The sequence below is a fragment of the Phasianus colchicus genome, chromosome 5, assembly GCF_987193195.1.
Source record: "Phasianus colchicus chromosome 5, bPhaCol1.hap1.1, whole genome shotgun sequence".
NCBI classification, from domain to species: domain Eukaryota; kingdom Metazoa; phylum Chordata; class Aves; order Galliformes; family Phasianidae; genus Phasianus; species Phasianus colchicus.
Genome location: NC_143440.1, coordinates 44045878 through 44104397, shown reverse-complemented (window position 1 = coordinate 44104397; position 58520 = coordinate 44045878). Strand labels below are relative to the sequence as shown.

The window sequence follows — 58520 nt, the reverse complement described above, 5'->3', positions numbered from 1 at the left end:
TGAAGAGTCAAAGGAAGCAAGAGAATATATGATCATTCCATGTTTCTGGAAGTAAAGTTATATCCAAAAAAGTCAGTATGGAACAATTCAATTTCTGATGCAAGCGGTAACTGTTTTCAGGTTTTGGGTTTTTTTGTTTTTTGTTTGTTTGTTTGTTTTGTTTTGTTTTTTTTTGTTGTTGTTGTTGTTTTTGAGATCTAGCTCAAAGATGTAGCTTGAGATCGGTAACTTAAATCAGTCATCTTAGAACTACAGTTGGTATTTTGGTTTGGCAGAGATTACAGTGCTACTAAGAAGGAATTATTGAAATACAAAAGCATTAACAGTAGAAATTTTTGTACAAAAAAAACCCAAACAAACAACAACAAGTATCTTGTTTAAATCTTCAATAATTTTATCAGTTGTGAGTGAGTTTACAGAAGCTTCAGATCACATGTACTTATGCTGTGGATAAAAATGTAAAGAAAAAAAGCCCCAGAATTTACAAGTTAAAAAAAAAAAAAAAAAAAAAAAAAAACAAAAAAAAACAGGTTGAGATTTCTAATCCAGAATAAAATTCTTTATAATTCAACTATCCTCTTCTTTCCATCAAAACAGGTTCCAAGAATATTACTCTTCACCAGATGAAGGGACAGGCATTCAGCACATCAAAAGATGGAAGTACGAGTTTTGAGAGCTGATGCTTTTAGTTTCCTATGAGTGAAAAATAGAATGAATTCCTCTGCTGAAGCCTTCTATCAGGAATAAATGGATGTATTAATTTAAGAAATCACCAAACTTAAACAGTTATTTTCTCATGATGGCAACACTTTCTTTATTTGCACACACTATGTATGCAAAGCTGCAGTCTGTTGGAACAAATGTGAATTAGAACCATGAGCATAATTCTGCCTCTGCCGTGACTCACTGCAGCCTGAGGAAGTCACTCTGTCCTTCTACATGTAATAATGACACTATATAGCTCATTTGGGTGTGAGCAGGTTCATTAGTTAATGCTTGATATTGCTGTAAAGTGCAAATGTTTCATGAGTGTTTGGTATTGTTATTAAAAAAGAAATAAACAGGAAATGTTAATCAGGAAATGTCATCACTGAGACATGAAATTCCTCAATGACACAGACAAGATGGGCTGTCCCTCAAATAACAGCATTCTTTGTGAACAGAAACATGACAAAACAGGGCTTTTCTACAGCTCTAATGCACTGCCTGCATGATATCAGCCACTGCACTTCCCAGTGCCTCATTCCTCCTGAAACATGCGGAACACGAGCTCTGCAGAACACCAATGTCAACAGTCAGAAAGCTCTGCTTCAAGGATTTTTATACTGTATAATCAGACTGATCACCAGTGTCCCACGGCGAGGGGCTGGAGCTCACTAACCTTTAAGGTCCCTTACTACTCAAGGCATTCTATGACAGCCCTGAGGCCGGCCAGCAGTCCTCAGAGTACAGCCTCTCCCTGGGTGCCCTGCACCCCAGAGCCGCTCCCAGCCACACCGCCGCTCCTCGTACAGAAGATCGAAGGTCTTTCACCGTGCTGTACCGATCACGCCTACAGCACAAGGGATTTGGCCACAGTTACTGGTGAGGGCCTGGAAATGAGAGATGTACTGAGAAACGCCACTCCCCTTCCAGGGACACTGTTGGAGGATGCAGATCCTGTAAGAAGAAGCAATTTTGCAGTTGATGAAAATCACTTTGGCATAAATATTGTGAACAGCGCCCATGCTGCACAGAGCGCTGTTTTCACAGACAAGCTCCATCCACCTGTGACGCAAACACGCTGCCTCACTACGCATCCTGAAGCACGCGGCAGCATTCCCACACCCATCATGGCTCCTCACTGGCTTCACCCACTGTTCAGCACCTTCCTCCAGCACAGCAGTACGCCACCCCATGTGTTGGGGCTTCTCGTGCCCTCTCTCAAAATGGCAGTCACCAGCTTCATTCTGCGGCTGCGCAGTAAGGGCTGAGACGCCATTCCCTGTAGCAAAATGGCGGCGAGGAGCGCTCATGCCCCGCCCTCCTCAGGTGATTGCCAGGTTGCGCGGTCACGAGGCGGAGTGGGGCGGGGCGGGAGCAGATGCGGGTTGTGAAGGGATGGGGTGGGGCCGGTGGCAGAGCAGTACGGAACCGTCGGGATGGAGGTTGTCAGGCGTTCTCTCTGTCCTGCGGCTCTGCTCTGTGCTTGGCTCCTGCTCGGCTCCGGCTGGGGCTTGGGGCCCCCCGGGATCGGTGCTGCCTACGTGCTGGATGATGCCGGCGGGCTGGGCAGGGAGTTCGACGGGATCGGGGCGATCAGCGGCGGTGGGGTGAGCGGGGATGGTGTGCGCGGGGCTCCTCGGGACTGGGCTGACATCGCTTCCTCAGGGCTGCGGCAACTGGGGTGGGGAAACCTGCTAGGGGATTCCTGGGGGTATCGGTGGGCTGAGGGGCTGCAGGGGGAACGTGGGGCTGGGAAGGCTCTGAGGACGGCCTGGGTGAGCCGAGGCAGGGAGAGGAGAGTGCGGGAGAGCGGTGCTGGGACGCAGTGCTGCGTGCTTGCGGCTCTGTGGGATCTCCCTGTATCCCTGCCCTCTGGGCTCCCTTTGCTGTGTGTCACGGGTGAGCAGGGCCCCTCCAACCTGCAAAAGCAGAACTGTGCAAGTGGAGGGTTAGGAAGAACTTTGTGTTTAGCAAGTTCTTTATGCTGTATTTAATTTTCTAGGATTATTAGCTGTGTAGGATTATTAACTGCCTAGACCAAAGAAGGGGATGCACTTGGATGTTTGGCTGTTAAGGTATTTGTAATTTTGTTTTCTGTTTCAGGCCACATCCAGACTCCTTGTGAATTACCAAGAACCGTATCGCTCCCAGATCTTAGATTATCTGTTCAAGGTAAGGGCTGTGTCACTGCTGCTCCAACATCTGATTTCATGCAGGGCTTCTTACTGTCACCTGTTGGATGCCTGTAGTATATTCAGGCATTCTTAAGGTTAGGCAAGCTCTATCTTGTAAATCTGCTTAAAGCTGTTTTTTCAACTTGATAGTTGGGCGCTGTAGATGAATAGTTACTACCTATGAATTATAGATGGCTTTGTAGCTAAAAGAGTGGAATGGTTGGGCCCAAAGAGAGCTTAAACCTATTAGGGCAAACCCTGGTTTGTACACCAATTCCTTGTGTAGTAAACTACTCATCCAAGTATATTCTATGAAGAGCTCACTTCTTTTTTTTTTTTTTTAAGTGTAGTAACTGTGAATACAACACTTATATGCATTAAACACTTTTTTTCAGTCTTATTGATTTTATTTTTATTATTATATAAGCTTTTATGCATTCTTGTGGGATAAATATTTTAACCTTTTTTTATTCCTCTCACATAAAGAATAAACTTCCTAGCTCTTCACAAGAGGACATGCTCAGGGACATGATTTAGTGGAGGGTTGTTAGGATAGTTTGGTTAGGTTGTGGTTGGACACTTTAAGGTCTTTTGCAACCTGAGTAATTCTTTGAATCTAAGAGTTTTGATCCCTCTATGAAATTCTGGGAAGCTCCTTTTTCTGAGAGAATGAAACCAGCAAGTGTTGTCAAGTGTGCAGACTCTAAAACCAAAGGAAGGAGTCTTCTATGAAGAGTATGACAGATGCTAATGTATAGCTGATAGCTGCTGGCTGTACTAAAAGGGTTTTTATCAGAACTTTACATTTTATGTTGCTGTTCTTGACAGTCAGCGTGTTTGGTTTTTTTTTGGTAGCTTATTTCTTCAAATTAGGATTTCTCTTATTCCTGTTTTCAATGTATTTTCATCATACATTTTGGGTTAATGAGGGCTTTGCTGTTTTATGATTGTAGGAAGTGGGTCGAACAGTTTTGATAAGCTATCTGTAGTCTAATCAGTTTTGTGAATCTGGCTGCATCACTTAAGTAGAATATCTATTCCAGACTAGTATAATAAGTGTAGTTACTGCAGAAGGAATATTAATGTTACTGTTTTGTAAGCTGCTTTAAGTAGCAAGTATAACCTGTGGAGTTACTCAACTTAATATGGTAAGGCTATTGCACTGGACAGTGTTACTCAACTTAATATGGTAAGGCTATTGCACTGGACAGTAATAACTTGTTTTGCTTTTGGCACTGTAAATTACTCTGCTGAAGGAGAATGTCATGTCACTTTCAAGTACTGTAATCCAAATGGCTGGAGGAGAATAATTTACTGTGTAGCTTAAAATTGGGTGAAGGGTATAAGAAAGAATAATGTATAACTGGGGAGCAAATCCATGTTCTTTGGAAGACCTAAATTGTATGTTGCAAGTATGCATTTTCTGAAGGAGTCAGTAGAAATATGAAAAAAAAGGAAGTCCAGTTGTGAGAGCATGATACTTGAAAATTTTTTAGTGTTTTCTTTCACCAAAATTTAAAACTGCTATGAGATGTGGAAGGAGGCTGTGCCTCAATTTTCTTCTTGTATTTAATGTTGGTCAGTTTGTATGGTAAAGATGAAAAAGGGTATGTGTAGAAGTTTAAAACAATAGATGGCACAAGGAGAGATGTGAGCTGAGGAATACTTGCTTCTTCTTTAAAAAAGACAGTTTAAAAAAAAAATATCTTGTAGGCTAAGCAAACTATTGTCTATGTAGGTGTGGGCTTAGCTCTTTTTTTTTTTTTAATAAGTTCATTACTAAATCTTAAAACTTATACTAGGGTAATTCATGGAAAAGGCCAGCTCCATTAGTGCTTATTAAAATAATGATTAGTTGTAAATTCTGGTTTGAGTAACTCTAAAACCACCAATTGCAGAAAGAACATAGTAGGAGTTGGATGAACTGTGTATACTTAATTCTGTGTCTTGTCTGCCAGTCAACTGCAAGGGAAATGAGATAGTGGACCAAGTGGCTATTTGTTTCTCAGTATGGCAATTTTTCTTCTCTGGTAACCTGCTAGTTACAGAAAAAGTTATTTCTGACATGTATATAAGCTCTTTATATCAAAGAAATTTATGAGGGTAGTAGGTTTAATAGTTTGATTATTTTGAAAGAAAGCACTAAGCTTGGCTTACAATAACATTAAAAATACTTTAATGTTCCTCACAAAGATTATCATGTCATTAGTCTGATTTCTTTTTTTTTTTTTTTTCAGCCAAATTTTGGTGCTGCTTTACACATCCTCAAAGTAGAGATTGGTGGTGATGGACAATCAACAGGTATAGATTATGCAGGGTTTAACTTATCATTGCAGTGATGCTGTAAGTAATGTGTCCTGCATGTTTCTCTTCAGTTGAGATATGGAGATGCAGTTTTACTGAAGTTACACAAAAATATCAGAAGTGGTGTCTGCAGACTTGTAAAAGTAATTTATACTTGTGTCTTAGAGATAGCGTTCTCTTCCCCCTGCTCTTCAATATAGAAATCTATAATATGGTAAGTAGTTTGCATTCTAGAGAAAATGAGTTCTCTGCAGAGCATTTCTCAAATACTGTTTCTGTAATACAAGCCCCATGAAACTTGTGTAGGGTTTAAAAACATGAAAATGCAAAGATCAGAAATAGTTTTCATTTTTAGTTTATTGAGCTGCTACATTTCACTGGAGCTCAATCACTGTTGATCATTTTTTTTTTCTCCTTATGATCCTAATGCTCTAAATTTCCTGGTGGTTGTTGAGACCAAGGTAATCATAAATGCATATTTTAGCATTATCATATCTGGGAACAGGAAATGCCTGATAGCTGATCATATTCTGTTGCAAAAAAAGAAGTGCATAGTCCCTTAAAAAAAAAAACCACAAAAATGTCCTTCCTCCAAAAAACCAAACATTTATGCTAAGTTAACATTCTAAGAATGAAGGGTAGCCAGTTTTGCATGTTCCCTTCCACTACTCATTTTGCTTTGAAGAGTAGAGCAAAGAATGTGTGAACCGTATTGGAGCTATGTGCTTGACTGTGTATTGTGGCAGTGAGCAATGCAGAAAACTTTATAATGTGTAACAGCTTATGACACAGACGATAATTGTGAACTGTTTATTTCCTTCCTAGATGGCACAGAGCCCTCCCATATGCACTATGAAAATGATGAGAACTACTTCCGAGGTTATGAATGGTGGCTGATGAAAGAGGCTAAAAAGAGGAACCCCCAAATTAAACTGATTGGTAAATTATTCCAAGCCTTAGGATTTTTATATATATGTTCTCTAACTAATGTATCTTAGCCTTAGTTATTTTAATAGACTTTTTTGTTGTTATTGATCTAGACAAGATATAGAATCTCTAGTATTTGGTGTGCTTGCATTGATGCTTCTCATAAACAGATTATTTTTGCTTTTCTATAGTAGTGTAACATTCTGGGTGGTCACTAATGATTTGCTTGCATCAAGTGACAGTAGCACTTAAACTTAATAGCAGTGATGAATATAAATCATTTATCATGAGGGCTGAATTTCTGAATAACCAATAAAATAAAAAATTCGGAGGAATAAATTAAATTTAAAGGAAGCATGAATCTGTAAGTCTTTTATGCCCCAAGTTCAATCATGTGTCCTTATCGTGAGTACATCACCTTTCTTCCCCGTGAGAGTGCTTCCTGTCTTCTGCTCTACTGTGTGTGTGTGTGTGTGTGTGTGTATATATTTGAGTTGTAAGATAACTTTATTGTTTTCCTGTTTTGATTGTGGGTTATGTATCACAGAATGATTTGGGCTGGAAAGAACCTCAGGGATCATCAACTTCCTATCCCCTTGTGACAGGTGCGGTTGCTAACCACTAGATCAAGTACTAGATCAGATTGCCCAGGGCTCCATCCAACCTGGCCTTGAACACCTCCAGGGACAAGACGTCCATAACCTGTCTGGGCAACCTGCTCTAGTACCTCACCAATCTCTCAGTGTATGTGACAATACAAATACAGAATCCTGGATTTTGATGAAATACTTTACAGGATGTATTTCACATGAAAGAGAGGATGACTTTTTTTTCACTCTGTCTCCAAAAAGTGTTTCAAAAGTGAATCTGGTTATAAATAATTTGATTTTATAATGAGATGCCAGGTGGCATGTATTTACTTCCTGAAACTAAATATTCTTTCTTACTAATGGTAATAGAGCTCAATTCTGAGGCAAAAGCACAAATATCAGCACTTAACTCTCACTGCTGTTTGGAGCAAATGTTTTAGTGAAACTGTAACGCTGAACTAGTCCTGAGCTAAATGCTGGGCTCTTCCATGTGCCAGGCCTTCAATATTCCCTGACAAACTTAAAGATTAGCTGTTGGACCTGACATCTTGAGATATTTGCCTTCCTGTCTTACCTTTTTGAGACAATGAAATTGACCTTGGTGTTGAATACAAGTGCCCTATGCTATCGATAGTGCTTTCATGAAGTGTACAGTACAATTGTTTCCATTCTGTATGTGGTAGTGGCAATGGTTGCAGAGCTATTATAGTAATAATCAGGTACCTCTATAATAGCAAGACAGACTTCTGCGGTCTCCAGGGCAGAGAAACCTCATAATTAAAAATAAATGCACTGCATCACTTGATTGTGTAGTTAAGTCTCAATCTATTTTTTTCTGAGTAGTAATTTTCCATGTACAGCACAGCATAGACAAGGAAAAAAGTGTGGTTTGCAACTTTTTCTTTTTTTAGTAGTTTGATTATCCACAGTGCTCTTAAAATCAAGTGGCAATCAGACTTATATTTCCTAATGTTTATTAGGAATAGGTGATGCATGAGAAATTCTTTCCAAATGAAAACTTGTAACAAATGTCCAAGCCTGAAAGTTGTAAAAATACTTAGAAGTAACTGTTGCAGTATTTTGACAGTTTTATTTCCAGGAACCTGAAAGGTTGTCACTAATGTTTATTCTTCCACTGTGACAATTCTGGTTATATAATTTATCCCCCATATTCATTTTCTGCTTTGTGAGCATAGTCCAGTCTCTGTATCATCAGACAGACTTCCTTTCTCTGTAGTCTAATGTACTATTCCAGTTTCAACAACAGAAGTCCTTTGATTTTTGTGATTTGTTATTGCTTAAAATTTCAGTCAGCAATATTTAAAAGCTCTTTTCAAATGAAATACAAATGTATATTTTCTTTATCCTAAAAGAGTAGTGGAAAAAAGGTTACTCTGAGTACCTGTGAAATTTCATAGAGATGGCAATTTTGCTGTTTTACTCCACCTACTTATGAGTCTCTTACCCTTCATCCAGGAAGCAGGTTTTTCCTACCCATTCACAAGATGTGACTTGCTACAGGTTTTGCTGGTCAAATTCTTTTAGACAAGCACTATGACAAACAGCAAGCTTAACATCTGTGACTAATAGTGATTGTTAATACCTTCTTCTTCCCTCAAATCAAGCCCTCAACAAAGGGAGGAGAGTATGCCATTTAATTAATGAGATCTGGTGTCTTATACTGAATTAGCTAAAAATGCAAGAGAATCTACTTAGGTGAATAACTTGTTCTTATTTACTGTAAGAGCCAATAAACTGAGAAATGCTTTTTCATAGTCCTAATCTTTCTTCCTTTGCAATGAGTAAATCATCGTTTGCTCTGGCAGTCATACTCAGGAGATTTTTGCATTTAATATTGATCCTTTGTCTATAATGCTGTAAAATGTTTTTGCAAAAGTTTTTCTTATTTTTAACCTGTTAGAGTTTACTCAGTAGAAAGATTATATGTAGTTAGTAGCTCTCTAATAATGATGGGTTTCTGACTTATAAAATAAAAGCCACAGATATTTGGTCTCAGTTTATATTACAGCATATTCTATGGTAAAATAAGCGATGTTTTATTGTCTTTGCTGGAACTATGTGAATCAGAAGTGCTATCTGTTCCTTCAGTTTAGGAAAATTAAAGTGCAGCATGCTTTTAAGCTGTACCAAATAATGCAGACCACCCACTTTAGTAATTATTTATTTGCTTTTCTTCTCTCTTTCCAGGATTACCCTGGACATTTCCGTCATGGATAGGGAAGGGTGAAAACTGGCCCTATGATTATCCACATGTCACTGTTTACTATATTATTTCTTGGATATTAGGAGCTAAACGGTATCATGATCTGGATATTGATTATATTGGGGTCAGTAAAATATATTTTATCTGTCTTCATTTTTAAGGTTTTTTTTCTTGTTTCTTTGAATACTGGGAAGGGAGAGATGAAAAACTGTAATTGTGGTTATAACTTTCTGTTGAAATGAGACTGTTACCTAGCATAACTCCTGCCTTTCCACAGTACTGGCCATTAATACGGAAACGGTGTAAAGTGGCTAGACTCCTGACTTCCCAATTCTAGAACAAAGTTACCAGAAAACTTAAGGATTTTGAAACTTGAGTGTGTAATTTCCTGCCTCACTTGTTCTCCTTGGGTTTTAGAGGTAACCAGCTAACGAAAAATGTTAGTTAAGACTTAAAGTTTGCAAAACTCGGCTGATGTGAGTTCTTGGCATAAAATATAGTTATTATTTTGCTGAAGGGCAGTCCTCTACAATTTTTTGTCCTCTTCGATTTTTTTACTGCATTATAAAGTAGTTAAGGTGCATATGTTACAGTATAACTGCTGTATTGTGTTATAAGGCGTTATATGGAAGTAGTGAGGGAATATCTGAGAAAAATGTTATTTAGAGATGAGAGAGAAAAACGCTTTTCAAATTCATTATTTGACTAGTATTCAACCTTTTCTTCTTTCCTGGTGCTTAAGAAAATTGATAATTTGTCTAAAATAAGTCTTAGACTTACTGAAATACTCATTTTTGGGCTTCTAAGTGTTTTGGTGCAAAATAGTTTAACTGCAGAAAAGCTGACAGTCAACTCAGTCATCCTGAGTTGAGCTTCTGAAGTTATGGTTCCTGTCCCACTAGGAAAGTCTGGCTTTTTTACTGTAATGTGAGAAGGTATGTAGCTCTTTTTGGCATGTCTCTGTGTTGCTGACTATATTAGAAAGTGTCAGTCTTGCACTCTGGGTAACAACTTGTGGGGAGGAAGATATGTGCACGACACAACTTTTTAGTTCTTGTCTTGCTCTGCTTTCAGAGTGGAAGGTAAGTTCTACTTATTAAGTATTTAAATAATGTCTGGTATCTGTACTGTTACTTGATGTTCTCTATGACCATGTCTTGAAGTTACAGTGTTTTTCTCCATGATTTCTACCAAACTGTAGACCCATTGTTAATTATATGTAATGTGGAACAAGGCTAACCATTGTAGAGCTACCACAGCATTAGTGTTCTTTTTGGCAAGATTACAGACAATAGGCCTTATTAGATAAATAAGCATATGGCTTGAATTTTTATGTAAATGTCTCTTGTGGAGGGCTGATAAAACTAATCAGAGCAATTTCCTTTAGCAAACTAAAACCATACAGTTTAGAAACGGTTGTGAAAGATTTATATAAGTGTATATGGGATTGCCTTATGTATCAATGCATCCTGACTTCTCTAAAATGCTTTTTACTTTTTGCTTTATAGATATGGAATGAAAGGGCATTTAACAGCAAATATATCAAGGTATGTATATTTTTCTCAAAAGTGAAATGTACTTCTGAAGTTTCTTTGTTATCATTTATACGCGATTTACTTGTCTGACTTCCCCTCGAATAGAGACCTTAATCCCATGACTGCTGACTGAACTCTTTCTTGTGGTGGTTGCAGGCATAAAATATATTTGGTAGAGTCAGATCTTTAGAATTTTTTTTAATTTGAAAATTTTATTTTGAACGTTATAGATCAGTGTGTGCTAAATATGCAGGACATTTGTATGATTCAACTGAGGCTTCCATTCAAATTCATCTTCTTGCCAGATGAAAAATAGCTTCTTTTTTAAGTCTAAGATCTACAAGTACTTAAAATTGTGAAGTTCCAGTAGATATAATACACTTAAATTATTGATATACAAGTCCAGGTTCTTATGACACTTTCTGATTTGCCTTTTCCATAAAGTAAAAGCTCTGTATTTTAAGTATGTGAAAGTTGATACTTTGTTCTAAATGAGTTGGAGAGTGACAGTATTTCAAATGAGGTAGCAGTAAGCTATCACTGCTTCCTTCTTTGAAAGCTCACTTTTGTTTGAGTTGTGTTATACTTAAGATTCCACTTCAGTATAAGTTCTGCTATATTCATTTCCTTGTTGCTGCTTTGAGACTAAGAAGCAATTACATTACCTGTTCTTAAAACAAAGAGTTAAGCTGAATATGAAGGAAACTGCTGTTCTTTTTTTTTTATGTAGGACTCAGCAGATATTAGATCCCTTCTGTTTAAAATTTGTCACTTAGCGGCTATTAGATAAGTTCTTTTAATTTGTATGTACTGCATAAGGTCAGTTGTGTCACTTCTCCTGGCAACTTCTGTACTTATTTCATTCAGTGGTTAGTTTTAGTAGAATAATACAGAAAGTTGTGTACAACATTGAGACATAACATTTCATTAGCAAGGAAAAAAAGTTAGGCATGAGTTAAATGTCTTTAATGAGGCTGACATATACAAAATTCTGCCTGCTCCTGAAAAGTGAGAGTACTCTCCTATGAAACACTACATTTCCTTCCTAGTATGCAAGCTTCTTTACAGTTCATATGAACTGCTTTGGGTGAGGGATATCAGGAAGCAGAAAACTGTTGGCACTGTACATGATAACAGAGAAAGAGAAACACCTTATCCAGTTTTGTGTTTCTTATTAACAGATATGTTAATCAACTGTGTATTTTAAGCTGACTTACATGGTCACTCTATCGCAGCAGTTTAGTTTACATGTCTTATCACAACTTAGACCAAATTCCACATTATCTGTGCTTCATTACACAGCTAATTTCATTAAAGTGATTTTTCTAGATTATCACGTAGGCTACTACAAAAGTCATCCACTAGTCAGGTATGGGCTAATGGAGAAATCTGAAGTAGTAATAGTTTCCTAAAGGATAATTCTAATTATAGGGAATAAGGCAATATAAAATAGAGTGACATGGTTTTTGTACTGCGATTTAGATTTATTCATAGACTAGATGATAATGTTCTTTTGTAAAAGGAATCATCAAAGAGAAGGCAGATCTTACCATAAATAAAATACTCATATTTCACTAAATCATTGATTCCTAAATCATCACATAAGAAATTGGTTCTCTTTTGCTCAGTTCTCTGCAATGTTACTTGGAGGCTTTCTAATCTATTTGCCTTGGCTTCCTGATGTGCAGAGAATGAATGTGAAGAACAAACTATTAAGTGGAGGTGTGGCATTCTGTTTGTTAGCTTTTTAAATACCACTGAATTGGAACAGCTTTTGGTTTCTGGAGTTAAATTTTTAAAGTTTGATCTTGAAATCACCAAAATATTTACTGAAATGTGTCAGCCTTCCTCTACTGTATGTCTTTATTTAACATCTGTTTTAGCATTCATTCTCTTGCACATTGCAGTGTCCTGTGGCATCTCTTCTTTATCTAACACGATTCCATTTGCAGTCAGTCATTTTAGAACAGATGTGTTTACCAAAGTGTACATCTGTACAGCAAACTTTCTTTGTTATGACATACGTATGTTTGAGTTCTTGGTTATCTTGCTAAGTGTTTTACTTTAAGAATTTGTTTTAGTTGCTTCATCCACTGAGAATCCAATTATATTTCTTACAAAGTAGAAGAAAAATGAAACAGAAGTGATGACTGTGTTGCTTTTAAATTCTTATTCAATAAGATCCTATTCTTTCAATTTTTAAAATACCATCAGTGTACTCCTTAAATTTTAGGGTTAGTGTATCTTCATATAAAAGTGCATACTGGGGGCATGGAGTGGCTGGAACGACACCATTCTGCATATGTTGTTATGGAGTGTGCGTTTTGGGTTATCTATGGGATGTCCTCAGTACCTGTCTTTTCATATGGATGTTCTGCAGTATTTCTAGTTGTTCTCTTCTGCTGAACTACCTCCATGATTAGGCAGTTCTCTATATGTCTAATGTAAGCTTTGCTGGATGTCCACTGGGTTTTCTTTTCTCCTAATTCTAGTTACTCCAGAGATCTAATCATGTCCTTCCTCTTTCAAAGACCACTTAGATCATGTTTTGTCTTATCCGTTATCTCTTCTGAAGAACAGCTAAAAAGAATCCAAATGATTCTAGAAATATGCTGTTCAGAAACAACTAACAATTGATCTTTTCCCTTGCAGTAAGCTGACACTTTCTTTAGTGAACCTCCATGATCCTCAGAATCATTTCAGCAGACTTTCTGCATACTTTATATAGCATACAACACAGACATACTTATTAGTGCAGTTAATAGTATTAAATCAAAATCATTTATGAATAAGTAAATTATTTATTTCGTGGTACTGTTTCAGTTAGTCAAATTCTTCCTTGCTATGGATCTTGCATGAACTTAAGGAATGTACTTTTTCAGTAAGTGTCTAATTAAAATTACAATTTCTGTGGCAGTACTTTCTGAATCCTAGTTCAGAAATCTTTGAGGTCCAGTCTTTTGCTGCTCCTCACCCCAAGTGGATTCATCACTGTTAATTTACTAGTAGTTTTTCTACTTGTACATTATAACTTTAATTTTAGGCATCAGCTAGGAAACATTGTGAGAAACATCTTTAGAAGTCTCAGTTCCTTTAGATTTTATTTATTATGCACAACTCCTTTATTTTCAGAAATGTGGTTTTGTCTGCCTGTGCATCTTCTCCAATCTTCTTCTATGAAGTAAAGCACATGCATAGACTTTCAAGGTGTTGTTATAATTGACCTGGCAACACTTCTGTTCCAGTCAGGTGCTTAGTATCTTACAACTGTCTGGGGCTAGAAATGGGAAGTCTGCAGCCAAATGTAAAAGAAGGTATCTGACAAATCTTGTGGTTAGACCTTGAGATCTAACATTTTGCATTGTTTTAGACTGACAAAATAACATAGAGTTGTCTTCATAGTTCTGAAATGTTTAGTATGTTTGCCTCTGATCTCTTCTGCTTGGAGAAGAATTTTGACTTAATGCACTGAAGGTTAGCTATAACAGAATCATAAACTATAATAGAGTCACCAAGGATGTAAAAGACCGCTAAGATCACCCTGTCCAACAGTCCACAGTAACTCCACCATCTCCCTGGGCAGCCTGTTCCAGCACATGACCGCTCTTTCAGAGAAGTTTTTCCTAATTCTAACCTGGATTTCTTGTGGCACAACTTGAGGCTGTTCCCTCTAGTCCTATTGCTAGTTACATGGGAGAAGAGGCTGATCACAACCTCCCTTCAGGTAGTTGTAGAGAGCAATAAGGTCAACCTTGAGCCTCCTCTCCTCCAGACTAAACAATCCCAGCTCCCTCAGCTTCTCGTAAGGCTTGTGCTCCAGACCCTTCACCAGCTTCGTTGCCCTTCTCTGAATGTGCTCCAGGGCCTTGATGTCTTTGTTGTTGTGAGGGGCCCAAAACTGAACACCAATACTCAAAGTGTGGCCTCACCAGGGCTGAGTACAGAGGGATTATCACTTCCCTGCTTCTGCTAGAAATGCTATTTCTGATACAAGATCTAGCCTTGCTGTGGCTTTTGCCATTATGAATAAAAGCTGTACCAATGTCATGGTTTTTAAAATACAATATGTAGTGTCATATTTTTTGATTAGTGGAAAAGATGCTTTTCAAAAAAACAGCATTTGACAGAGATGATTAAACTTTTCATGATGAAAGTTTTAAGCTACAGGGACCTCACTGTAGTGTTTCTACCATCATGATTTTTTTTTTGTAAGCTTTGTGCTTCAAAGGCTTAAAGCAGTTGAACAGAACTCCATTACTCCTTTTCTTTCTGAAACATTGTTAATAAGTTTAGTATCCATTAGTTCTAAGTTCAGTTTGTCACCAACTCATTGCCTTGGGTCCTTATCATGACTACATACCAAGACAGAAAAGCTCTCTGTTCTTCTTCACATTTCTAGAAGAGTGTTACAAGAAATTATTTGAGGATGCATGCCTGCTGGTGTTCAAATGACTTGAAGAGTCTTCCTTCTATGCTTGTATACAGTACCTATTGTATCATCTCTCTGTATCTAAGTTTGGAAGAAGGATTTTTAGTCTGTGGACTGATGTATCTTCCCAGATGCTCTTGCAGGTGGAAGCTGCTGAACCTTGTTTTAATTTTTCTTAAATTAATGTTTAGATTAAGACTTGTTTATAATACCAGTCTTTTTTGATGTGGCCTTCTGAATATTGGAGAGAACACATCAGTGTTAAAAATACTTATCAGTATTTGTCATTATGATTCATCTTTGAGAAGATTTCACTTATCTGCCTAGCTCTGAAGAAATGCTTCTGCAGTCTGCTCCTACAGTTCTAAAATTGTTTTCAGTCTTAAATTTTCATGCTGCATGATTAATGAAAGGCTGTACTTTAAGTGTTGTTATCTGTTACTAAGGTACTTCGGCAGTCTTTAGACAAACTGGGTCTAAGCAACATTGGCATCATCGCTGCGGATGGAGATTGGAACGTTTCAAAGGAGATGGTAGTTGATCCATATCTTAATGATGCTGTTCAGGTAGTTGGGTAAGTGTGGGAGAAGGGAGGAATATTACATATTATATATCACTTCATTTATATAAATAAGTCTTCACCTCCATTTTTGAATAGTCATGTGGTCATAATTCTTATTCACTTGGTTTTTAAATCATCATGTACAGTGGTAAATGACTACTATTTCCTGTTTTCCTCTCAGCTTTCAATTTTGTGCATGTGTAAGGTGATCTTATAACTCTTCCATCACTTATCTCAAGTATTGAGTTAGGAGCTAGGTTTTAAGCTTCTTACCTTAGAAGTCTCCTGTCATACACTAGTACTAGCTAATCTGCATGTGCACCTTCAAAGTCAGAAAAGTTTTAGGATGGAATTCTTGATCTGGAATTGGTTCTAATTTCAGATGATCTTGAACTTTCACTTGACTGTACTCTTGCAACCCTACTGTACATCCATTGCTTGTGACCTTTCTGGTTGTATCTGGAAGCTAGAAGATTAGTTGTTGCTTTGATCTGGTAACATCCAAAGTTAGTTTTAAAACTGATACAAACTATCTCAATTTCAGCAGATAAGAGTGCCTATTGTTGCAGTTAAGTGGCAAAAGGCAACTTGATTTTTTGTCTGCATGTTTGCTCCCTAATACACCTTGTTTCTTTACCTTGCTTTTTGCTAACTGGTTTCTCTTGTTTTTGCATTCTTGCTCATCACTGATTCTGAAAACAATTAATGTATTTAAAGCTATAGCTTATTCACAATGGAAATTAAGTCTGCAACACATAAATGGTTCAATTGTGTATTTATTACTTATGCTATTAGCCTTATTATGATTAAGAACATGCTTGTGGTCCCTGGTGTGCTGTTTGTCCTCATTTATATGTAAGGGTGTGTGATAGTCTTGTAATTTTTTTTAAAACTGATCTATAATACAATGTTTATAGCAAGTCAGTTGGGCAGGCATTCTGTAAAGAAACTGCTTTCTTATGCATTGAGCTTATAAACATTGATCACCTGGAAGTAGCTTCCTGAGAAATATCAGTTGTAATACTGGTGTTGCACAACTAATTTTTGCATGGTTCTTTTTCTTTTTAACTTAACTTAGAACAGGCAAGACTTGCACCTCAGCAAGTTCACAGTGAATTAGGAAATGTTTTAGTTATGATTTTGATGCTAACAGAACTTGCAAAATCAGTCTGGTGAATTTGTGCAGTTCTTATTTCATTATTTCTTTAAGAACTTTGTGAAATCAGAGTTTAAATTGTGATTTTGGTGTGTGTGGCTTTTGCTTTGTTGGCATCCTTTAGAACTGTGGACAAATTCTATTTGTTCTTTAAGATGAAAATGTTTTTGTTCCAGCTTCTCTACCCCCACTGATCAGAGTGAAGAGATGGATGTATATATAGAGTAGTGGTGTTATCTGTTAAGGCATTCAGCTTAATAGACAGACAGCAGAGTGAGAACACCATGTTTCTTAAACAGTGCTGACCTTAAGACAACTAGCTATTGGAGTTCTTGCTGACCTAGAAAAAGATAACAGTAGTTGCACATCTGTCCTTCAGCTCAAGTTCATAAAGATTCTAGAACACTGTAACATTGTCTCTTAGCTATCTGTCTAGTTTCTTACAAAAACCAGCTATTTGGTTTGTTTTCTTAAATAGTCCTAAATTATTTTCTTTGCAGTTGTTTTCTGTATGTTGTTCTGTAATCTCTTTCCAACTATAACCTTCTCTGTGACTTTTTCTTAAAGGTCTATTATGATATGGAAACTTGGGATTAAAATTTTACTTAAAAATTTTGAACGCACTTGAAATATTGCTTTGGCATCCACTTGTTTCCTTTTGTTTTCTTCTTTGATAGCACTGTTTCCCTGTGACTTTACCTGTGCCAAAAATACTATTTGTAACCTGATGCATACATACTGCAGATCTATGGTAGGATTTTTGTCTGTTTACCCCTGCCCCTACCCTTTAGTCTGCTGGGTTGTGATTTTTAAAGGCAGAGGACCTAGTATTTGCTAATTAAAACAAAGGTTACCAAGTTGCTACCATTCAATGTTCTTCCATTCCTTTGACTGAGGGAGCAATCTTAATAAACATAGTCCTTCTCACTATTTCATGCCAGTGAGTTGCAGCAGTTGCCACTGAAATAGGAATTTCTTCAGAAGAAAAGGGAAAAATAACGTTTAGTTAGCTCAAGCCTTAAACTGTGTTGTTATGCTTCTATGTTTTGTTTGCAAGACTATCTGCGCTACTGTCTTCCTGTGTTGTTCTAGTGGCTGACTAAGAAGAAATCTGCAGTTAAGCCAATTTTTGTTTATTAGAAATAACAAATCACATTTTATTTTTAATTGATTTATTTTAAAGAGGATTTTATTTATTACATAGTTCAAAACATGAGCTGGAAACTTTTGTTTTGGTTTTATATAATTGATCCCAAGACATAACAGGAACATAAACTATCTCAATTTAGAAATATAGATTTTACTGATAGAATAGTCTTTTTGTGTTTGTGTAGTAGTATACCTTCATACCAATCTTCTCCCAGTTTTATTACGTATTACTCTGTACCACCTGTTCTTTGTTGAACACCACAAACAAAATCCACATCCAATAAAACCTCGCTCTTTAGCAAGTTCTTTCTTAAGGGCTTATTTGCCAATATGCAATTAGACTTGAATGTATTACATAACATTATTTCTGATGCTTCTTTAGAAACTGACAAAGTAAAAATGTTTCTCCATAGTTCTCAGCGATTTATTATCATTGACTTGTAAACCATTAATAACGGACAGTGATCATATGTTGGGTGACTGGGAAGAAATCTACAGTTAGGCCAATTTTTGTTTATTAGAAATAACAAATCACATTTTATTTTTAATTGATGCATCTGGAGTCTTTTCTAACACAATGATGAAATGCCAGCAATTATTGTTGCCATATCAGTGTTTTTCACTCTCCTATTGCCAGTTAAAAAAAATAAATAATAATAATAAATCATTGTAAGTCTTTGAAAGAATGAAACATGAGGTAACATGAGTTATTTTATAATAGCTATGGCTTTTATGTAGAGAGTAGTTGTTCTGTTGATTTTTGTACTTAATATAGTTGCAGCTTTAGCCTTATGATCAAGGAGGGCTTTCTTAATCCAGTAAGAAGAATGAGTTCAGTTCCCTGCCATCTTCTTTTTCTATGGTGGAAAACTTTCCTGACGAGAGATTAATTGACTTCCCCAATAGTATGCTAAGCTGGGGGAAAAAATATATATAGTTACAGAAAACAATATCTTCAGGATTTATCTTGTGATTTTTTTTTTTTGTTTGTTTCTGTTTTGGGGACCATGTATTCTTTCATCATTTATTTTAAAAAGGATTTTGTGTATTTCGTAGATCAAAACACAAGCTGGAAACTTTGTTTTGGTTTTATATAATTGTTCCCAAGATGTAACAGGAACATTAACCATCTCAATTTAGAAATATATATTTTACTGATGGAATAGTCTTTTTTTATAGAATTTCTGGAATGTTTCCTGTATTTATTGACTAACTGTTTGAATGCCACATTTGGAGGATATCTGGTTGAACCTCCTTAAGTGCAGGAGATGCAGTTAGCTCATGGAGGCTTGCATAGTTAACTTGTAATATCTTCACAACCTTTTTGGAAACTTACTCTACATATTTGACCGTGCTCATGTTCTCTTACTCTTTATCTTGTTGTTTTTTTCCCCTTTTTGTTTTTTTTCCGCTTTTAAGTTATTATACCTAGCTAAATTTTCCAATGGTTTCCAGCCTGTAGCATTGCAGGGAATTATTCTACCTAAAGCACAGGACTTTTTCTTTGCATCTGTTAATCTTGAGTTCTTTTGTTTCTAAATTTATCTGATAGTGTTGGCCCTGATATTAGCCAATGGGGATATCACTAGCAATCGTTGCCCACTTGGAGCTTTTCTGTCCAGTTTGGTGGGAAACCTTGCTAAAGGCAAGGTGCATGATGTCCACTGATTAAACCTCATCCACACAGGTACTCATCTTTTCACAGAAAGCAATTGAGTTTGTCAGATGTCATTTGCACCTTGTAAATCCATGTTACCGTTCCCAGTAATCTTTGTGCCCTTCCTGTGCTTAGAAATAGCTTTCAGAAAAACTGTTGTTACTGACTTTCTCAGGGACTAAGGCTAGATTGACAGCCAGTAGCTTCTTTCTTAAAGACAGGGCTACAGTGATCTATTGTCATTGGGAACAGACCCTAATCCCTAAATGCTTTAGCCTTGATGTGTGTAAGTCTGCAAACAGAATGTTGCTGTATTCTAGTACAAGATGTAATGGGAAAATACAATGCAAATGTAATACTGAGTTCAGACAATGTTCTCAAGGCTTTGGGTCAGGAGAATGTATTTCATGCCATCGTCAGACTGAATGAGCTTATTCAGATGGTAATCTGTGAAGATGATCTTGCATCATTTTTCTTGTAGGTAGTGTCCATTGTTAGAGAAGTTTATATATTGTAGAAATATACACACAGTGTGAAAATAGTTAGGCATTTGATATTACTTGAATTACAAGTATAGCAAATGCTTTTTAGGGACCTTCTGAATTTCAAGAAACTGTTGTCGGCTTTGCTCGCACATGTGAGCTTTAGACTTGTTAAGGCCTTGAATATGACTGAAACATTTCTCTTGAAGTGTACAGTAGTTGAAGTGATAAAACTTGAAATAAGATGCAGCTGAGTAATGTGGTATGTATGCGTCTGGGGTTTTTCTCATTTCTTCTGTTGGATGTATTTAGGAAAAGCTGATTTCATTTGTATTGCTCCACTGTTAAACAGAAATAGTTGATTAGATGAAAAAATAGGTGAAGCCAAATCCTTCAATGTTTGCTTTGCTTCCACAAGTCCTATACTGTTAATGCTCAGTTGTCCTTGTTCTGCTGTTTGTGGTTATTGTAGCCTAACCCTCAGCACTCTATTACTGAAGCAGTTGATCTGCAAATAGAATATCTTGCATGAAAACGTATGTGTTTTGTCTGTCCTTAGCTTCATCTGCAGCTTTGTGTGTGTAAGAAAACAACCACCAAGTGTTTTTCACTTTGTTTTTGTTATGTAGTTTGGGATTTGGCATGACAAAAGAAGAATATGTCCTTTTTTGAAAGCAGTTTGTGCCTGATGATTGCATTATTAAATGTTGTTTGGTCTAAAAGGTTTTTGTTCCAGTTATAAGAACAAGAATTGAATCATGATTGTTTTTTTTTTTTCTTGAGTATGTTCAAAGAGTCCTGAAGGAGCTGGTGCCTTTCCCAGTATAAACTTTTGACAATTTGAAAAACATTTTTTCATGTATTCCTTCTCTCTGTTCTTTACTTCTTTTTTCTCCTAAAGCTGTTGAGGTACACACTGGATAAGAATGGTCTGCAGCAGGTGAGGATCATAGCCAGCGATAGACTGTGGGAGCCCATTTCCTTTGTCTTGCTGATTGACTCTGAGCTCCACGAAGTGGTCGATGTCATTGGGTAGGGGGTTCTCCTTTTATCTTTCATGCTGGTTAATTCACAACTTGTCTTTGTTTTGCTTGTTTATAAATAGCACAGCCAAAGCTGTACCTCTCTGTACTGTTATGGGTCTGATGCTGTGGATTTGATGCTGTAGTCTTTCTCGCTAACCTACATCAAGTGGTTTAGAAAGAACCAGTCTATTCGAGAGCTCAAATCCTAGCCTGATTGCAGCTTAAGACTTTTAACTGTGCAATACCCGTTTGCTGTGGCTGCACTTTTGTTGATTTGAATGGGTTTTAGTAAAACCTTTTCACCCTGAAGCTTGCTTCAGTTCCTGTATTTACATACAAAAAGTGCTTTAAATTTACAGCTTTATGTGCAGCCCTGTGTTACTGACTTCCAGCGTTCTGTTGTTAGAGAAATTAATGTGATCCAGAAACTAACTGAAGCTTTTATTTTTTTTGTTACAATAATGTCTTGATTCTCAGATCCCATTTTATTATGATTGAAGTTGTATGCTTCCCAAGCATTAAACTGACTTGTTTTTCTAGTTCTTGTTTTCATAACTTGGTGATCATGTTTTGCAAAGGTAGACTAAATTTGATTACTGACTTCTGCATAAAAACATGTAAGATCAGGTCATTAACTTTTATTGTAGCTCTAGATTTTAATTATGATGTTACGTAAACTTGGCTGACCCAGTCACATTTCTCAGACATGGCTGTTCCTACTTCAACTTGAGTCTTTTTTGTTCAACCCATGGGACATGTACAAACGAAATCTTTCCTTCCAAACATAGATAGGAGTCAGTGCCCTGGAAAAATCAACCCTCCTCTCATTCTGAACAGGAAGTATCCTAATAATTTCTTGCAGGTCCATATGTGGGTAAATAAGTGAAAGCAATTACCAGCTCTCTCTGACAGATACAAATCTGTAGCTGTCATGATCCCAGTGTAGTGATCTGGATTCCTTTCTTGGCAACAGCAAACATGCACTCAGTGTCAGTTCCTGAAGCTTAACTGTTTTCATGCCAGTAAACTATAGTTGCTTTAGTCTTTGTGAGAAATCTAAGTTTTATAGTCCCTGCTCTGATTCAGTCTTAGCAGGAAGCTGAAATAGACTTATGTAATGGACAATCAGCTGGCTTCTGGGCAGTCAGTGGTCCATGTTTCATCACAGAAATATTGTTAAGATTCTTTCTAACTTGAAACTACAAAAAAGAAGTTAACCAGCCAGAATTTTACGTGCATGTACAAAAAGCCATCTCGGATTTCGTAACCAAATTTGGAATCAGTGAGATCTCATCAGACGTGCTAGATAGGAATCTAATTACAGCTTTTTATTATTTTGTGATTTTGCACTATTTGCATCCAAACTTCATCTTAAGGACAGTGCGGTGGCTAGAAATAGGGGAGAGCCCTGAAGAGACGCTTTAAAGCTATTAATGGATGTTCACCTATGTGGGAATGACCCAGGTAACCAAAGCTCTTCATAATGTGACATTTCCAGACAGCTTTTCAGAGCTATTACAGCTGCATCAATTCTACCAGTGAGATGAAATATAGTAAATTACGAACAGATATTAATCATACATTTAAATTAAACTGTAACTTTTGTATTGGGGAAGGGGGAATATTTTTAAAAATGGACTTGCAGATTCTGCACTAATTCTTAGTACTTCAGATGTAGTACTTGTTTATAACATGTTGTATACTAGTTAGTTCAATTTTGCATGTTATGAAGTTGGAGACCAAGTTATTCAGACTGTTGAAAAGTTTTCCTTCTCTTCCTGCAGTTTGTTGAGAGAAAACTTGTTATAGAGCATCAGTGAGTATAATAGAAAATTCCATTTTTTACTTGAGTTCAGAATGCCATCAGATGACAACTCTTGTCACTCTGGTTAAAAGTATCAGTGTTCTTAACCAGACCTGTTTGAAATGTGCATTTAGTTTAACATAGGTGTCACAGAAACCAAGACTAATATAGAAATTTTTCAAAACCTAATTATGAGTAAATTAATAATCTAGGAGTAACATGGCAACATTGTGTTTTTCCATGATAGAATTATGATGTGATACTTGTAATAGTAGGAAATGGAACTGTCCCAAGTACCTTTCAGGCCAGAGTTAGCATGAAAAGTAGGAAAGTCAGTGTTGCTAGCTGACACATTTTCTAGAGATGCTGGGTACTTGATTTTTCAGGTTTTTGTAGGTACTGCTTTCCTGCAAAGCTTTATAGCAGTGGGAGTGTTATATAGTTGTCTTTTCCATTTCAGATTAATTTCTGGGATCTTGTACTGATGCATAAAACAGTGGAACAATCTACTATTTCTCTACTGACCTTTTTTCTTCCCTTCTCTTCTGCAGAACATTGATGTATGCAAAATAAATGATACTGCAAAGGCTTTTATTTTCTTTTTTAAGAAAAAATCACTGTAGGCAGTTATGTGATGCAGTCACATAAGTCCTTAAGTAAGTTTTTCTTAATGTTACTTGTACGCTGATTTAATGCAGCTGCTCTTCATGGGCAAACGTGAGTTTTTTCATGAGATATATTGCTTCATCATCTGCTGTATAAAACACATTTAATCTGATAAGCCATTTAAAAATTGTTACCATTTAAACAATTAGAGGCCCTAATAATGAGCCACTCCGTTAAGATATGAAAGTTGAAAACAAAAAATAGCCATGATGTGCATTTATTTAAAATAAAAATAAAATGAAGCATCTGTCTTCTCTGGCTCCAGGAAACTGAAAGGAGAATCAAATGATGAAAATGTATTATTAAATTTTTTTTTAAGTAAATAGCAGTGGTTTGAAAAATGCAAACACTGATAGTAAATTTTTTTGTGCTGATAGGAAGCTTAAGCCTGTGGCTTCATTGTAATTCTGTTCCTACTCTTCCTCTCATTATCTTCATTAAGATTCATTGTTTTTCATCCTTGTTATGGTATGCATTACTTTTTTCCCCTCTCTGTGAAGAAGTCTTCTGTTATAGTATGCCTAGTTTCCTGCTCTTTTGGGCAAAGAATCCAAAATCCCGCTACTTCTATTGGAGCATCATATCTGTAAGGATGAGGCGTAAGTGCTCTGTTACAGTTCATCTTCTTGGGCAGTGGGAAGAGTAGGTGTTTAGGAGTTTTCCTGAAGATGCTAGTGGTCCTTAAATTGATCAATTACTTTATGTATCCATTATTTTCTGGTGCCATAAAAAGACTGTTTTCACTGCCAAAGGAGCAAACACTGTTGTTCTGGCTACAGCTTTTCTCCTTTATTTTGCTAATTGTTGATTGCTGAGGTTGTAGAGTGGCACTAGATATCCAAAAGAATGTTTTGAACTGGTCTTGTCTGTTTTTGTTTTTTAATTTATATTGAATTCAACAAATCAGCATACATGCTTGTGAAAGTTTGTATTGTAAATGGATGGCAAATGTTGACTTTGTTTGTTTGGGTGGGGCTTGAAGTGGACATGCTACAGTGTTTTTAAGTCCTTTAAAAATAATTTATTTACTTTCTAAAAACGAATGTAGTTTTCGTATGATTGAGAATTACATATTAATTAATTACATCCTACTTCATTAGAACTAGTTTAGGCATTAATTAAGGTAAAAACCATCTTGTTTAACAGCTGTGTCTGAGTAAAATGGAAATAAAAAGTGTAAATCATGTTCATTAATAGTAATTGAAACTGTGTCTAAGAGCAGAGAAAAAGGATGCATTTCATAACTGATGGTGACACTATTTTACCTGCTTGCAGACCAGTGGGACAAAAAATGAATGTTATGAACAAGTGGGTTTTGAATGAAGTAAAGATACTGCTTTTAGTTTTTATTTGGCAGAGATACTGACAATATTTAAGAAAAGGATTTGCAGGACATGAAGTGTAGAAATGTAGATCTATTCCTTCTTTGCATTGTCTTTGCTAGCTTCATGTCATTACAAAAACCTTCGCTTGGTACTAAGATATTGTGCTTCCAAGCCAAAGGGAAAATGTATGCCAAGCTGCACAGCAGAGACAAGGATCTAGCTGAAGTCTCTACTATCTGTTACATTACCTCTAGTGAAGCTAAGTACGAAGGACTACAACTCTGGGAAACTGCCTGTTTTTGAATAGAGGGGAAAATAGTTGAAACCAGCCATGAACCATAGAAACATCTCTATTTTCTTTTATTTTTATTCCTGACTCATGAATTGATTAAACTTGTCAAGTTTTAGCCCATTAGTAAAAAATATTTATGCTTTCCAGTTGCTAGCATGTATTTAGTGTGTTCAGTGAGTGCCTAAACCGAGAGGAATGAACATGTATTCTGCAGTGTTTTAAGAGATTTTATTTCACCTGGGATAATTCGCCAAATTGAATCAGTGGTGTGATTGAATATGGCCAGTAATCTTTATGTGGGAGAAGGTATCTGTACTCACACTACGGAAGCTCTTGTGAAGAAAACTAGCTTTCATTATGTTTCAGTTGTTTTCAGTTTACACCTCTTTAGCTCTTACAGTCCACTCAGCACGTGTTCTTGAAAGCTGAGCTTATTAAAAATGTGTGCAAGAAGAGCCAAGTTCACATTCAGCTGCTAAGACTTAAATTCAGCAAAGTGTTTGTAATCTCCTGTGCTGTATCTTGCTGTTAATTTATAATTATTTAAAAGTTTGCCTAAGGCGTTGTAAGATAACTTGTAAAAGTAACTGTAATATGCTACCAAGGTCAATTTCAAGATAAAGCTTTACTTTAGCAAGCTGCGGCAATTGTGTGATGTATTTAAGCCTAGATTTACTTAGGCTGATATGTTTTGAAGAAGTAATCTTGAACTGATGGGAATACAATAAGCTGTGGTATATTACAGATTTCTCTGTAGTACAAGTTTTCTGTTCTATTGGAATTATTCTGAAGGGCAAGCTTGTTTTTAACTTTCATTTTGGAGAAGCAATTAAGCCTCGAAATACAAACAGTAGCAATGAATTTTCTTTCTGTGATAGCACTCTTTCTTTTTAAAATATTGTGTAGGGCTCACTATCCTGGGACCAAAACAGTGCCAAATGCCTTACTGACTCAGAAGAAACTGTGGGCTTCGGAAGATTATAGTACTTTCAACGATGAAGTAGGTGCAGGCTGTTGGGCCCGGATCCTAAACCAAAACTACGTGAATGGAAACATGACTTCGTAAGTGTTGTGCATTGCTGATAGCTTATAGAACTTCATTTGTAAGCATTATCTAAAGTACCATGTAACACATCCGTCTGCTATCTTAAGACTGTAGATAAACTGAAACTCTTTCCTCTGTCAGTCTGAATTCAGATATTCTGAGATGTGAAGACTACTGTACTTAATCACTTGGAGAAAAAATTTTGTGGCAGCTGTAAGGTATTTCTGAGTTACAGTTTGACATGGGCCTATACAACTGAGTTCAGATCTTTTAGTTTCTGATGATACTTTTCAAAGTAATTCTTCTTTAGAAGAACTAACATGAAAAACCCAGGAGGAAAATAACAATGAAGTTAACCTAGCTGTCTATTTCTCAGGGTCTCTATCAGTTATTTGTCTTCAGTTAAAAGTAATAGGTGTAGGGATTTTATTATCTGTTGTTTTCTGTACAACATCTTTCTGAGGATCCATTCTAAAATTTGCTGGGATCTTTTGATATCTTCTGTAGGTTTTCTTGCCAAATTGAAATATGGGAGAAAGTTATTGGGAAATTAGATAAATCAGTTTTAAAACAGAATAGGAAACATACTTTGTTTTCAGTAAAACTAAAAATGAAGGCATCAATATTTAGGCAAAATCATTTCAAGGCTTTTAGCTTTTATGTAACTTCATTTTGGATTAATAAAGATAAATGTTTTTACCTGAAACAAAGCACAGCAGAAAGCACCTGCACGCTCATGCTCATAAAGGGAAATTCAAGCTGACTATCTTCTGTGAATCTTGTTTCCTGCAAATCTAAGTTTCCAACATATTGGCTATGTGAATTCCTAGCACTCATCTTTTAGTACCTTTTGGGTTATTTCTGTCTTATTCCTGTTGTTCTCTTTTTACAAACCCTTTGTAATTGTATAAGCCCCATTTGATTAGCAATGTGGCAACCAGATCTTATATTCAGAAATTATTATCAAAAAGATCAAAATCTGTAAATTAAATATTGCTTTTATTTCAGCTTTTATACTGAAAATCAGTTCTTCCTAATGAAATGAATTTAGCAAAAATATAAACATCCTTTCCTCAAAGTTTGAGTTCCTTCCATTATGATTGTTTTATATTGAATTTATGCAGAATTTTATTTTGAGGAAGCTGCTGTGTTGAAAATTTTGTTGAGGGTTTTTTATGAGCATATTTTTAGAGGAATTTATAATCTTTTCTGAAATGCATATATCCTGTGATAGATAAGTCTTAGGTAAAAACTTCAGAACGTGAGTCTTTTGTGCACAAATGCATTATTTCATGCCAGCTTTTGTTTCCTATAGAACTCCTTTCTTAAACTGTGTTTGCCTACCTATGGCTGCACAGATTTTAAATTTAAGGTCCTAGCAAGAGATTGCTTTGAAGAACAAATCAGAAGACCTAAAAAGAATTGACCATGTCAGTGTCCTGACAAATTCTCAAAATAAATCCTGGAAGATGGCTTGTTAGGGTTGTATTACATTCTTTGTTTGTGTGGAAAAGACTGTTAATATTTCTCACTGGTGCTTAAAAAGCGAACAAACCCAACCCCATCAAAAGATCACCACCACCAATCACAAAGCTAATAAAGAAAATTGTAGAACATCACAACTTCTACTTTTTTTCTCCCTACTGATTTGGTTAGGAAGTATGGATGGAGTCTTTAATCCTCAGGTTTCCTTTATGTGCAGCTTTTAATGGCGATACAGCCAGAGGATGTATTGTTTTTTGTGTTTTTTTTTAAATGAAGTTTTCAACTCTGGAAATTGTTCTTCTTCTCTCTCCTGTGGATTTATTAGCATTTTGCTTTTTTTGGAGGGGGCTGTGGAAGAGGTTGCTTGTTTGACTATTTTCTCTTCTTTTAACTGTGAAGATTCTTTTTGTGTTGAAATACTTCTTTATTTTATTATATCTTTTACTGTGAGCTAGTAAGTTATTTTTTTCACTGTGTGTTGGACAAAAAAAGCACAATAAATTCTTGTTTTAACTTGTTCTATTGCTATCCACATGAATAATAAGCAAAACAAACCTTTTTTTCCAGAACTATTGCGTGGAACTTAGTGGCAAGTTATTATGAAGAATTGCCCTTTGGTCGATGTGGTTTGATGACTGCACAAGAACCATGGAGTGGCCACTATAAAGTAGAAGCACCTATTTGGATTACAGGTATTAAAAAAAAATAAAATAAAATTCCCTAACTATATTGTGAGAGTCTCTTTTTTCTACGTGTGTTATTTTTGTACATTAAAGTAGCTTCATGGAATGTCTTATAAATTCTTTAAAGAAAAAAAAGCTTATTTCAATAGGAAGCAGAAAGATCTAAAAGGAGGCAAATTTGACCATTAGGTTATATGAAGAAATAAACTGCTGCTTTTTACAGATATCACTATTAAACTATTTTGTTCTGAAGTGCCTGTAGAGGTTAGTGTACTTTCCTCGTTCATTTTACTTCACTTTTCTATTTTATCCTAAAGTAGACATCTGATACCTTTCAGTCTGAGAAAATAGAATGAAGAACATATATAGTCGTGAACTACTTGAGATTTTTGGCCTCTATAATTCTTCATTCTACATAGGAAAATGGAAGTACTTTTATGCTGTGCTTTCTAAAAACAGGGATTGATTGGCTACTCCGTAGTCTTTACTGTCTTTGCCACAGAGCAAATGGTATATACAATGCCATTAAGAAAGATTGAGGCAAACATCTTAATATACTTCTGCTAGTTGCCAGCATTAGGGGGAAAAAAAAAAAGGCTATAATGTAATCTGAAAAGTTTGGAACACCTGAGCTGATTTTTCCATGTTGCTTAGTCATATGCTTATTATAATGTCATACACTTCTTTGGCAATTACTTATGCTGAAAAAAACCCTACCTCATGTAGTTGATTATTCCTTGTGGAGAAGCTCTTCTATACTTTCTGTGACTTGATTGTTTTCTCTGCCACAGAACATATGTGTTTTATTATAATGCTGTAAACTTTTGTACGGGTAGAATTTGCTTTGAAATTCTGTTACTTCATTTTGGGAATTTTCATATATGAAATTAAGGATGGACTAGAAATTATAGTTATCTTTATTAAGATTTAATTACTTTCTTATGATTTTCTGTTCCAACTCAGCGCACACAACACAATTTACTCAACCAGGATGGTCATACTTGCAAGTAGATGGACACTTAGAAGGAGGTGGAAGCTTTGTAGCTCTGACAGACGGCCTAGGAAACCTTACAATAATAATTGAAACTATGGTAATGTACATCAACAAAAGTAGAAAAAATAAAGGAAATATTTTGTTACAAAGTGCCTGCTTCAATTTATGCCATGTCTGTGAATATTCTCTTTAATGCTTCTGTAGCTTCATTACTGAGACCACCAGAAGTCCTTTTTTTTCTATCTAAACACTGTGTAATTGTTATATCACAAACTTATTTGACACGCTATGGGAGAAATTGAAACTGTTTTTTTAAAGCTGCGTTAAAAATATTATAGTTTGTGCAATAGCAATCGTCATTAAGATAGTGAAATAAATATTTACAAATTAATCCTGTGTTGCTTTTTATAATTTGTACAATGTTTTTCTTGAACACTGTCACCTGATAGATTCCAGTAATGTATGTTCCTTTGGTTCTTTCCTTTCTTCAGACACACAATCACTCTAAATGTATCAGACCTCCACTACCTCACTTCCGAGTTTCACCTCAGCGAGCAACTTTCTACCTCAGAGGGTCTTTTGTAAGTAGGCATTTGGTCACTTTTGTAATATGAATTGCACTGCATCTTGTGTGTACACACAAACTATGACAAAATACCAAGAAATTAGAATTGTTCACTTCCTGTGCTAGAAGTTATACGCCTGCTGAAGTTTTAAAGGTTCTTCTTTGCTTTTTACCATAAGACACAATGTCAAAACTGAATTTGTATTATTACTACCTCTCAATATATTTGTGTATATTGAAGAAAAAAATTGCTGGAACAGAGATACAATTTGGTTTGTTATTAGGATTTATTCCACACCTACATGCTCTGAAGTGCTGATATAGTTTGGCTGGCATGGTCATGATCTTTCTAGCTGTCCAGGGAAAGCAACTAGATAATGCAGCTGACTATGTGGCACAAGTTTTGTTGTTCTATCCCGTCAAAAGGTATTGTGAGAATCTCCATGTTTCGTATTAGAATCTTCTGTTCGTGTTAGCAGTATTACTGTGTTATTAGGATAATAGCTTACTGATATATGTAGATTGCTCTGAAAGTAATTTCTCCTATTTATTTCCATGGAAACCACAACACATAAAACAAAGAGCACAACAACAGAATGCAACTTAATAGAGCAAATTCTCAGCTTCAGAACACTATTTTTCAATGTAGTCATCACCATTAGCTATGCATTTTTACCAGCAGTGATCAATAGTTTTCATGCTGTGCTTGTAAAAATCTGCATGGCTTTCTGGGTGACTTGTCTTTCATGTTGCTGCTGTTGAAATGTACCATCCACCACCTCACTGTGCTCACATCAACTGTTTGGTGTACCCATAAACATTCAGCAAGCATCAGTGGGCCAACATAATATAGTAGGAAGCATTACTTTTGGATTGTTGTATAGTTATGAAAAATTAAGGTTTGTAATGGCTATCTGAGTTAATTGGTGGCTGCTGATGAGATCAGCAATTCTAAAATAACAGAAGTTAGACACTGATAGTTTTCAAAGACAAATTAAAATTGTTGTTGTGTTGGTTTCTTTTTTAATTTAATGTTGTGTTTCATTTTAGTATTTCCTGAAAACTCTTCAGGTGTGGCACTCTAGGCTTAGTTTTGAATCTGCAAACTCTAGTCTTTTTGAGCAACTTCATCCTGTAAAGGTAAGTTCATTGGTTTTTAATACTTTATTGTAACTACTTTGAATTGGTATTGCAAAAAAAAATTTTACTTCAATTTACAGTATAGAATTGCAAAGTAAGAAATAGAATCCCACATGTCGAAATAATCTAAAGTAACTTTTCAGAGAGAAGTTTATGGTCTTCAGTGTGAATTCATGAAGATAAGTGCTCATTAGGCTGGTAATACAAATTGTTTTGTAGGTCTAAAACATTGCAGCGTTTCACTAGGTATGTGCTTTGAGAGTAATGATTTAAGAGGTTCTAGTGTGATAATGAAGGACATCTGTGGATGTCCTTTTCTCAGTTTTTGGACCCACTTTACTACGTTTTCAACCTATACATTTGAATTACAATACTATGTCAGTATAGTATACCTCAGCATTGTTTGTGTGCCTAACTTATGCTCATCTGCTCAGTGTTAAAAGTAGTCAGGTTTAGCGATTTTGTTCCTGCTACAGAAGGATTTGCAGATGATATCTATAATATTTATATGGCCTGAAGGTGATAACCTTCCAACTTTCTGGCCTTTCTACCTGTATTCTTTGCCAAAACTTTGGGAAGTATGTGCTCACTTGATGCATTTAAAATAAATATTTTTGAGAAGAGAACCTTTGAGATCTTTTTTTTTTACTACCCTAAATACTAAGAATGTGAGAATACAGGATATTAATTACAAACTCGATTAAAGTGTACTTTCTCAGACTGATTTCTGTTAAAGCAGCCTTTCTCAAAAACAGAGCATTGTACATACTGTGACTTAAATCTTGCCTGCAAAGGAGTATTCTAGTACTCTCTGTAATTTCAGCTGTGTGTTTTTCCCCCATTCCTGGAACTGCTGCACTTCTATGCTTTAACTGTATACTTAAGGCTTGCTTTATTAGCTCTGTTTGACTAAAGTTTTACTAGCTGTATGCAAATTTACCTGAAAGTAATAAAGACTTGTGGATATTAAATGCTGAGTCATTTTTTTGTCTTAAATTGAACTTTAGAGGATATCCTTGAACTCAGAAGCTTGGATTTTTTTTATGTTGCAAGTTGATTTTTGCAACTTGGATTTTCTTTTAATTCCAGGTCTGGAGGGGAAGTTTTTCTTTAGACCTAGATGTAGATGAAGTCTATACTTTAACTACACTTAAGACAGGACGGAAGTGTAGCTGCCCAGAGCCTCCACCACCTCAACCCTTTCCTTCAAATTACAAAGATGACTTCAATATTCGTAAGTCAGAAATCTCTTATCAAAAGCTTAATTCTCATATAGTCTCATTGTAGAAAGGCCATAACAGTTTTGGTATTTGAGTCATCTGATGTAGAAGATATGAAATAATTTGAATGTCTTTCATTTTTTTCTCTGATAAGTTGTGTATGTACACCTCACTTCCAAGGAGAAGAATTTACTTCTAGCTCTTAACTAAGTGACTGCTACAGTTTTATAATTCTTGATGCGAAGTTCTATCTCAAATGTAGTGAACTACTTTTTTAAGGGAATGTAAAAAGAATTGAATGCCTCCCCTCTGGGGACAGGCTGAGAGAGTTGGGGCTCTTCACCTCGATGAGAGATTGCTCTGTGGAGACCTGATAGCAGCCTTTCAGTATTTAACATAGGTCTTTTACAAAGAAGGAGACAGACTCTCTATCATGATCTGTAGTGACAGGATTTGGGGAAATGGTTTCAAACTAAGAGAGGGAAGATTTAGACTGGATACAAGGAAACCTGGAGACCTTCAAAGTCAGGTTGGACCAGGCTCTGAGCAACCTGTTCTAGCTGTAAGTGTCCTTGTTTTTTTTACAGAGCAGCTTGACTAGATGACCTTTTTGAAAGGTCACTTTCAGCTCGAACTCCAACTCAAACAATTCCACAATTCCATTGAAAGGAAAAAAAGAAAGGAACTTTGTATATTTACGAAAATGGTCCTGCTTCCAACTTCTAAAACTTGATTTTGCACACTTTTTTTAGTATAAAAGACTGTATTTTGATCAGTAAGTCAAAAGTCTGGAGGATATCTTCAGAGGAAATCTCTGATATCAAGGTCCACAAAAGACAAATAATGTTTTGGTGCTGACATATTTTATTCTCTGAACAGGTAATCCACCTTTCAGTGAAGCTCCAAATTTTGCAGATCAGACGGGTGTATTTGAGTACTTCGTAAATGGCTCTGACCCAGGAGATCATGTTTTCACACTCCGACAGGTGGTGATTCAGCGACCCATTACTTGGGTTTCTGATGCAGACCAGACAATCAGCATTATAGGAAACTTTCAGTGGTATGTAAATACTACTTTTTGGTGACATCTGAGGAAATGGTGTCCTTAATAGTTTGAATTATGATTTGTTGGTCTCTTTCAAGCTATATTTCTCTTGCACTGAATGTTTTTACCTTCAAACAATCTGTAATCATGTAGAAATGATGATTAAAGGGACTTTAGCCCTGCATGGTGCTATTACCATCAGTATTAAAATGTCAGGTCAACAAGACCTTATTTAAACGAGTCTTGAAAACATCCAAAGATGAAGATTTCATTTCATCTCCTCATGTCTTGTCCTAGTGGTTCACTGCCTTGGGAAAAGATTTCTTAGACTCCTATGGGGCACATTTGTTCAAACTATTTTTGGGAATAATGATGTGAGATGTCTCACTAGGAAGACTAAGTTAAAATAGCACTAACAAAAAAGCAGGATCTGAATTTTGAAGTGTGCACAGATTTTTTTTTCACTGTTCAAAAGAGACAAAAAGTTGATTCAATTTAGTTTACTTGATTTTGAATTATGTTGCTTGATCATTACTAATTTGATATATCTCATGTTGTGATAGTTTGGCAGTTAATTCTGTTATATTTGTTGCAGACTGCCATCTTCTGAGCAGTTCCTGGAATTGTGCATATTTAATTTACCTACTGCTTAGAACAGTTGTATTTTTGGGTAGATGTAGCTAAGATTTACTAAAGTACACTTATCATTCATTCTAGGAGCTATAGTCGTGATTTTGAATTTTGAATGAAGCAGTATATCTTAGCATAATATTTAAATTTTTAAAAGTATTTGGATAAGAACCTGTTAAATAATTGGCTTAGTAACAGTAATTAATAAACTTAAGCATTAAGTTTGATTTATTATTTTTACAATTTGGAAGAGACTACCTTTAATTATTTCTAGAGAACATATCAAGTATTTTGTCTGTTTTTTCACTGTTATCAGATCAGCAATGCTTTTTTAGAACATGTATTATGCTGCTTATTTCTGGCCTTGACAAGTGATTGAATCATTTTGCTATGAAGCCTATAAGCACATCACTGTCTTGTAGCTGGAGGTTGTTTTTGAATTACCAGATGTGTACTTTTGCAGTCCTGTGTTAAGTAAAGCTTTGTGTTTTCCCCTATAACCAGCTTCCCCTCATTGAGCCAGTCATATCTCATGATCTGTGTAACAGATACAGAGTACACTTAAACTACTGCACTGAAATCTCTAGAAACTTTCTACTTCATTTCTGAATTAGTATCTTTTCAAAATAAAGCTTGTTTCTTGAATATTCAACTGATTATTCAAGCTTTATGCACCTCTAACTTTTATAAGGAAAGTTTTCAAGTTCAGACCCAGTTTGCCTGATCTTTTCCTGTGCACGTTTTCAACTACTAATGCACAATATAGAAATATTAAACTAAATTTGCTCTCAATTTCTGAGATGTTTTGATTTCAGTTATCAATAACAATTCTTTATGATTTAACTCAAGAGTTTAATTGGTTTTAGTTTGGATTTTAATTTTGTGGAAGTTTATGTAGCTACTCTTGAATTTTTTTGTGTTTTGCTCTTATGAACCTAGCTTCATGCTTCAAACCTGTCTGCGTGCTGTAATTATTGATATTTAACACACGTTGCTCCCAGTATCATTATAATAGTGTGAAAAATGTGGGAGTCTTGTGTTTAACACATGGGGAGATAAGATAGATCTTAAACGACTTCTCTAATGAATATGTATCCAATAAACTGATGCTTAAGCAGTAAGAAATAAGAAAAATCCCATTTAATTCTGATGTAAGAGATAGGGGAGAAGACTACCAAAAATACATATTATTAATGATTTATCTGTAAGCTGAGGTCACAGAGGACTTTTTCACACATTTCAGAACAAAAACAACAACCTATGTATAATTGGAAACTTCCTTTATGTATGACCTTTTGACTGTATCCATACTAACAACAGTTCATCACAAGTAGCTTAAGATAAGGAATGTAGGTACTTAATTTCTTGAGCAAGCATTAGTAGGGTTGGTTAATTTTTACTTGTGAGAGGCTTGTACTGCAGTCTGTGGAGTGGAGGGATATTGAATAAATTTTCTAAGTGCTATCAAATTGTTCTGGTATTTCTTTGCCTGATGGTAGCTTATTTTCCTTAACAGTTGTAATTAAATGTATAATGTGGTGCTTTACATTTGAGCTGAAGTATTACCTCAGGAAAAAGTCAAATAATTTCAGCCTGTTAAAACACACTGTTTCTCTTACAGGGTAAATCTGACAGTCACTTGTGACATCTACATAGAAAGACCACTTGATGGGGGTGTGTTCATTGCTGGAAGAGTAGACAACGGTGGGATATATGTTCGTCGTACCAAAGGAGTTTTTTTCTGGGTTTATGCAGATGGCACCTACAGAGTCACTAGTGACCTAGGTAAGAAGCCCTTTCTTAAACTGGATGCTGATAGATGGATGTATTTCATTGATAGCCTTGACAAAAATAATGAACATTCTGGTTTTGTTTCTCAGCTGCAATCGCTATGAACTTGACTCATTGTGCTGTAACAGTGGTTACATTTTGTATGTGGCTAGATTCATCTGAAGGTTACTGGCTGCTCCACTTCTCGTTCTCAGCCTTCTGGATATCTTTTCAAATATCTCCAGAACTAGAGTTGTAGGCGTTGGAAAGGACCTCAGGAGATCATCTAGTCCAACTTTCCTGCTAAGAGGTTCCCTAGAGCAGGTTGCACAGGAAAGTGTCTGGGAGGGTTTTGAATATCTTGAGAGGAGACTCTACAACTGCTCTGGGCAGCCTGTCCCAGTGCTCTGTAACCCTTGAAGTAAAGCTTTTCCTCATGTTTGTGTGAAACTTTTTACATTCTGGTTTGTGCCCATTTCTCCCTTGTTCTGTCCCTGGGCACCACCAAAATACAGCATGGTCCCAGCCTCTTTGTGCTCTCTTTAGATATATGTAAGTCTTGGTAAGATCCCCTTCTCCAAGCTAAGGAGTCCCTGGTCTCTCACCCTTTATTCCTAAGAGAGAAGTTCCAGGCCCCTAATGATCTTTGTAGCCCTTTTTCTACCTATAAAATCTGTTCTATGGTAGCAAATGTAAATTATTTTGCTTTTCATAAATATTTGGATATAGTGTTACAGGAAGGTTTAATTTGTTTTATTATAATAATCCTAAGTAGATGATCTGTCTTGGAATTCCATTACATACATTTGGCTTAGATAATGAGTCCTACTGTTTCCACAAAATATACATTTTTGTGTAGTTGCCTACTTGTGGTGCTAATATTCATGTGTGCTTGTGTGTAGAACACTTGATGGGCATGAAGAATTGTAGGTATGTTGTAATAAATCATCAACATTTAAAAGTCCTGTTCAAATATGTTTTTAATTGCTTCATAAGTTTGAATTAGACTTTTCAATAGTTTGACTCTAATGCAACTTATAGATCTACAATATACCTGATATGAATACAGCTCATAATGACTGATTTAACACTGCACTGGATCTTAAAAATAGCATCTTCTATTTGGTAGCTGTAGTTTCCCATTTCTACTTCTTCACTATGGGTAGGCAGAGTACCTGTAACTTGGGAATTCTATTACCTTCTCTTAACACACTGATTCCTAGGGAACCTCATGTTTAAATCCACAACAAGTTAAGTTTCAGCTGTGTGTAATAAATATATATATTTATTGTATGTACATACATACGCGTGGGTTTAGAATGAACTGCACTGTTTATTTCTTGAGACATGTCAGCATTGCCTAGTAGAGAATAACTTTTTTCCATGTTGAAATGAGGGGAATGTGATTAATGACCTCATTATTTCAGATGGGCATGCTTGTTAGGCCATAAGGTATTTTTTCCTCCATAGCTATTTTTCATCATCTTTATATTTTTCTAAAAAGGTGTCTGTATGTTAAATTACCTCACAGCTGAAACTGCCAACTGAATAATTGAAGATTCTTCTAGTGCTTAGTTGTTTGTTTTTTTTCCCCCAAATCTCTCTCCTGATTTTAGCTTAGCTTAAATTTTGACTAGAACTAAACAATGTAACATTGTGGCATCTCAAAAACCTCTGAATTTTAAAATTTTCTAATACATAAAAAAGATTAGTAGAATAAGTGGATCGCTAGCTGCTGTCACATTTAGTTAACCTGTACTCCCAATAGATGGAATCTCTAGAAGCACTGGATATTTCAGCAGAAAAAGGCTCCTGACAGAATAGTAGAATACCCCTCTGTAGTAAGATGGTGATCCTGAATATCTCTGAAAATGCATTGCTTTCCTTTTGCTAGCTTGATGTTTATTTGTCAGTCTAGGCAAAGTTAAATGACACTTTGCTAACCTTGAGCATGTTTTGCAGCTGGAGAAGAAATATTAATGAAAGGGCTTTCTGGTGTCCGACATAATGCTTGGCACACACTTACTCTCAACATCCAGGTAAGAGCATGGCCAAGAAGCTGGAAAATCTGCTATGAAAATTCCACTCCTAAATGGTTTAGACAAAAGCATGCTATTTTACTGTTTGCATGAGATGATCCTGCATAAAACATTGATACATATTTTAATTTAAGCAAAAAATAAAATAGCACATCATATTCTATTTCCTGTATTTTTGAAGAGATCTTGAGAAACTAGAGAGGGTATAGAAGATAAGTGGAAAAGAATGATTATGACCTGGTGTCCTGTTCTGAAGGTTCTGGTTAACTACTTGACTCAACTGTTTTATAAATCTGACTCCAATTATCTTTGCATGTTAAGGCCCTGTGTATGATGCCTCTTAAGGACTTGGAACTAGGGAACTTGAATGAACTACCATTTTTCTTTCCTGTGCAGAGAAAGCATGGGCATTGTGTTGATGTAAAAAAAAAAAAAAAAAAAAAAAAATGGCCCATTGTTGATTAGAAGCCTACTCAAAGTGAGGGATCTTCGTGTGGTGTTTCTGCATTTTTGATCATAGTGAGAAAAGTGATACCAAACTTTACTTTAAATATACCCGTGCAATTTATCTGGACATGACATTGTTGCAACTAAAAGGCTTTAAATTCCTCAGCTGGATGCCTAACCTCCTTGGCTAATACAACCTTTGCAACTGCAAGAGATCTAAAATAATTGGGAAGCTTAAATCCCCACTGAAGATATCTTGTACTGTAACAAACTCTGTAAAATTCTGTGCTAAGTCTCTAACAACTAAACTGTCTGTGAGCATTAGAAGCTTGTTGGTTTGGTGTTTGTTTTTTTGCTTTTTCTGCTTTTGTATTGATAGACAAAAGAATGCTTTTATCTGAGCCATTCACAAATGTTTGTACAGCCACATTTATGACAGTAATTGCTATCTATAAAATGAAGTCTGAGACTTGCTAACCTGAACAGAGTTAGCGAAAATGTACTAAAAATGAGTGTAAATTATCTAAAACAGAGAACAATGATGTTGGTCTTCAAATCATGACGCTCTAGAGTTGCATATACCAAAAATGCCTTTGATGTAATAAAAGAATTGTAGACAAGGCTTTTTGAAAAACAGTCTGTTTTTACCTGTATTTGTAATTTTTATAGATTCAGTACAGGTAAACTAGAATGTTCCCTCACCCCCCTTCAATTTAATACTGGCAAGATAAATTTTAACTAGTTCTGAAACTGTTCTCAACATTAATGGTAACATTCTACTTAAAAGTTCCTAAGTCCCCTTCTCTCCTTGGCTTGATGACTAAAACACATAAATCTTTTATTTTGACCTATGTCTAATTCTACAGAATTAATGCCAGGTGTGTCATATAAGAGAACTATTTGTAGTTCTAGGTAGTTCCAGTTTTGTTAAACCCCTCAAAACAGGTGAGCATTTGAAGGAACGTGATACAGATGCAAGAGGAAAAACAATTTACCTTTGAGATTCTGCACTGAGTTTGCAAGCTGAGAGTTTGGGGAAGATGAACCTTTTATATACACTCTGTAAAAGTGTTAGATCTGTTTCACAGAGCTGATAGGCACTGGATGATTCTGTGCAATATTTAGAAGTGCCTCTGCATGGAAAGCATGTGAAATGTAGTTGAAAATTCACTGGACATCTTCTTGACTTGCCTTGTCTGCCATACAGATAGTCTTGGTGTCAATACACTTGATCACTGGATTTCACAAAGCAAACTTTCTTTCCCTTTTTTCTGCCAGGGCACTTCTGCCTCAGGACTGCTAAATGGTTATCCACTCTGGGAGAACGTCACCATTTCTCAACCAAGTAATGGCTGGGCTGCTATTGGAACTCGCTCGTTTGAGTTTGCACAGTTTGACAACTTCCATGTTGAAGCTAGATGAGGTAGCTTTTGCATTTGAAGAATGTCGTCATACTTTGAAGAGCCAGCTCAAACTTTTGGGACAGCTGAACACTGACGTTGATCTGTTGGCAAAGAATCTGAATTCTCACCCTATTATTATTTTAAATGTTTACATTACTAGCTACCAATGTGAGTAATTTTCATCCCCTGGTTGCTATGGAATTTTTACTCTTAGAATTCTGGGGGTTAAATTTCAGTTCAAGGTAACGATGAAAACAAAATCATAGATCTGATTATTTTTGAATAAAAGGATCTTAACTTCCCATCTCATTTTCAAGCCGAATTTGAAAGTTAATGGAAGATAAAGGCCTCTCAAGCTGCATTTTTAACACTAACATGACTGTGTCCGTTCCTTTCACTATAAGAATTAAATACTAATAAGCCTAATGAATAGTGGCCCCATGCAGTTGTGCTATAATCACTTTCAGATTTCATTTGGATGAAGAACCTATTTTTTCCTGTATTAAGGAAAAGAAAAAATGTTTTGTCTATTTATGCTACAGTCTGAGGCTAAACATTACAGTGCTTAAGGTGTGTTTGATTACTACTTCCAACTTATCGCTAGCCTTAAAAATATTTCTTTTAAGCAGAAGGGAAATCTCTTACGGGTGATCAGGCAATGCAGGATGTGCCTTAAGTTTCAACTACCTCCTTTTTCTAAAGAAAGGGTTGAAATAGATTAAAAGATTAATAATCAGTTAATTATTTATAGCGTTTATGGAATGGTGTTATTTGTTTTTTGGTTTTTTGGGTTTTTTTTTTTTTTTTTTTTGCATTGTACAAGAATAAAAACTGAGTCCTGGGTCCTTAATTTATGCCAGGCTATGTGGGGAAAAAACTGGCTTTTTGTTCCTAGAAGTTTGAGCATCCATCTCTCATTTGTGATGGATCTAAAACTTTGAGCAGAAATTAAAGTATATCAAAATGTTACTCAGATGATTGTAGTACAGAGAAGGTATGGGTACTATCATGTCCTTGCATAAAAGGTAATGAAAAAATATATATCTTAATACCTACAGTCTAGTCATAAGGTGACAGCAGATGGATACAAATGGAATTGCTTAGTGTATCAGACTGCACTATTGTCCTGCAGTATGCCTACTCCTAGGCTGCATGGAGTAAAGTTCAGATTGAATTTTGGATCCTTCAGAAAGAAGGGATTCCCTTTTGTTGCTACTTCACTGTTTTTTGAAGTTACTGTGCTATCAAAAAAATACATATATATATCATCCAGACTATAGTGAGATAGCAAATGCTATCTTCATCAGTTGATTTCTGAATTTTTCTTTTGGTCATTTTGAATGAAAATGATGTCTGTTCCATAACAAAACATTTCCCATGTCTGCATCCTGTTTAACTAGCGATCAAGTAGTTCTGGAGGTGTGACGGGGCACGAATATTTGTATGAGGTTCTCTGTAGCATACAATATCTCATCTTTGAGAAACAGATTTGCAATATACTTCAACTTATACTAAATGTTATTCTGATCCATTTTATTTTGAAAGCTAATTTCAGTAAGCACTGACTTTGATCTTTGATGTTTTTCAGCTAAGGTAGAGTTAATGCAATACCAATTATTACTAGACATTTTTTAAGAAGGTTATCTTCCAAATCAGGTTTTGGAGAGATCTCAATTTCCTAAGTAGAGATGAGTGTTTTCTTTCTTTCAACAATTATACTGATACCACTATTAATTGGTTATGAATCATTCATAAGTGCAGATTTCACACAAGCAGTAACCTTGAAGAATGGTCTAAATGACTAAACTTTAAAACTCTGGAGGACTTTCTCTAGAGGACTTTCAAATATTAACAGTTTATTTAACTGGGTAAAAAATGAAAGCCAGTTTTCCACTTGAGTTTCATTTTGATAGTTAAAGTGTGGGTGCAAATCTTTTCATTATTTGCTTGATTTCTGAAGGGACATCACTGGGATCCAGATGTGAAGGAATTTAACTTAAGGTCCTTATATTCAAGTAATATGAATACAGAAGAATAAGTTCTCAGAATAAACTTGTTTCAGCTGTGATGGTTTTTCCTAGTAGCACGTTTCTTGAAGGGTTCATGTTAGCTTGTGTGGGCTGCAAGCAGTGTTGTATAAGAGAGATTAGCAAGGATGCAGTTTATCCAAAGGAGTTGTCCAGTTGGTTTTTTTTACTACCCTTTAATGCACTAGTCTAATAAACTACTGTCATATTGTGTACTAAGCACAATGTCACTGAAAATATTGATTTTTTTTCTAATCTTAACTTATTAATGTTAGAGGATTAAACTGTTTTATGAAGAGAATAAGCGATCTAATAGTGATATAATGTTGTTCATTCTTATGTGTGTAATTCTTCACCCTTCAGCAGGCTGTAATATCCTTGCCAGTAACAAACTGTCAGGTCTTTCACTGAGGGGTGGATTTATGTTGTTGATTATAAATACTAATCATTCCAAATGGACAAATAAAACATTTTAAACCCCTTTATTTGTGGAGAATGCTTTTGTTAATGGATCTTGATGTCCTCCAGCAAGAAAGCTGCCAGTTTTTATCATTGTGATTCCTAGTAAAGATGATTGCCTCTATGTTAACTGGATTGGAACAATTTTTCAAATGCCAAACAGTCCTCGTTAACAAATATCATAAAATCAGGACTTTCGTTGTTGATATGAACATTATTTATCGTGCTCAGTATACATTCTGCTTCTCTTTATTATGGTGGTTTTTTTGTGTGTTTTTTTCTTTGCATTTATTTAAAGGGATTAAATTATACTTAAGGGTCATTTGTACAAAACTGCTGAGTACTGAAGTCTTGTGAGCTTAAGGTGAAAGTCTGTTTACAGGTATGGAAGCAGGTAGTGCAATTCAGGTATATATTAAAGTTTACATGAGACTTTTTTTTTATACCTTGAGTAACCTTTTGGATCTAGCTTCAGGTTTTTTTATTATTTTTTACTCCCCACTCCAAGCCTCAAACTTCTGGGTTCAACTTTAAAAGGGGAGGAGAAATTCCATGATGCTAGACACATTTTCCTGGCTATCATGCCAATGGACGTGAATTGCCCTGAAAATGCTGTTTTCTGCTTTTGTTGGTAAAAGGTGTCTCTCTCCAGTAAGAAAGCATTACTAGAGTTACCACTTTGGTTACATAGCACTGCATTAAAATTGATTCTGTTCCTTATTCTCTGCCATGTGACTTTTAGGTTAGTTGCCACAAACATCATTCTTGGGGTTTTTAAATTTCTGCAAAACAGCACTTCTTTTCTTTAGGCTACTCATGAGCACTCATTCTGTGGCCTTGTCTTGTTCTCACTGTATCAAAAGTAAATTTCTAGTTCCAAATTTGGAATGGTGAGTTGAAAACAACCAAACTTATTACGCAAGTCTTATCTGATATTTAATTTAAGTGCCTTGGGCTTCTTTTCTGTGCCCTTTAGGTTCCTTCTTACCATTCAACATCACTATTTGGTAATCGCAAACCACAGTGATCACAGTCCTTCAGAATCTCATTTCCTGGAGAACCAAAGTAACTTTGTAATTATTGCATTAAACCTCTCCTTTACTTCTTTTGTAGTTAAACCGAGGCATATCTCTGGAAACAGGAGGTAAAATTAGTCTAGAAGTGTTAGAGTGGTAATTTTATTTATTTTTAAAATGTCTTTTCTGTTCGTGTTCAATGTATCTGAGCGTAAGCACTTAAATCAGGAAAACAGTCATTTTGATTTTACCGTGTTCATGAATACATCTCAAAATGCTCAACTGTAAGAGAGGATGGCTCAGTGCAATACAGTCTTCAAGAGAAAATAGAACCTAGTACACCTGGTTAGTGTGGTGCAGCCCAGGTTTGGGAACCTTTGGTCTAAGATGAAGAAGTTACCACCAAAAGGATTATCTAAAAAACCACAACTCTTCGCATGTTTCCAAATAATTGAAGGAAATGTCCTTATTTAGCTTGCATTTCTTTGTTCATTTTTTTGGTGAGAAGTACAGGTAGCTTCTTTACTGTTTCTCATTTAAAAAAAAAAAAAGCGCCTATGGAAAATCAAATGCTTTGTTTCTAGAAAAGCAAATCTATTTAATTACACACACTGATACAATTTTCAAGAAACACGGGGATCTTGCAATTTAAATCCTCATACTTGCTTTGCATTAAGAGCAAGAAGGTAAATTGTAGAATCAGAATTGTTTAAGTTGGAAGGGACAACTAGTTAAAACTCATCTAGTCCAACTCCTCTGCAACAACCAGGGACATCTACAGCTCAGGGTTCTCAGAGCCCTATCCAGTCTGACTTCGAATGTCTCCAGGAATGAAGCATTCAAGTCCATGTCTTTCCATGTACTCCACGTCTGGATGTGGTACTCCAGGTGATGTCTCACCAGCACAGAGCAGAGGGGCATGTTCTTGTCCTTTGCTCTGTTGGCCATATTTCCTTTGAAGCCTAGGGTATGGTGGGATTCCTGGGCTGCAAAGGCATGTTGCTGTCTCGTGTCCAGTTTGCCCCTAAGGGTACTCTCCTGATGCCATGTACCATCACTAATACATCGGTGTCGAGCACTTCCTCTGTCCAACAGTCTCATAGTAGAGAAAAACAGAAGTGATGGAGTAAGGGATCTGAAACGTGGGCACAGCACCAACAACTGCCTCTGCTTACAGGAAAATCTTTTGGAGAAAATAAGACCAGTAGAATGGAGATGAATAGGATAGGTTGGAAAAAGCTGTGTTAACACAGAGACACAATGGGAGTGATGTAAAGCTTCCACAGTTTCTGTATATATCATGACATGAGATAAGAGTTGTGTTAATGCATCTAGAAAATGCTGGAGTACCTAATGTGCCCTTGGAAATGCAAGTCTCTAGGCTCTCTCCTCTCTTTTCATGGAGGAAACTGATGTAATTCTTACTTTAAAAAAGAGTAAAATGGCATGAAAGGAAAACTAAAGGCCTAGTCTACTTGCTGAATCTGTGGTCATCATTTTTAACACTGCATTTTGAAGCTAATGAACACTGTTCACGTTGCTGCTTAACTGTAGCTGCTCCTGTTCCTCCTGAGACCTAATTCCCTGTGAAAAGTCTCTTAATCCTAACCCAAACCAGATAAACGGCAATGCTATTTCAGTTCATTGAGTGTGACTGACGTGGGATTTGAAAGCATCATGCGGCCAAGGCAGTCAGGACGGTGAGCTCATACTTCAGGCTACAAAAAAACCTCATTACAGCAAGTCTGATCTATACTGAGAAAAATCTATAGCCGTATCACAAAGATAGATTTCCAAATGAAAAATTGATATTTGACATGAGCCTTAGAACTTTTTATCTTTTGTGACAAGTTTGTGGAGAGGACTTTGCATTTTGTGCCAGAAGCACTAGATGGCAGTGTAATTACAAGGAAAAAAAAATAGCTAGCTGGATGGGTTCAAGGCAGCTACATTAAGCTGTGAGAACAAGGATGGAGGTGGCTTTGTTTGAAAAGAAAAATAACGTTCAGACTACGGACAGCCTCCTGTGCACAAAACTCTACAGCATTCCTTACAAGGAATAGTAATTTGTCTTTTAATATAATTTTGCATCTGCTCTAAGCATATTAACCTATATAAAACAAATGCTTTCTAAAGCATCTATCACCTGCAGTAGTTTTTTTGGATCAAAGTCGTCATAAAGAGTCAAAAAAGTCCCATTGCTGCCAGAAGCACAACTTTAGCTATTGTGTGAGTCTCGGTAATCTTTGAGTTGTGTGTTCAGGTTGTGAAAGGATCTGCAATGACTTTTCTCAGTGTACAATGAATTTGCGGTTTTCTTGTGTTTGAGCTGTGACAGCCAGTATTCTAAAAGCCTTTTAAATGCCAAGCTCTGATTTCAGAAGATATCCTTAAGAACCTGCACCCCTGGGCTGCTTCATGCAGCCTTGTGTACCTAGCTGAGACTGTACAGGAGAACTTGTGTGTGGATGGGATCTGGCACTAAACCCCAGATCAGATGCGACGATGGATGGGAACGGTATATAACATCTTTCCACAGCACACAGCTGTAAGACTATTTCAATTCAAGGTTTTCTCAGAAGTGGATCTCAAATTTTCTGCTTTAATTATAAAATAATGAGCTGCAAGTGATAGAAGCACTTTGAGAGAAACGAATAAGCATGTTTGCACAAGCTGAGAAATTGTCATCCAGTTTGTCCTTGAAGAAGGTGATTCTTTGTTCAAAGAGATTTGAAGACAAGGAGAGATGGAAGCTCTGTAAGGCTTGTGAATGTGTGAAGGAAAGATACAAGGAACACAATGGGAACTGGAAATGAATGACTTTGGGGTGACTGATCAACTTATTAGATCAAGGGTTCAGAAGTGTGAAAGCAGAAAGTGTTTGGCTATTACCGAGTGTCTCAGAACAGCATAATCAGAAATTTGGGAGTAAATGAGCAGTGATTACCTGGACAGAAATTTACTCCCTCTTGCCAGGTTTTCTAAAGCTTTATGTACCTAGGTTAATAAGTCAGAAATTTGCTTTCACCCCAGGCTTCCTGAGGTGATGTCCTTCTCAGACAATGATTGTGGCCAGTCAACACTGGATGTAAGCAAGGGCCGTGTCAGTCCTGCTTGGCTGATAACATCTTGCTGCCTCAGAGAAATCTGTGGTCATGGGCTTACATGGTCTCTCTGTAGTCACAGGAGGGACCAACACAGGCAGAAGAAGGCACATAGGCCTGGGTGGCAGAGGCACTTTGTTTAACTTAAAACTGAGGTGCAAGATTCTGATACAGAAAAGTATTACTTTGCCTTAGTCCCTAGAAGGCAAAATGAGAAATGTTTTTCATTTTGGAGGACGTTATAGTGTGAAACTGAAATGGGGGTTGCTCTTCTTCCATCCTGCTTTTATGTGGGGTGTCAGTGAGGTTTGCTTTTCAAAAGGACCAATGCATCATTTGTGTGATGGACAAGAGGCTGGGAACTGGATGCTTATTTATCTTAAGTTCTTATGAACAGTATTTAATATGATATTCTGTGGAGGTGGAAAATTGTTTTCTGTGGGAGTATTGTGCCCCTCTGTCTAATGAAAGGGAAAGTTGTCTTTGAGGAACTACAAAAATTTCACTTAGTTTTATAATCTTAATATTGTCTGTGTATTTGTTGTCTATTTTTCTTGATGAAATTCCTCTGAGTGTTGTTAGTTTTATAGCCCCTTAGGTGCTCTGTCTTGTCTGGATCATGGCTCTTTGTTGTTTGTTCTGACAAAATGTGATCTTCAGAAACACTTCAGGTTCTCATTTTGCCTTTCCTAGGTATACTTTTAGCTTCATCTGCAAAAGTGAGAAAGAAACCACTCTGTGAATTGTTAAGGGACTGAAATATGATCATTAAAACTTGATAGATTTTCTTTTTGACTCACAGTACTTTGCAGACAAACTGCTTACCAGAAACTATGCTAGAATAAATGGAGAATATATGGGAAAGTGGAAGAAATATCCCAAAGTTTTTGGTTATTTACAAGTATTTTTGGAGCAGGTGAGTTATACATCCATCTCAGCCAGTGAGATAACACCAGGACACTGCTCATGACAACTGTGTTTCGTGTGGATATGGTTTGGCAGTGCGTCAGCAATGTTTTGAGTCATGTTAAAGAATTCCTGATGGGTTATTTGGTGGGGGAATTGACTTAAAATAGAGCATTTATCTCCTGAGGGAGAAAGAAGAGCTTGGATGAACTGCTGTTGTAAATCTACTCTGCCTGGTCACTGGCAAGCACTTCTGTTTCTGGTTTCCCCTTCTTAATGACTAACCACCTGTTTGGTCCCAGTGCTCCAGTGTTGGTGGGCGCCTGGGCTGCTTCGTGCTGTAATACATAGCACAGAGCAGTAAAGTTAATAACAAGGAGTTCTAGTAACAGAGCCGAGCTATAATTCAGTGCCTTTGGGAGCCATACATAACGCTCTGCAGAGCACAGTCTTCTCCTGAGAAGCTTTATGTGGAAAATACCACATCAGAGAGAAGGCTTATGCCAGTCTCTAGAAATAAGAAAGTGAGGTAGGGACCTGGGAATAACTAGCTGAGGAGCAAACCTCTGTCGTATAATGGTTTAAGTTAGGCAATGGAATCAGCTCCCTGAGGAAGAGAAGACAGGGAATTTGAGGGACCTTCAGCTGGAGCTGTTGGCAGTTAGCCCTTCTAAGGTCAGATCATTGAGGATTTCTAGTTAAGGCTTATTAAATGCAGTCTGTCCTTTGTACTCTCTTGTTGAAAGGGAAGTAAGGCTAGTCAGGTGATTAAGTTTAGGGGGTAGGGCTTCACCTTCAGGCCTAGAGGACAAAATGCTCAACCTTGATCTGCTATTGGCTTTTAATAGCAGTACTGATGCTCTTGTAGAGTCATAGGCCAAACACAGAAGTGTTGTTAACGCCTTTGTAGAGATGTGTTATGGGAGGCAAGAAATCCTTGTATACCCAAAATTGAGATGTTTGTGGATTACTGAAGAATGACGCAGTCCTGACACCAGTTTTGGATTGAAGTTTTTGCCATAGATGCAAGTTTCTTGTATCTGACATTCCCTGTCTGCAAAACAGTGTGCCAGTGAGACTACTTCATTTTCTCTAGCCTTGAAATCCATTCATAAAAATGCTACCCCAAAGGAAAATTATGGTTATCACTCAGAAGAGAAATGCTAGAAATATAGCCCTTGCTTTTTAAAATTCCACACACTTCTCCTGCCCTTTGGAAATAATAGCTTACATGGTCAAAAGCCAGCATCATGTAATAGAGCTTACCCAGGAGAACTGGAATACTAAAACTTGGACTGTAGCTAGGAGATGTCAGCTCAACAACTAAGAAATAGAAGATCAGTCTCTATGCATGCAAAAATGGTTTAAGCCTAGCTCTGAAAATGGGTCTTGCTTTTGTTACAGGGCAAGAAATTGTGGCCAAGACCTGAAAGATATTCATCTGTTGAAAAAGGTACGACTAAATATTTAACTTCATTTGGAAGAATGCAATGTGGAATTTCCTTCCTGTGGCAAAATATATTTATTTGGTGTGGAGAAAAAAATAATCCTGGCAAATTACAGGGAAACAGAACCCCCAGTACGAAAAGACAGGGAGCTGTTGGAGAGGGTCCAGAGGAGGGCCACGAGGATGATCAGGGGGCTGGAGCACCTCCCCTATGAGGACAGGCTGAGGGAGCTGGGCTTGTTCAGCGTGGAGAAAAGAAGGCTGCGGGGTGACCTCATTGCAGCCTTTCAGTACCTAAAGGGAGCCTACAGAAAGGAAGGGAATCAATTCTTTGAAAGGGTTGATAACTGCAGGACGAGGGGAAATGGTTTTAAGTTGAGGGAGGGGAGATTTAGGTTGGATGTCATGGGGAAATTCTTTACAGAGAGAGTGGTGAGGTACTGGAACAGGCTGCCCAGAGAGGTTGTGGATGCCCTGTCCCTGGAAGTGTTCAAGGCCAGATTGGATGGGGCCCTGGGCAGCCTGGTCTAGCATTAAATGAGGAGGTTGGTGGCCCTGCATGTGGCAGGGGTGTTGGAGATTCATGATCCTTGAGATCCCTTCCAACCCTGGCCATTCTGTGATTCTGTAATTCTGGAGCAGATCAGAATTCTTCATGGTTCAAAGCATCACACAACCTAGCAGCCAGATTGGTGGCTCTGGGTTTAAAAGAAGGAAAATACTCAGATTATTGATTTCCCTGATTTAGTCTTGGAAATGAAGATGGTTGTTATTTTTTTTCTCTGATGTTGAAGTTATTTGCTATTTTGGGGGTAATGGGAGTGGGGTGATACATGAGGGTTCACTTGATTCAGACTCATCTTACAGTGATTTACAATTGCTGTCAAATGAGTTATGCTATTTGAGTTGAGCTGTTGTAAGAGCATATGTATGTTCTTAGCTTGCAACAAATTTTAGTAATTTAATGATGCTTAAGACAGCTCCAGTGTAGAGAAGATGCACTATTAAAATCTATAAATCAAGCTCTGCAAATACGATAGCTGAATTGGAATTTGAGCTATTTCACTGTCTCTATGTTCTGCTTTCCTTTATATACACAGACATATAAAGTATTTGCATTTATAATTTTGTGGTTCAGTTTGTTGCTTATATCCACAACCCTTTTTAACCACAGATGTTGTGGGGGTCACAGCATTTTATCACTTATCAACAATTATGCTATTTCTGCTTCACGAAATCCTCCCCCAAATGTTTCTTTTTGTCCAAACTGACTATCTTCATAAACCACAATTCAAAGCAACTTGTATAAAGATTGAGTGCTTGAATAGTGATAAAAATATGTTGCCACTTGCCACTGCCATTTAGGTGAGAGGATACAAAGAAAAGAAGTATTGGGAGGGCAAAGCTCTTTTTCTTGCTTCTTCAATGAATTATTCTAGTTGTATCTATATCGTTGTTCTGTGGACAAAGCTCAGCAAAGTCACTGTGGCAATGAGAAAGCATCCTAAACTGCTGAACTCTAAAGTCTAGATTCCTTTATGGGCTACCAATGTTAAATGCTGATAATAGCTCGCTGTGACAGATAGAACTGATGGGTTCTGTGAATAGGAGATTGATACCCGTGTTATCTCTGGCTTCACAGAAGCTCTATATCTGTTTCCTCTCCTTCAACTTTCAACTTGTGGTATTCTCTTCATATCTTAGACTGTGGTTACAGAAAGTCCTTCTGATTTCTGCCTTTCAACTGCATAAGACAATGCTGCTTTAAATTCCAGAGGCCTGTTTTTTGTATTCCACAAGCCTCTAGGAAATCAATAAATGACAAAGAAATGTTGGCTTATTTATGTGTTTATTAGGTTAATGCTACATTTCTGGGAAGGCCTTGTGGTGTTTGGTCATAATATCCTTAGAAGGCTTAACACAAGATAACAGCACTGTAAATATATCAAAAGAATTCCAGCGTTTCCCACAGTACAATAAATCTGTACTGTTCTTCACATCAGTGTGTTGAAAAAGTATTTCCTTCTTAGACGTTTCCTATGTCAAATGACTTGCTCATCTATTTTGTTGTATTTGTTGCAGTTTTTTTAGGATCCTTAAGAAAATGTTTGTTACAAGAAAGATTCATGCTGTTCTTAGGCAACATATATTTCACAGAATATTTTTTCTGTGAATCAGTTCCATGTTGTGAGCTCTCATAGAACATCTGCAAAGAAAAAAATCTCATTAGTGTGATGCTTAAGCATCAATAGCTGATGGCTATTCAGGACTCGGATAAAAACTTATGGCTGTAGTATTGGTGATAGCACCTTTCCAGCCTCACAGTTGGTGTCCTGTAAAGGATTTTGCTCCCCTCTGAAGCTGTTTGACCGGCCATACTTTGTCACTCGTCTTGACTAGTTAAGGATAGAGTCAGCACCGTCTACCCCACTGTGCTTGAGTGAAATGATGCAGACAGCAACTTTCCCTTTAATCTGGATGTCCCACCTACGGATGAGACGAGCACTTTGCCATCGTGACCTGCTGCGATCTCTCTGGAAGACGCACAGCTGCAACAGCCTTTGAAATAAAAGTTATCTGTAGAGACTGGAGAACTTCACTCTGGTGTCAGGGTGTCCCAGGGCTCCGTTCTCACCTCACCCCTTTGACCCAATCCTCACAGCTTGTGTGCTCTTTTTGTTATGGCTCTGTGCTCTACGTTAGAATTGGACTGAATTTGGCTTATGGATTGCTGTTCAGTTCACATAGAAGAGGCAGTTTCTCTGTGTTAATAATGTTAGTTATGGTATAGTATGGTAGATGAAGTGTAAGAATAGAAGACACAGCTTGCATTCTGGGCTTTTATGGTCTGTATTAAACTTTCAGATTGAAATATCACAAGACAAAGTACTGAATGGAAACAGAAATAAGTAGTATAACACAAAAAGCTACTCTTGGCAGCTTAGAAGTGAACAGAAAGGTATGGATCATGCATAGTGCGCTCATGCTAGATTTCAGAGGTTTGACCCATGACACTGTTGATTAATTCTTTTCCTTTAATGAGAAGATAATTCATGACTGTTAATATCCATACAAGGAGCAATGCTTTCTAAGTCTTATCTCATTCAATTAAAACCCTGAAATATAACCTATCCTCCATAAAGGGGAAAAAAGTGGTGCTGATGCCTCAACTCAAACTAGAATCTTATAGGAGTTTAAACACTTCAAAACATTGTTCTGAGTCTACTGAAGCCTGTCATCTGAAAAACATCATCTGCCGTGGTGTGACGGTTAAAGGTGGTAAACAGGTAATACTTACTTAATTCCAGCCAATTCTCTTTATGACTAATCTATCAATAGGCCCTATTTTCTCTATGCATTTTGTATATTGATCTGCTTATGTAAACAGCTTTCACTGTTATTTACAAATTATTCTTCCTGCTGTTCTCCTTCTGTAGTGTATTGACAGCTGAGTGGACAAGATGTTATTCTCGATCAGATAATCAATGACCAAATCATTTACAACTAACAGGTAAATCAAAGGCCCTTAGAAATGGCTGCATGGATGTTACTGGGCATTGGCATTTGTGGTGCCATGTTTATTTTTGGTGATCACTTGGGTGCACAGCTACATCACACATGGCTACACGATAAATAGGAGAAACTATCATTTTACTAGTAGTGAACAAATATCCACTAATGCTTTGTTGTCATTTTGTATCACTTTTTAAGGCTTTTACATGTGTTGGTTGCTTTGTGGGCCAGGTAAGGCAGAACAGATTGTCCAGATGATGTCTTGTAATAAGACATAGCATTTTAACATCTGGGATGGCAAAGAAGAGAATCAGTAAAGAGGGAATAGAGGTTATTTCTAAGATATTTTATTCAGGATGGTTACTTACTCACTTAGTTGCAAACGCATTCACTTGAGTGTGCATAAATTTGTATTGCTCTGTTAATGCATCTACTTAGCATTAAGCACAAGAATTGTAAGGTGAAGCATTTGTATTTTTCATTACTGTAGATAATAAAAAGGCTGACAATGTCATTGGGGTACTGTTTTACTGTCTGTGAAGGTGCAATGCTATAGGATCTGCAAGGAGGAGATAGGTTTTGGCAATGCAGGTCCTCAGTGAACTGGGAAAGGAGTTTATTACTGACAGAATTTTTATTATGCTGGCTGTAAGTTTATTAAGCACTATACTGCATAATTTCTGTCAGCATATTGTATCATTTTCTGAGCCATATAATAATATTGCTTTGAACTTTTACAGTGCCTTACATTTCTGTAGCTTCCTAAAAAGTTATATCCATGTTAATTGTCATAGTACCTCAAAGAAGCAAAGAAATATTTTCTTCCCCTTGGGATAATCAGTATTACTTTTAGCAGTCAAATTAAAGTGAAATGGAAGGCTCAAAATCAAGCTGAAATTTTTTGTCATGTGCTACGCTTAGAAAGGAAGAATGTCTTTGATCTTGTCTTTTAGTTCTTAGAGTGACAGGTAGATGTAATGATTTCCTGCTTCTAATCTTGTCCTCTCTAACAACAAGTTCTTTGAGGCAGCACACTTTTTGGCATATGTTTTGCTCAATGAAAGTGGTTGGATTCTTTGGGCCACTCTGTTAATTTAACACCAAAACTTTCTGAAACTTCCTAATGATGGAGTGTTTACAAGAGTGTCACTTTTCAATAAGCAGTGATAGTGAGAATTTCCCTGTATAATACAGAACAGTTTGTCCTGCAACAGCTGATGGAGTCAACTGAGGGTGGATCCAAGCAGCTCTAATTATCTCAGAATACATCCAGGACCCTAATCCTCATGGACTCCAATTGAGTCCAAAGTCATGAACTGTGCAGACTGCATGGCCACAGCTGGACAGCAAATCTCCAAAAGAGACACCCAAGACACTGTAGGCCACAGAAGTGGATACTTCATCATACCCTTTTCCATGGCCCCTGTACAAGCCAAATGTACAGAGTGATGTTAGGATGCACGATGCCTCCTCAAAAACTGCCTTTTAGACAAGGTATGAAATAAGGCCTGATTATTTGTAGGACTTAATCAGGAAGTGTCAGGCTTTGCAAGACAGAGGTTGTGGCTCCCAAACTTATGGCAAGCTTGCAGAAATTTGCATTATGTTCTGCTTGTCTATGCTGACAAGGGTAGCTCTTGCTTAGCAGGAAAACATCTTTCTCTATGACACTATTCTTCTGTGGTGTGGCTGAGTTTCAGTGATGGGTGCTGTGAGCAGGACCTGTTTTGTACTGAGAGCTGGAATTACAATGGGTGTATGAACTACCTGCTAGGTGTTGTTTCATTCTGAGTTACAGCAACAACCCATCCATTTCAGCAAGAGAGATCAAGTTCACTAGTGCAGCCCTCTGATCCTGTTGCCATAGCAGCAGCTTCCACAACAGAAAGGGAGATTTCTGCAGAAGAGGACAAGGTCCTTCCATTCCAGAGCTGCAAACCTGTAGCCTCTGCCCCAACTTTCCTGCATCAATGATCTGGCTTCCTGTCTGGTATTCATGAGGACAGCCAAAGGCTCTTGTCCTTGTTGCTGCTTCTCTCAAGCAAGCATTTCTGCTGCTTTTGGAGCCTTCTACTCTTCCTGCAGAGATTAGAAATAAAAGAGGATTAGTACTTGACTTCTGTTTACATGGGATTCTTTAAACTACCACCATCCTGCTTCCTCTATAGACATACATTTCAGAAAACATATTTTTTTCTTCTTTCATTTAAAACCTTTCAGCCTTTGTAATGCGCTTAGAGCTGTAAGGATATCAGTGGGATCGGTTACATGCAGGTCCAATTTGCTCTAAGCGAAACAGCAGGTAACCATCTTATAAGAGGGTCACTGACAACACTGAGTCTATTATTTAGTCAGGACTCTAAGGGTGACCTGCAGACTCAGATTTCTTCTCTTTTTTATGTCTTTATCTAAGGCCAAATGTAGCCCATTAGATTTTTATGTAGGGAGAGGAAAAAAGATTTTCCTCTCAGTTTCTTTTCCATCTCTGTCAATGTGGGAAAATAAGATCTCAACATAGATTAGGTTTTCTGGTTTGGCTGGACACCTTCTTGGAGTGCCAAGGAAATGATAAGCAGGGCTTCAACAGTGCTTGCGGAAGAGGTAAAGACTGGTTCTCTTAATGTAGAGTTCTTAATTAGATCAGTATAGTTGTTACATCCTAATATAATCTGATTTGGAGGTGCTCTTCACCCTGCAACTCTCCCTATAGTCAGTTTGAGTTGTGAATACTCAACCTATCTTTCTGGATTATGACTTCCAAGACACTTCTTTAAGAGCGTTGTTGAACCCCCTTTTACATGAACAGCAGCTGCTGTCTTGCTGAAAACTGAACACTGTGGAAAATTAGGTCAAATATGAGCCCTGAGCTATTTCTAAGACTGATCAGAAGGACAGATTGAGTACTCACAACTCAAATTGACTAGAGGAGGAGCTGTGGGTTGAAGAGCACTTCCAAATCTGACCATATTAAGCTGTGGCAGCTATACTGAATCAGACAGCTTATTCTTTTTTATTCTTTAATCTGCCTACCCTACTTTCTTTTTTGGAAGAGGGCTATTTCAAAATATACAGGAAAATGTTTTTAACTTTTGGTAGACATTCTAGAAATGGTGCATGTGTTTAAAATGACTGCAGAAGAGAGAGAAAGGCAGTGGTCCTTGGTGTAAAAGAACAGAAAAGAACAAAGAACAGAAGAAAATACTGAAGAGGGTTGTTGCAATTAATAGTCTTGCTTTTACAGAAGGCACAATTTGGCACCCTAGTGAAGGGAGAAATGTGCATAGCAAATAATTGGTGGAATAAGTGAGGGAAGGAGATTGAACTGAGCCTTCAGGGTGAAACACCTATACTGATGAGAAATAGGTTAAGTAATGCTCTGCTTTTCAATTATGTTAGAGCTGTAAGTGCCGAAGCTTGCTCATTAGCTGAGGCTGTAAAATGCCAAGTTTATTGTGTCATTATTCTTTCAAATATTTGCCTGTTGGGCTTGTGAGATCTTTAGCTCTCTCTGCCTGAAATTCCCACTTGTTCTACCAAGGGAAGCTTCTCTGCCTGGCTCTGAGCTCAGAAATATCGATTCCTCACTTATTAGCTCTCCCTCTATTAAAACACTGCTTAGTGCTAACCTTTCTTGGCCTGATCCTTATGAAGAGAAACATGTTCTACTCACCCTTCTGCTGACCATCAAAGCAGAGCTGACTCTATAGGTTCATTCCTAGTTAGCCCTTCAGGACAGCCTATCCTGGTGTCTGACTCCTCACTGAACTCTCCAACCAACCTGAGGCTATTATGTAAGTTTTACTTTGCAAAATGAGCATGTGGCAGCCTGTTTTTAGTTCAGGGCCTGAGCTACTGCTTTCTTAATTCAAGCAGTTACTGTCTTTGCCTTATGTTCAATACTTACCTAAATTAAACCCCATCAGTCTTCCAGATCTTGACTTACCCCAAAACATTTTTGAATTGTCATGTTTTGCTTTGCTAGGCATCAGGCATCAGGACTTCTTGTGCAGGTGCTTCGGGACCTAGTCTGTATCTCTTTTATTTTTTCTTTTTCTTTTACAAGTGAGGGTCTTTTCTTTGATTTCAGACTGTGATTTTGGGTGCTCATAGAATTAAAGAATCGCCCAGGTTGGAAAAGACCTTAAAGATCGTTGAGTCCAACCACAACCTACACATACTACCCTAACTCTAACTAAGCCCTCCTCTAAATCATGTCCCTGAGCACCACATCCAAATGGATTTTAAACACATCCAGGGATGGTGACTCAGCCACTTCCCTGGGGAGCCTATTCCAGTGCTTAACAACCCTTTCTGTAAAGAAGTTTTTCCTGATATCCAACCTAAAGTTATCCTAGCACAACTTAAGGCCATTTCCCCTCATCTTGTCACCTGTCAGCAGTGAGAAGAGACCAGCCCCGCTCTTGCTGTAAGCAGCTTTCAGATATTGGAAGAGAGCAATAAGGTCTCCCCTCACCCTCCTTTTCCCCAGACTCAACATCCTCAGTTCCTTCAATCTCTCCTCCTCGGGCATATTCTCCAAGCTCTTCACAAGCCTTGTTGCCCTCCCTTCTTTAGACCTGCTCCAGCACCTCAATGTCGGCTCTTGAAATTGAATGATACAACTTGTTGCTTGTCATAAGTGATCCCTTTTTTATTTTTTATGAGCTTCCACCCAAACATGACAATGTTTCCATAAAAACCCACTAGATGTGTCACTTGCTATACTGCATGTTTGTGTACTGTACCTTCCACATCTATTAAAATGTAAAAATCATTTTAATCGTCAAGGTGCATTTTTTTTCCTACTGATGTATTCACTTATTGAGTGGGCTGGGAATTGGATGGCTATTTTCCTTCAGCCTATAATTGTGAGATAATAAGTGACTGAATTCAGACAACTCCATGACATATGAAGCAAACAGATCTAAATATTGCACTACCCCCTACATGTGTCCTCTGATATTTTCCCTGGTCTGATCATAATGATCAGAGCTGTTGAATGTAGCCGATTATGAACGTAATTTTTCAAGTGATTTTTGGCATGTCTTACATATCTCCTGCCAATGGATATATGCATTTTGCTTCTGTGACATATGTCTTTTGTTATTTTTATTTTTTTCCCCTGTGCAAGATGTGTTATGCAGAGATGCAATGCACTTTCCAAGGTTTTTTTTTTTTTGCTTTTTGTTTTTTGAAAGTTTGATCTTTGTCTTTCTCTTCACTTCTTGTATCAGTCTGTTCAGAATTGTACGGGAGCATCACAAAGGAATTGGGATAGTAACAAAGATGCTCACTGGGAGGTGACTAGTAACTTGACAGGAATAAAGAATGCAGTTCAGTTTAAAATATCAGCCAAAAATTAACTTCTCTGCAGGGATTAATGTGGATAGCTTTGCTAACTTATGTGCTTGTACATGCTCACAGTGAATTATTATTATTATTATAAATCTAAAGAGGGAAGGGGAACAGTGGGAAGGAAACACAGCATTCTCCAAATTCCTCTGCATCTGCAAATACAAACAAGCTTGTTAGACAGACATCTCATACCACAAGAGGTGCCCAGAGATGTCTGTGTTTCATAGGTACAGTGCTTGCTGTTTTTCATCTCAGAAGCTGTGTTAGTATGCAGGGCAAAATGTATGAGGCTTCACTAATCTCGCCTCTGCGCTCTGAATCAGTCAGTGCCTTCTGGGGAAAGGTCTTGAACAGGGAGGATGGTTACATCCTTACAAGTTGAACAAAGGATCTAATTGTATCTTTAGGGACATCTGTGTCCCAGGACTGTGCCACTTTGGGTTCAGACAGGAGTGGCAGAGCCCACAGGCTGGGCTGTGCAGTCAGCATGTTTTTAGGGTTGTTTCTTCTTGCAGACAGATCTTCTGCAATCACTATGGGTACTGCTTGTCCTGTAACTTGGCACTAAGTTAAGCATTTTCCAGTTTCTTCTCTTTGGAGTGCTTATGTCTCATTGCTTCATTCATAAATGTATCTTTAACAGAATAGTTCTAGAAACAAATTCAGAGAAGTCTGCAACATGCTGCTATCCCTACTGATGGCGGAAACAATTCCAGCCCTTGTAACCTGCAGGCTGAGTAGCAAATTCAGCCTTCTGGATACTTATTCCCTTTCTTCATTTTGCAGATGTGATTATTCCTTCTACAGTCTATTAGTAGTTTAAATAGAAAATTTCCAGAGAAATATGTGGGTCTAATTGAAGAGAAGAGCAAAAGAAATAATCAACATCCTAGAGAAATGTGGGTTCTGAGGAAAGAAATGGATGGGTGAGTGATCTTCTCATGTATGTATGGCTGATGCAAGGGGAAAGCAATATTTAATTTTCCATGCCTGTGGCACAATTAATAAGAGTTTTAAGCTGCAGTTCAGACTTTGGTTTACCTCAGGGCTGATGAACTTTTTGAACAGATGTCTTAGGAAGATGATGTTGTCACTAGAGTTCTCCTTGTTACTGAGGGTTTTTAAGCTGGATGGACTTCTTTCAGGAAAGCAACGTGCCTGGTTGCACTGCTTGGGAGGAGTGCCTGGAAGAGGTCCTTCCAAGGTCACTGCAGCACGTTC

The 58520-nt window shown here is 37.0% G+C and overlaps 1 protein-coding gene across 3 annotated transcripts; it reads left to right on the top strand.

Moving 5' to 3' along the window:
* Positions 1 to 1896: 1896 nt before the first annotated feature.
* Positions 1897 to 41980, top strand: GALC (galactosylceramidase). 3 transcript variants are annotated; one of them, XM_031593129.2, is made up of 17 exons: positions 1897 to 2031; positions 2809 to 2877; positions 5117 to 5180; positions 6009 to 6122; positions 8909 to 9048; positions 10433 to 10471; positions 20796 to 20926; positions 25913 to 26068; positions 28104 to 28228; positions 29183 to 29310; positions 29705 to 29794; positions 30829 to 30918; positions 32008 to 32152; positions 33018 to 33198; positions 35435 to 35598; positions 37546 to 37622; positions 39348 to 41980. In XM_031593129.2, the coding sequence occupies exons 1-17, from the start codon at positions 1897 to 1899 to the stop codon at positions 39489 to 39491; spliced, it is 1992 nt and encodes a 663-aa protein (XP_031448989.2). In that variant the 3' UTR covers positions 39492 to 41980. The 3 variants fall into 3 exon arrangements, with proteins under 3 accessions (XP_031448989.2, XP_031448987.2, XP_031448988.2); XM_031593127.2 differs by lacking the exon at positions 1897 to 2031 and adding an exon at positions 2072 to 2312; XM_031593128.2 differs by lacking the exons at positions 1897 to 2031; positions 20796 to 20926 and adding exons at positions 2073 to 2312; positions 15335 to 15462.
* Positions 41981 to 58520: the final 16540 nt, after the last annotated feature.

Bases quoted from the DNA above. Each gene is read 5' to 3' on its own strand.
- GALC (XM_031593127.2), top strand. From the start codon at position 2,142: ATGGAGGTTGTCAGGCGTTCTCTCTGTCCTGCGGCTCTGCTCTGTGCT. The intron at 2,313-2,808 runs GTGAGCGGGGAT...TTTCTGTTTCAG, and splicing joins GGGCGATCAGCGGCGGTGGG to GCCACATCCAGACTCCTTGT. The intron at 10,472-20,795 runs GTATGTATATTT...TTTCTCCTAAAG, and splicing joins TTAACAGCAAATATATCAAG to CTGTTGAGGTACACACTGGA.